General features: G+C 47.1%; 2 protein-coding genes and 1 pseudogene across 2 annotated transcripts; all 3 read left to right on the top strand.

Annotated features, from left to right (window-relative positions):
* The first annotated feature begins 13,324 nt into the window (after window positions 1-13,324).
* Window positions 13,325-16,213, top strand: LOC131195294 (kunitz-type serine protease inhibitor bitisilin-1-like). Its single transcript, XM_058177087.1, has 3 exons — window positions 13,325-13,481; window positions 13,964-14,125; window positions 16,059-16,213. Exons 1-3 carry the CDS (start codon window positions 13,397-13,399, stop codon window positions 16,106-16,108), a joined length of 297 nt encoding a protein of 98 aa, XP_058033070.1. The 5' UTR covers window positions 13,325-13,396; the 3' UTR covers window positions 16,109-16,213.
* A 12,884-nt stretch (window positions 16,214-29,097) lies between these two features.
* LOC131195296 (kunitz-type serine protease inhibitor-like) lies at window positions 29,098-31,288 on the top strand (annotated as a pseudogene).
* Window positions 31,289-47,473: 16,185 nt separating this feature from the next.
* LOC131195099 (kunitz/BPTI-like toxin) lies at window positions 47,474-49,952 on the top strand. The gene is made up of 3 exons (XM_058176727.1): window positions 47,474-47,558; window positions 48,212-48,373; window positions 49,813-49,952. Exons 1-3 carry the CDS (start codon window positions 47,474-47,476, stop codon window positions 49,950-49,952), a joined length of 387 nt encoding a protein of 128 aa, XP_058032710.1.
* Window positions 49,953-70,938: the final 20,986 nt, after the last annotated feature.

The following is a 70,938-nucleotide window of genomic DNA, read 5'->3' as shown; positions in this document are numbered from 1 at the left end:
GTAACGTCATCAGTGCAGTAAGATTGGTCCATGAATAGGAAGGGTTGGCACACAGCAGCTTCTCTTACCTGCTTGTGGTATGCCTTGTTCCTTGTCCCAAAGGTGCTTTTTCAGGAGGCAACTGGACTTTCCTATTTATTGTTTTGAAGACATTTTGTTTTTCATCCCAGAATCTTCTTCAGCTCTGACTGGATGGTGGGGAAGGGAAGGATTTATACCCCTTGCAGACAGATGGTCATTTGCATCCTTTTAGAGAGTCCTTGAGGCCACTTGGAGGTTTACCTGTGTCTTCTGGGTCACCTGAAGATTGCAAATGGGTGTGGAGCCTTCTTGGCTGCAGGATGATTTCTGTCCTGTATCTCTTCACTGTTGATGACATCCCCACCATCGAGTCAGAGTGGAAGAAGCTTCTTGGATGAGAAGCGAAACGTCTTGAAACACAAAACCAGTAAGTCCATTTGCCTCCTGAAAAAGCTCCTTTGGGACAGCCATGACCTGGATGTTGGAGAAGCTCCATAGAAATTTGTTCCTTGTTCATTTATCTCTCCTTGTTTCTCCTTAACCAGGGTTGCTTCATAGATGGGCAGTGAGGGAGGGGCTCTCTGGGCTGATTAGGGTTCTCTGCTGGCACTCAGAAGAACCAACGGAAACTCCTGAATTTCACAAAACAGAGAGCGCTTCAACTGCAGTGAGAGGTGGATTTGGATTAGGCAAGATCTGAGAATTCAGGAGAAGTCTAAGAAGTTATTGCATATCAATAAGCCTCATCGATACTGAACATTAAAAACTGCATCCAAATAACAATTGCTTGGATTTTGCAAGACAGAATAAAATAAAAGTTAACAGAGTTGGAAGGAACCAGGTCTTTTAGTCCAACCCCATTTAGGCAGGAAACCCTATACCATTTCAGACAAATTGTTATCTAATCTCTTCTTAAAAACTTCCAATGTTTTTAAAAACACCCACAACTTCTGGAGACAAATTGTTCCACTGATTAATTGTTCTAACTGTCAGAAAATTTCTCCTTAGTTCTAAGTTGCTCCTCTCCTTGATTAGTTTCCACCCATTGCTTCTTGTTCTACCCTCAGGTGCTTTGGAGAATAGTTTGACTCCCTCTTCTTTGTGGCAACCCCTGAGATATTGGAAAACTGCTATCATGTCTCCCCTAGTCTTTCTTTTCATTAAACTAGACATACCCAGTTCCTGCAACCGTTCTTCATATGTTTTAGCCTCCAGTCCCCTGATCATCTTTGTTGCTCTTCTCTGCACTCTTTCTAGAGTCTTAACATCCTTTTTACATTGTGGCGACCAAAACTGAATGCAATATTCCAAGTGTGGCCTTACCAAGGCCTTATAAGTGATATTAACACTTCACCCAGAGTTCCAGCAACTTCCACTCCCTCTATCACTTCTTCTCTATTAGTAGTAAGATTAGGCACCCACCACTTCTGAAGCCATTCCACTGATTAATTGTTCTCACTGTCACCAAATTTCTCCTTAGTTCTAACTTGTATCTCTCTTTAATGATCCTCCACGTATTTCTTCTTCTAATGAGGTGTTGGAAGAAAAATCCATCTGGTTCAGTTCCAAGCCGGGGAGAAAGGCACTGGAGACAAAATGGGGGCCTCTAGACTGATTGGAAAGATGGTTTATTGGTGAACAGGACCAGATGGGTTTTAGGTCTTGGGTAGCTGACCACATGGAGTTGAGAGAAAGAGAGGCTTTTTTACCTTCTCTTGGGTTTTGCACTTGAGCTTCCTGTTTCTGTGCAATAACATGTATCCTACTGGCTGTTGTCAGACTCCCGTGGGGCCATGTAGGGTCATGCTTGTCTGAATTAAGTTTGGTTGACGTTTGCTGGGTGATGCAATGTCCTTAGGAGATTGTGCAATGCAGTGAGCTCTGTGTCTTCTACTAAATGGTCCAATTGTGTCCTGGAGGGTCCTGTCTTAATCCCATCACCCTGGAGTCGAAGGCCTTTTGTCTTGTAGATAGGCTGGCCCAGTCCTGCTAGGACAATTAAGAAAGGTGGGGGCTGCTTTCCAAGAGCATGTTTCTCCTTTAGGGAAATATAATATTCTGCCTTTTTTAATATTTCCCAGAGAGGGGGGAGGGGGGAGTGCTAACTTCGTACAAGGTAATTTTGGATTTTCTTTCTTTCTTCCAGAGGATTCCCTATCTCATGCAATCAGTTTGCATTTCCTCCCTCTTTTCATCCAAAGATTTAGAGCTTCATTGAAGAGCAGGGGACCCAGGAGAAACCCTTGTGGCCCCACCCTTGATTTCTCCTGGAGGAACTTTGATGCTCTGAGAACCAGGTTTGCATATTGGTCACATTTCACTGGTCCATGAATAGGAAGGGTTGGTACACAGCAGCTTCTCCTACCTGCTTGTGATATTGATTGTTCCTCTTTCATTATCCGTGTTCCTCCTTAAACAGGGTTGCTTCATAGATGGGTGGTGAGGGAGGGGCTCTCTGGGCTGATTAGGTTCTCTGCTGGCACTCAGAAGAACCAACGGAAACTTCTAAATTTCACAACGCAGAGAGAGCTTCATCTGCAGTGAGAGGTGGATTTGGATTAGGCAAGGTCTGAAGGTTTAGGAGAAGTCTAGAATGTAGAATGTAGAATAGAATTTTATTTGCCAAGTGTGATTGGACACACAAGGAATTTGTCTTGGTGCATATGCTCTCAGTGTGCATAAAAGAAAAGATACCTTCATCGAGGTACAACATTTACAACACAAATGATGGTCAGTATATCAATATAAATCATAATGATTGCCAGCAACAAAGTTATAGTCATACAGTCATACGTGGAAAGAGATTGGTGATGGGAACGATGAGAAGATTAATAGTAGTGCAGATTTAGTAAATAGTTTGACAGTGTTGAGGGAATTATTTGTTTAGCAGAGTGATGGCCTTCGGGGAAAAACTGTTCTTGTGTCTAGTTGTTCTGGTGTGCAGTGCTCTATAGCGTCGTTTTGAGGGTAGGAGTTGAAACAGTTTATGTCCAGGATGCGAGGGATCTGCAAATATTTTCACGGCCCTCTTCTTGATTCGTGCAGTATACAGGTCCTCAATGGAAGGTTGGCAGCCATTGTTTTTTCTGCAGTTCTAATTATCCTCTGAAGTCTGTGTTTTTCTTGTTGGGTTGCAGAACCGAACCAGACAGTTATAGAGGTGCAAATGACAGACTCAATAATTCCTCTGTAGAACTGAATCAGCAGCTCCTTGGGCAGTTTGAGCTTACTGAGTTGGCGCAGAAAGAACATTCTTTGTTGTCGTTTTTTAATAATGTTTTTGATGTTAGCTGTCCATTTTAGATCTTGCGATATGATAGAACCTAGAAATTTGAAGGTTTCTACTGTTGATACTGTGTTGTCTAGTATTGTTGTCTAGTATTTAAGGGCCGTGGTGGCTCAGGCTGTAAGAAGCCTGTTATTAAAACACAGCTGCCTGCAATTACTGCAGGTTCTAGTCCCACCAGGTCCAAGGTTGACTCAGCCTTCCATCCTTTATAAGGTAGGTAAAATGAGGACCCGGATTGTTGGGGGGGCAATAAGTTGACTTTGTAAATATACCAATAGAATGAGACTATTGCCTTACACACTGTAAGCCGCCCTGAGTCTTCGGAGAAGGGCGGGATATAAATGTAAACAAAAATAAAAAAAAAATTAAAAAATTGTGAGAGGTGGAAGTATGGAAGGGTTTCTCCTAAAGTCTACCACCATTTCTACAGTTTTGAGTGTGTTCAGTTCCAGATTGTTTTGGTTGCACCACAAGGCTAGTCGTTCGACCTCTCGTCTATATGCGGATTCGTCATTGTCTCGAATGAGACCAATCACTGTTGTGTCATCTGCGAACTTCAGTAGTTTAACAGATGGATCATTGAAGATGCAGTCACTGGTATACAGAGAGAAGAGAAGTGGGGAGAGCACACAGCCTTGGGGGCCCCTGTGCTAATTGTACAGGTATTTGATGTGATCTTGCTTAGCTTCACCTGCTGCTTCCTGTTTGTTAGGAAGCTTGTGATCCACTTACAAGTCTGTTCCGGTACCTGTAGCTGGTTTCGCTTAGTTAGAAGAGTGTCTGGAATGATGGTATTGAATGCTGAAGTAAAGTCTACAAAGAGGATCCTTGCATAAGTCTTTGGAGACTCAAGATGTTGTAGGATGTAGTGCAGAGCCATATTAACAGCATCATCTGTTGATCTGTTTGCTCGGTATGCAAATTGCAAGGGGTCTAGTTAGTACTACTAACTACAGCATAAAAAACATTTGCTAGACCAATTCTTGAATACAGCTCATCTGTCTGGAACCCACACTGCATATCGGACATAAATACAATCGAGAGAATCCAGAGATATTTCACAAGAAGAGTCCTCCACTCTTTAACTAGAGGGATTGGCATGGGAAAGATCTAAATCTTGTTTTGCCTTCAAACATGCCGAAATGATGTATTCAGTAAAGTTTTGCATAGAGAGATTGGATTGTCTCGATTGTGCTTGCTTTGGTTGGGTCTGTCCATCAGTCAGAACCTTGACACATAGAACATCAGAGTTGGAAGGGACCTTCGAGATCTTCTAGTCCAACCCCCTGCTCAAGCAGCAGACCCTGGCCTGTACCATTCCAGACAAATGGCTGTCCGATCTCTCCTTAAAAAGTTCCAGCAATGGAGCACCCACAACTTCTGAAGTCATTCCACTGATTAATTATTCCCACTGTCAGGAACTTCCTCCTTAGTTCTAGGTTATATCTCTCTTTATGACTACCCCCCCTCCTGCCGTTTCTTCTTGTAATGAGGTAAATGGGGATTTTACCTCCAGAGGATTAATTATCCTATGTGATCAATATACTCCCCCTCTTCATCCAAAGATTCAAAACTTCATGGAAGAGCAGAGGACCCAGGAGAAACCCTTGTGGCCCCACCCTTGATAAACCTGGTTTGCATATTGATCACTTTTCAGTGCCATTCTTGCTAATGTCATCAGTGCAGTAAGATTGATCCATGAATAGGAAGGTTTGGCACACGGCAGCTTCTGCCAAATGTTTGCAGTATTGCTTATTTCTCCTTCATTTATCTCTCCTCTTTCCTCCTTAACCAGGGTTAGTTAACAAGGGTGAGGGTGAGGGAGGGGCTCTCTGGGCTGATTAGGGTTCTCTGCCGGCAGTTGGAAGAACCAAGGGAAACTCCTAAATTTCACAACACAGAGAGAACTGCAACTGCAGTGAGAGGTGGATTAAGATTAGGCAAGATCTAAGAATGCAGGAGGATTCCTAGAAGGTGTTGCATAGTAATAAGCCTCATCGATACCAAGCATTAAAAGCAGCATCCAAATAACAACTGCTGGGATTTTGCAGGATTGCAAGTGGAGTGGCAGGGCTGCTCCCTTGCAGTTCAGATGTGGGGGTGGAGGCTGCCTTGGCCCAGGATGTCAGGTAAAACCTTCCTGTCGAAGACTACTTCAGCTTCAATTGCAACAATACATGAGCACACAATAGATTTAAGCTTAATGTTAACCGGTCCAATCTTGATTGCAGAAAATATGACTTCAGTAACAAGAGTTGTTAATGCCTGGAATGCACTACCAGACTCTGTGGTCTCTTCCCAAAATCCCCAATGCTTCAACCAAAAACTGTCTACTATTGACCTCACCCCATTTCTAAGAGGTCTGTAAGGGGCGTGCATAAGAGCACAAGAGTGCCTACCGTTCCTGTTATGTATTTAAAATTTAGGAGGGAAGTTTGGGCGGGAAAAAGCACGTTGCTGATTGGCTGATGCCTCAGCCAAAATAGTATTTAAAGAGGGGTTTTTGCTGTCGGTCTTTCGCTGGGTCACAATAACTAAAGAGCTGTTGTCACTTGTGTGGTATCCTGCCTCGTTATTACCCAAACTTAACATTGGCGACGAAGGTGGGATTCTGAGGCAGCGAGACCAGGAAAAGAGCTGAAGGAGCACAGATTCGCAAAACCCAGCCAGTATTAAGAAGCGGTTACATAGCCATTTCCAGCTATACACCGCCAGCGCCATTTGACCCCGCCAAAGAGAAATGGCTCGTTTCGAGTGTTTCCTCGAAGCAAACGAACTACAGGGAGTCTCGGACAATCGGAAGCGGGCTTACTTCCTAAGTCACTGCGGACCGGAGGTTTTTGATACCGCCGAATTGCTGTCGGAACCAACGCCGGTACAGTCAGTGCCATGGCAAACGCTGCAGACAACACTAAAGGCACACTACGCTCCGGTGCCGTCGAAGTTTGTTCAGCATTTTGAGCTAAGACAGCGAGTTCAGCGAGAGGGCGAATCGATAAGCGTGTACATGGCCGCATTAAGGAAAGCCGCGAACCACTGTGAGTACCGGGATTTGGATGACTCCCTACTGGAACAACTCATTTGTGGGGTCCGGGACATTCGTTTACAGAGGAGGTTGCTGTCCAAAAGCAACCTAACCCTGGCCCTGGCCCTGGACGAGGCAAGGGCACACGAGATGTCCAGCAAAGCGGCAGAAACCCTACAGAAACCGAACACACCGAACACCAGCACGAAAGCAATGCCAGTCCACAGCGAAGTCGCCGAGGCCGAATCAGGGGAAGAGGAAGAAGAAGAGGTCTTCCATACTGGACGGACAGAGAGAGGCGACCGGGACGAGTGCGTGAGCTGTGGAGGCCAACACCAATGACAAAATTGCAGATTCAAGGACACTGGACCGACGAAACGGCCAGGGATTGGCTCTTCCAAAAGAGGCGTGAAAATGAACCAAACAACTGTACGAGTGGGTCACGCATCAACGCGAATCGAAAAGAAGATATTCACACAAACGCACATCGAAGGAGTGCCGTGTAAAATGGAGGTGGACACCAGATCGTCGATCACAATCATGTCCTGGGACACCGTCGCGAGGAACCTGCCAGAGGTCGCGAGACGCCAACTGCAAACCCAAAAGCTGAGAGTGCAAGACTACCAGGGAAACCGGATCCCTGTTCGAGGAGTCACGTCCATCAAAGTGAGATACGGAAATTTTAAGAAAACTCTACCGATCACCATCGTAGATGGAAACTACCCAGCTTGCTAGGCCTGGACTGGTTCAGAGCCCTGGGGATGGAAGTGACCGGGGTTCACAGAAACGGAGTCACCCTAAAGGATGAACTGTTGAAAGAGTTCGAGGACATCTTCCAGGACTGCCTGGGCAAGTACGTGGGGACCCCTATTTCGTTTAATTTAGACCCCCAGGTGGCTCCCATTAGGTTAAAGGCTAGGAGGGTCCCCTTCACCCTTAAGCCCAAGATTGACCGGGAGTTAGACAAACTAGTAAACCAGGGCATACTAGTCCCCGTCGACCATGCCAAATGGGAGACACCAATTGTAACTCCAGTCAAGCCAGACGGATCGGTCCGGATTTGCGCTGACTACAAGGCAACGCTTAACGAAGCATTGCAAAGCATTGCAAAGCATACCCTGTTCCCATAGTGCAACATCTGTTGCACTCATTGGGACCAGGGCAGGTCTTCGCCAAACTCGATTTAGCCCAAGCCTACCAACAATTGCCCGTAGACGATGACACAGCCGAGGCGCAAACGATCGTAACGCATCGAGGCACATTCAAATGCACTCGACTCCAGTTTGGAGTCAGCGTAGCCCCAGGTTTGTTCCAAAATCTAATGGAACGTCTATTACAAGGAATACCGGGGGTCGTGCCATATTTTGACGATGTACTAGTTTCAGCAGAGAACCTAGTTGAGTTAGGGGCCAAACTACGGAAGGTCTTGGGCATTTTCAGGTCTGCTGGACTTAAAGTCAAGCTGAACAAATGCCAGATAGGAGTTGAATCCGTAGAATTCTTGGGTTACCAAATAGACAGAGAGGGAATCCACCCCACGGAGAGCAAAGTGCAAGCCATCAGGAAGGCTCCGGCTCCCAAAAATAAGGCTGAGTTGCAGGTATTTTGGGGGCTTGTGAATTTCTATGCGGTCTTCTTGCGAAATAAGGCAACAGTAGCAGAGCCGCTGCACAAGCTATTAGCAAAAAAGGCTGTTTGGTCATGGGGCAAGGCTGAGGCTAGGGCATTCGAGGGCGTTAAGAACCTATTGTCCAGTGATAGCCTACTAATCCAATACAATGGGACATTGCCACTAGTGCTAGTCTGCGATGCGTCACCCTACAGGGTAGGGGCTGTCCTCAGCCATAGGTTACCGAACAGATCGGAAGCCCCCTTCGCATATTTTCCCCGTACAATGTCAGCAGCAGAAAGAAACTACAGTCAGCTAGATAGAGAGGCCCTGGCCATAGTTTCGGGAGTTAAAAAATTCCACGAATACCTATTTGGGCGACAATTCGAAATAGTAACAGACCACAGACCACTATTGGGACTTCTGGTGGGGGACCGTCCAACTCCGGTTGCATTATCACCCAGAAGACCCGTTGGACTATCTTCCTGGCAGCGTACTCGTACAAATTGTCCCATCGTCCAGGGAAGGACGTAGGACACGCAGACACTTTGAGTAGATGCCCCTTACCAGAGACGATCGAAGACCCGACCCCAGGGACACCTATCCTACTAATTGACTCTCTAGACTCCGGCCCGGTCACTTCTAAGGAAGTGACTAGGGCATCATACAGAGACGTTATGATAAGGACTGTAATCGGTTGGGTACAGAGGGGATGGCCCAATGCACCGGGAGATCGTTTCAAAGACTTTACAAAAAAACGCTCCGAACTGTTGGTTCAAGGGGGTTGTCTGTTATGGGGGGATAGAGTGGTTATTCCAGAGAAACTGCGGGAAAACGTATTGGAACTGTTTCATGTGGGGCACTCGGGAACTATGAGGATGAAAAGCCTGGTGAGGAGTTATGTGTGGTGGCCACAAATGGATAAAGATATTAACGACAGGGTAGGAAAATGCCAGGCCTGCCAAGAGTCAAAGCCACTGCCCCCAACAGCCCCCATAAGAGAGTGGGAGAAACCCCAGGGTCCTTGGTCCAGGATACATATAGACTTTGCCGGGGCATTCCATGGGCAAACCTTTTTAATCGTGGTAGAGGCATTTTCAAAGTGGTTAGAAATTCTGCTCATGAAATCCACAACAGCCGAAGCTGTAATGACCACATTGCGGCACCTTTTTGTAACACACGGGCTGCCGGACACCCTAGTGTCCGACAACGGCCCGCAATTCACGGCTACCCAATTCGGGTAGTTAGCAGAAGAGGACATCCGACATGTCCTCTCGGCGCCTTTCCACCCGGTGACGAACGGACTTGCAGAACGATTCATTCAGAGTGCCAAGGAAGCGCTATCTAGGATCACCCCCGGTGATTGGCAAGCCAAAATCGATACCTTTCTAGCGGTACAACACAGGACCCCCTGTGTAGCCAGAGGACGAAGCCCATCCGAACTATTAATGGGTCGGAAACTAAGGTGTCCCTTAGATCGATTAAACCCAACATACTCCCCTGACAGGTACCAAGGCATCCACAAAAAAACCAGGGAAATGACAATGGGGGATTTAGTGTGGGCACATAACTATAGTGAAGGCCCAGCATGGCTTAAAGGAACAATCACTGGAGTAACAGGCCCAAAATCATATATAGTGGACCTGGGGGATGGCAGAGTATGGAGGCGCCACATAGATCAATTACGTAGAAGGGTACAAAACAAACCAGAAACCGCGCAACCAGACCCTGACTACCCAATATTTGAACCAACAGCTAACTTAAACCCGCGGCGATCGGAGGACTTATCTGAACTTGAAGAAGTCCAGCGACGCCAACCGGTTCCTCCTGAAGATTGCAGGGACGACTCTGCAAGTAATCCAGGGCCGGAGGGCTCAGAGGAGGAGCTGGGAGGAACAAACAGTCCCTCCGACCCGCTCGACTCACTCCCAGGGAATGAATTGCGCAGGTCAGAAAGAGTTAGGAGACGCCCTGTCTACCTGCGTGACTACGTGGAAAAATAACATGCAAATTCCATGCAAAGAAGTGGCTCAATGCGTTCTGGGAGGGGAAGAGTGTTATGTATTTAAACTTTAGGAGGGAAGTTTGGGCGGGAACAAGCACGTTGCTGATTGGCTGATGCCTCAGCCAAAATAGTATTTAAAGAGGGGTTTTTGCTGTTGGTCTTTCGCTGGGTCACAATAAACTAAAGAGCTGTTGTCACTCATGTGGTCTCCTGCCTCGTTATTGCCCAAACTTAACAGTTCCTGTCCTATTGTTTCCTTTCATTATATCCAATTAATATAGTTATTACATACTCATGCTTATATGTATACTTATATATTGTACAGTTATTTCATGCTGATGCTTATATATACTGTGTAACAAAATAAATACATAAATAAATAAAAAATCCTGCCAAGAGGGAAGAGAAAATTGGTGGCTCAGTGTTGACGTGTTGGGGCCTAGGTGCTCTCTGAGCTTGGTGGTCTTCTTGCCTACATGTCATGACACAGCTGGCGAGAATCATCAGTGTTGGAAGGTAGTTGGGTTGGAGGAGGAAGAGTAGGAGGATGAAAGGATGTGGGATCCCTTGTGCTCTCTGAGCTTGGTGGTCTTCTTGCAGCTGTTTCCTGAACCTTAACAGGTGACCCCATCAGTGCTGGAAGGAAGGGGGGTTGCAGAGAGGAGGAGGAGCAACGTGATGTTGGAAACAACTGCCCATTATCCCTCTCGTGCACACACTCCAACTCCGTGTCTTCCATTTCCTTGATGCCATTGCTGGGCTTCCTTTGACTGCATATTTGGACCTTGGAGTCGCTCGTTGGATTCTGGACTTGTACCTTGGCTTGGTTACCCTGAGTGGAATTTGGAGTGTCTCCGGATTTCGGACTTTGTGTGTGTGGATTTGTGGACTTCTGCTTTCATCCTTGGACTTGTGACCCTGTGCCTAGACTGAATAGTACCAGACTCAAGAGAACTTCACATTTGGTGGGAGTGGGCACCTGGGGAAGGTGGGACAACCCAGAAGGAGGAGGAGGCCCTGGTCAGCCTTCATGGTGCCAAGATAGCAGGAATGCCAGGCTGAGTAGGACAGGTGGACCTTTAAGTCCTGCTTTGAGGAAGTGAGAAGATCCCTTGCAGGAACAAGAGGAAATGGAAGGATGTCGAGATCTCTTTCTCAACGCAAAGAACCGTTGGCTTTGCCAATGTCAAGAAGGGCCAACAGTTGAAGTAACACCTGTCATCTATATCTATATCTTGTGAGCCTTGGGGCTGCTTGTCTTTCCTGGATCCTGGCTTACACAACAGTGTCCTGGCTTACAAAGCCTGTTTGCATGTTGGCGTCACAAAGTGTACCATGGCAAAAGGGATTGGAAGGGCCGTCCTTAGAGAGTCATGTGCCCTTCGCACGGTCCCAGCTGCGAATTCCGAGGGTCCTTCTGTCTCCTGCAGCCTGAAGGGCATTCAGTGGACTCTGGAAGAGGGGTTCCTTTTCATTTCCGCTTTGGAAATTGATGGGCGGACGGTGGAAATGGATGCTTTTCGATCTGCTGAGAAATTAATTCCTTCCCATTGTGGAAGTTATTGGTTAATTATGAACAGAAGGCTTGCAAAGGAGATATTTCGCGGACAACTATAATAACATATGCATAAAACATATACAGTCTACATGCCTAAGACGTCCTTATATATCTAATCATTTTTTCTGCCATTCCATTTTCTTGTTCTCTGAGCTTGGTTGTTTTCTTGCAGATGTTTCATTACCCATCTAGGGAACAACATCAGTGCTAGAAGGCAGGAGATTGCCACCTCGCAAAGCTTTCCTGACTTGCTCCCGAGTTGCCATAGGCAGAGGGATTTGAGGGATGGGAAATCGTGCCTGCAGCTGCACCGAGGAATTCACACCTCAGTCAAAACAAAACACATCCTAGCTGCCCAAAGTCAAGGCCATCTCCATGGGGACCTGAAACAGCAGGAAGGAATGACTTCTACGATGCACAAAATTGCTTCAACGGGGAAGGTGACTGGTGACATACCACGGGGGGAGGGGGCAACAGGGTCAGAGGTGTGAACTAGGTGAAGTCAGAGTTGGCTTTGCTTGGTCCGTGCCGACATGGTGCTCCTAATAAAGAACGGGATTTTTCTGGCTAAATGGCTTGGGGCTCCTGCTTTTATTAGGGAACCATGGGAGGAGGAGGGGAAGGAGGAGGAGGAAAACTCATCGTTTGATTTGGTTATGCTGCCTGGATTTCAGACTCTGTGTGTGTGTGGATTTGTGGACTTTTGCCTTCATTCTTGGACTTTGTGACCCTGGGCCTAGACTGAACAGTACCAGACTCAAGAGAACGTCACATTTGGTGCGTGTGGGACCTGGAGAATAAGACTTGTGTCTTGGAGGGCCTCGTGTGTAAGGGAGGGACTGGAAAAAGAGCAATAGGGACTTATTTAGCTTTCCCCAAACTGGCCATTCAATTTATTTATTTTATTTTATTTTATTTTTATTTATTTTATTTGTCACAACAGTATATATAAGCATAAGCATGAAATAACTATACGATATATATGACAGGAACAGGATTTGATAGAGCACTGCCTATTTTGACCACTTGTTGTCTGTTTGACAGGAACGCTGTTATCCAATTGTGGAGGGGTCCAGAGATGCCTTAGGATTTTAGTTTTAGGAGAAGTTTGTCATGTACCACAGAGTTAAAAGCTTTACAGAAGTCTATGTAAATTGCATCTATTGATTTGCCCTGATCAAGATTTGTAGTCCATATGTTTTTGCAGTGCAGAAGTTGTAAATTACAGGATAATTTTTTTCTGAAACCAAATTGTTTATTAGAGAGTAGGTTGTTTGTTTCTAGGTGGAGGGTAATGGATTGGTTGATGATTAATTCCATTACTTTGCAGGTGACGCAGCATAAAGAGATTGGTCTGCAATTTTCAACTAGGCTGGGGTCTCCTTTTTTGAAGACAGGGATGACTGTGGCTAGTGAACAAAGTTTGGGAAGGGAGCTGGTTGTGAAAGCTTTTTCAAAGATTATGCTTAGGGGTTCTGCCATATTAGTGGGAAGCTTTTTTAAGAAGTATGCACATAGGCCATCAGGTTCAATAGATAGAGATGGTTTCAGTTTGCGAAGGGCCTTTATCTTCTGTGAAATCTATTTGTGTTAGGTCATTGTACTCATTGTTGGTACGACTGGGGAAGGTTGGGTGTGAGCCATTACTGTTAACAAAGACTGAGCCGAAGAATGTGTTAAAGAGGTTTGCTTTAACTGTTTCATCATTATATTCTTATTCTTATTCAACGCAACTCTGAATGTTGTCACCTCTTGTTCAACCAACTTATGAAAGAGAAACGAATTCAAATTGTCTCTTTATTACATCAATCTGCTTCCTGGATGTGAAATTCCCAGTTGAGGAGAATAAATAGAGCCAGCAGCCCAAGGATGGAGCAGTCGGCTTCATCATGTCTTCTGGAAGTCTTCTTCTCCTGCTGGGACTCCTCACCCTCTGGGCAGAGCTGACCCCTGTCTCTGGCCAGAAGCGTCCAAGTGAGTTTTCAGAAAGTTCTTTCAGGAAGACCTTTGCAGGGAGGGGCTGAAGTCCCCAAGGAAACCAAGGCTCTCAGTCTAGAACCTCTGGCTTGGTGGGGCTTCTTCTGGGGAGGTTCTGGAGATGATAATTGGCTTTTACAAAGGTGCTTTTCAAGAGGCTTCTGGATTTTGTTTTTCTTAAAGATGTTTCACTTCTCATCGAAGAAGCTTCTTCACTTCTTCAGTTCTTGGATGAGAGGTGAAATATTTGCAAGAAATGAAGGAAGAAATTTCAGTTGCAAAGCCCCTTTGGGACAACCATGACCTGGATGATTGAGAACCTCCATCAACATTCTGAGTAGGCAACCAAATAATCAAATTAAAATGGCTCTTGACTGCTTCAGTCTGAGCATGTTAGGAGGGCGCCAGGTTGAGGAATGGTGCTAAGGATTTTTGAGCTAGCTAATTAAATAACTTCCCCCCCCCTTCATATTTCACAGGCTTATGTTATCTTCCTGCTGATTCTGGGCCATGCCTGGCTTATATGCCTCGCTTCTACTACAACTCGACTTCACACGAATGTCAAGGATTTATTTATGGTGGATGTCGGGGCAATGCCAACAATTTTGAGACCATAGATGAATGCCACCGCACCTGTGTTGGTAAGTAGGGAAGGAGTTCCGGACTGACCTCTTTATTGGAAAAGACCGGCTGTCTCTTAACATTAAGCATAAGATGGTTAATGAAACATCCTGGTTCTCAAAACAGACTATGATTGATTCAGTAGAAGGGAATCTGTCACTCAGGTTGAACTGTGGAATTTCTGATGTTCCCTGAGCTGGGTGGTTTTTGAACTAGGAAACATCATCAATATTAGAAAGGAACGGTGTTTGCAGAGAGGAGGAGGAGGAGGAGGAGGAGGAGGAGGAGAATGCAGTCCCTGGAAAGAGAATGAGAAGTGTTCTCCGAGCTTGGAACATTTCTTGCAGACATTTCATTACCGAACTAGGGAATTTCATCAAAGCTATAAGAGAGTGGGGTTTGCTCCCTGTTAGATACTTCTGCTTGAATAATAAGCCTTGGTGGGGGTGGGTTTTTCTTCATGATATTTTCTTGATTGGGGTATTATTTTTTGCTGGATTGTTTGTCCCAGCTTATAGAACAGAACAGAACAGAACAGAACAGAATAGAATAGAATTATTTATTGGCCAAGTGAGATTGGACACACAAGGATGTTGTCTTTGGTGCAAATGCTCCAGTAGTGGGATCTCAGTAGTGAGATTCAAATCCCGGAGCTACCGGTTCACTATTGGTAGCATGCAGGTGCTCGTGCTCGCTTTGTGAGTGCACGTCGCTTCTGCGCATGCACAGAGAGTTTTTGATGATGTCTGGGGGCGGAGCCTCTCATTGCTGCTGTTCAACCAAACCGGGTGGAACCGGGAACAACCCACCACTGATATGCTCTCAGTGTACATAAAAGGACAAGATACATTCGTCTAGACTCATAAGGTACAACACTTAATGATAGTCATAGGCTACAAATAAGCAATCAGGAAACAATATCAGTATAAATCGTAAGGATACAAGCAACAAAGTTACAGTCCTAAGTGGAAGGAGATGGGTGATGGAAACGATGAGAAGATTAATAGTAGAGCAGATTTAGTAAATAGTTTGACAGTGTTGAGGGAATTATTTGTTTAGCAGAGTGATGGCCTTCGGGAAAAAACTGTTCTTGTGTCTAGTTGTTTGGGTGTGCAGTGCTCTATAGTGTTGTTTTGAGGGTTTATGTCCAGGATGCGAGGGGTCTGTAAATATTTTCCCAGCCCTCTTTTTGACTCGTGCAGTATACAGGTCCTTGATGGAAGGCAAGTTGGTAGCCATTGTTTTTTCTGCAGTTCTAATGAAGTTTGTGTCTGTCTTGTTGGGTTGCAAAATGTGGTTATGTGGTTGTTGGCATGACAGCTCCATCCTGCCCAGTCTATGAACCACCAAGGCCCCAATTCTGAGGGAAGCCAGGTGCCTGTGCTGAGGGAGACACTCAGAACTTCAACCTCCCCATTTAGCCTAAGAACTCCAGGCACCTTCCAGGAGGTCCAAGGAAAGAGGACCTCTCTGGTTGTCCAGCCTCTGCTTGGGGGAGGGTCCTATCTCACCCCCTTTCTGTATTTGGGGAGGGGGCTGTGGGGGTGGGCAGAACTGGCACAGAAAGTCTCTGCCTCCCATTCCCTGAAATTCCTCCTTCCTCTTTGGTGGAAACCTTGGTTGTGCATGTCCACCCACAGGATCCCAATGGTGGGGGGGCTAGATGCATTTATAGTGTCCCTCCCCCTGGGGTCCGGAGAGGTTGACCCCAGAGAGAAACAGCTCTGCTTCATGGGAAAAGAAATGGGGAGGTGGGATCCTGCTCCAGCTGGCAACCTATTGCTGTCCGTGATGGAGTCTCATAACTCCAGAGTGGAGGTTGCCCCATTGTTTCCAATCAGAACATTCCTCCTGATTTCAGCTTTGAGTTTCCATGGTTGTAAGATTAGGCAGGGAGAAGAACCAAACGCAGTTCTGGGCAGAAACCTCATATCTGAATGTTTGCTTTTACAGCATTACCAACAAGGAGACCCACCAGAATTGGAACTACTGTTCGACCTTGACCCAAAGATCCTTCTTCTGTCCTGGACCACCCTGGAGACTCTCCCCCCAAAACCCACCCTGGGCTCATTCCTTCTCTTCTGCAATAAAGCTTTGGTTCCAGCTGCCCTCTTGGTCTCAGGTGTCTTCTTCGGCCTCTTTTGGGGTTTCCCCTCCACACCTCGACCCATATCCCCCCACCCCATGCCAGAGGAAGAGGGACTGAGAGCCAGCGCATCGTTCCCCCATGTGGCTTTCCAGGGAGAAGGCGCAGGGGAAGAAGCTCTCGGAGCCAGAAATTCCTGAAGCTCAATCCCTACCAAGGGTTCACTCCAGAGTACGTCTAGGGTGGCTTTGCTACTTCCTGATGGCTCCACGCGGACCGTGTAAACAACGAGATAATGAGGCAAATCAGGCAGATTTTCTGTCCTTAGTTAAACAGAGCAGAAATAAAAAAGCAGCGGGGGGGAAAACCAGAAAAGAAAATAGAACGGCAGGAAAAACATTAGATATATGAAGGCTACTCATGCATGCAGATATTTGCCTGTTTGAAACATATGTTCTTATAGCTGTCCATGGAAAATCTCCTTTGATTGCCACCTGTTCCTAAGTCACTAGTAACTTCATCTCTTGGACGTGGAGTAGGAGGAAGGGAGGAATACAGTGGTGGGTTCCAAAAATGTTTACTACCGATTCTGTGGACGTCGCTTGGTGGGCATGGCTGGGGAAGGATACTGCAAAATCCCTATTCCCACCCCACTCTGGGGCCAGCCAGAGGTGGTATTTGCCGGTTCTCTGAACTACTCAAAATTTCCGCTACCGGTTCTGCAGAACTTCTCAGAACCTGCGGAAACCCACCTCTGTTACAAGAGGGAAGGTAGGAGTAGTATGGAAGGAAGGAAGGAAGGAAGGAAGGAAGGAAGGAAGGAAGGAAGGAAGGAAGGAAGGAAGGAAGGAAGGAAGGAAGGAAGGAAGTCAAGGCGTGTTGTGTGAACAAAGCCAGGTGTAATTGTGAGATCAACCTTTGGGCTGGAACCTGGCCAGCTATCTAGACTGACCTCAGACAAGCCTTCCTTCTCAGCCCAGCCTCCCCCACAGGGCTGTTGTGAAGAGAAGAGCCATTCCAGGTCCTGAAGATGGTGGTATAATAAATCTATAAAATCTTGATGGTATAAGTCTTATCTTAACTTATTTTAGGTCCCAAATGGAAACCCAAGTAGTGCCTCCATTCTGCCAGCAGGTGGCACCATCTGCCCAGGTGTTTGTGCTCAGATTGTCAGGAAATTCCCTCCCCCACAGAGGTCTCTGAGCAAGCCCTTCCCCGCTTGGCCAAGGCAAAGGGTCACTCCTAATTTGAGGCCCTCCTTGCTCTGCTCTTACGCTGAATAAACCGCCTTGTTCAAGGCTCTGGTCACACGGATCCTCCTTAAAGGGCTCTTGCAGCTGTGGCAAAGAGACTTTTTTAAACAGATTAACAGAGTTGGAAGGGACCTTGGAGGTCATCTAGTCCAGCAGTCACCAACTAGTGGTCCGTGGATAATTTTGGTGGTCTCCAGACAAATTATTTGCATTTTTTATAGTGCACTAAATCAGGGGTCCTCAAACTGCAACCCCTGGGATGGATACGTGCAATGAACGTTTGTGTTGCTGCAGAGAGTCTCCCCCTTCGGGGTCTTTTGGGGTGGGTTGGAGGGGGGCAGAAATTCCGATTTGGGATCTGCTTCAGCCTCCTGGTGTGGGGCTTTGGGCGAAGGCTGGAGGGAAGGGCTGCTGGTGGCCAAGAGCCGGAGGGCCTCGTTCCAGTGGGACTCCATCATGGCCTGGAACTGACTGACCATCTCAGCCCGCTGAGGGTCCAGGCGCTGGTACCTGGCCTTGCACTTCTGCAGGTCTTCTCTCTGCTTGGAAAGCCTCTGTTTTCTCAGTCCTCAGTGAGGTGCTTCTACTGAGTCTCCAATTTGAACTGAGCAGTTTTGCCAACTCTTTCTCCTGGTGGCTGCTTAGCTCCAACAACTGCTTTCTGTTGGGGCCCTAAGGAGCCTGGGTGGGGAGGCGAGGAGTTGGCCATGAGCACCCAGTCACAGGACCACCTAGCCATGCCCACCCATTAGGCAGATCCATGGGATTTAAAATTATAAATTTAGTGGTCCCTGAGGTCTGGAAGGTTGGTGACCCCTGATCTAGTCCAACCCCCCCCCCCCCAAGCAGGGGACCCTGCACCATTTCTGGCAGATGACCGTCCAGTCTCTTCCAGTGATGAAGCTCCCACAACCTTCTGAAGGCAACTTCTGTTCCATGGGTTGATTGTACTCTTACAGCTAGCAAGAGTCATAAAACAGGACATCTTCTAATGATCAATCAGAATAGAGCTGGAAGGGACCTTGGAGGTCTTCTAGTCCTGCTTGAACAGGAGACCCTGCACCATTTCAGAAGCAGCTGTCCAGACTCTTCTTGAAAACCACCAATGAGGAAACACCACAACTTCTGGTGGCAAGCTGTTTCACTGGTCAATTTTTCTCTGGTCCAACCCCCTGCTCAAGCAGGAGACCCTATTTACCATTCAGGACAAATGGTTGTCCAATCTTTTCTTTAAAACCTCCAGTGATGGAACACCCAGAACTTCTGGAGACAACTCATTCCACTGAATAATTCTTCTCAATGTCAGGAAATACCTCCTTAGATCTAAGTTGGATCTCTAATGAACTTCCACCCATTATTTCTTGTGATGAGGTAATTTTGGATTTTATTTCTTTCTTCCAGAGGATAAACTGTCCCATGCAATCAATGAAACCTGAAATGCCCAGCAGTTTAGGTGTCGTGGCATTTCTGCCACACAGCCAGGTGTTGGGAGTCCTGCACATATACTGTATGTTTTACCCTTTCCATGCGAGGCCATCGTGCCATGTAAGCAGTTGCCAGTTTGCCTGGAACCAAGGGTCAGTGAGCAGGGCTGTTTGAAGGGAACGGGGAATATCATCCCTATCCTTCCCGGTCCATTTTGTCCACATGTGCCACCATTGGTGGTCCCGACACCATAGCGTGCACCACATCTTCCCGGGTGCCATTGTATTGTGGCTTTCTTGATAAAGCATCTGCCAGTAAGTTCCTTCCCCCAGGAATATCCTTCAATGGATATTCAATAAGTTGAATATTTAAGTTCAATAGGGGCAATAAGTTGACTTTGTAAATATACAAATAGAATGAGACTATTGCCTTATACACTGTAAGCCGCCCTGAGTCTTCGGAGAAGGGCGGGATATAAATGTAAATAAAAACAAAAAACAATGTGAAACTGAAGCGCCTGAAGTACAGTGCCCACCGGACCTGTTTGGGCAACAGTTTACGTGGGGTCTGTAGGGCCTCGAGGTTTTTGTCAGCCCATACCTCAAATGGAGGTCAGTCCATACCTCAAATGGAGTCACACACCCCTTCTAACTGAGGTCAATAGGGCCCACCGGACCGCAAAGACATCCCATATAGCCCATCGACGTTCTGGGTCAGTAAGCTTATGGGAAGTATAGGCACAGGGTTGTAGTTTTCCCCCCTCGTTGGACTGTAATAGCACAACCCCCGCAGCCACGTCGCTGGCATGGGGCTGGACTACAAAAGGCTCGGTGGGATCCGGGTGTCTCAGGATCAGCTCCTTAGCGAACAAGGCCTTCAGGGCTTCGAAGGCTTGCTGACAAGCATTGTCCATTTCAACGGGTACCCTGGCCTAGGCTTCCCAGCTAGGTTATGGTGTTTAGGAGGTCTGTGAGAGGGAGAGCTACGCTTGCAAAGGACAGGAGGAATTGGAGGTAGAAGTTCAAAAAGCTTTGCAATTGTTTCCAGAGCTTGCCCGTCCAGCCCCGTGGCCTTGCCCTCCAACACGACTGCTACGGCCATTACCATGGGTCACTGGGAGGAGTAAAGGTGTGCATATCAGTCCAGGTGGTCTATCACTTGGCCTAGGAAAATAGCCATCTTCCCAGGACTGCCATCAAAGGTTACTTGTAACGCTAGTGGGCCCCAGGACTGGAAGTGATGCGGACCTTAGGCATGTTTCTTGGGTGGTGGCTCCTCCCCACCAGGACAGCATGGCAGGATGGCTGTTGATGCCCGGGCATGCGGGTCCACTCCTCCCCCACCTAAATGGCTGCCCCGGCCCATCCGGTGGTCTGGGGCTGACATCTGAGCTTGGTGGTTTTCTTGCAGATATTTCATTACCCAACCAAGGAATATCATCAGTACTAGAAGGGAGAGGGGTGTGAGGAGGAGTGAGGGTGTGATTGAAAGAGGAGGAGAATTGTGGATTCCTTGGTGTTCGCTGAGCTTGGTGATTTTCTTGCAGACATTTCTGAACCAAAGTAGATAACATCATCAGTTCTAGAAGGGAGGGGGATTGCAGAGAGGAGGAGGAAGAGGAAGAAGAGCAACATGATCTTGGAAACAACTACCCATCATCCCCCTCATGCATTTACTCCAACTCCGTGTCTTCCATTTCCTTGATGCCATTCCTGTGCTCCGTTTGACTGCATATTTGGTCCTTGGAGTCACTTGTAGGGTTCTGGATTCATACCTTGGCTTGGTTACCATGCATGGACTTTGGACAGTGCCTGGATTTCAGACTTTCTGTGTGTGGATTTCTGGACTTGTGCCTTCATTCTTGGACTTGTGACCCTGTGTCTAAATTGAACCATACCAGACTCCAGAAAACTTCACATTTGGTAGGAGGGGGGACCTGGGAAAGGTGAGGAGACCCAGGAGGAGGAGGAGGCCATGTGCAACCTTCATGGTGTCCGGACAGCAGGAATGCCAGGCTGGGCTGGACAGATGGACCTCTCAGTCCTGCTTTGAAGAAGTGAGAAGTTCCCTGGCAAGCAAAGTGGCACTCTTTTTCTACACAACAGACCGTTGGCCTTTCCTATGTCAGGTGAGGCCCACAGGTAAGGGAACACCTGTCATCTGCATCAAGGGAGGCCTCTTGTGCTTGAACAGGTGAGCCCTGGGGCCGCTGCTCCTTCCAGGATCCTGGCTTATACAACAAGATCCTGGATTACAAAACAGGTTTGCATGTTGGCATCGCATATTGTACCATGACTGAAAGGATTGGAAGGAAAATCTTGCAAGAGTCACGCTCCCCAGGCATGGTCCCAGCTGCAACTCACGGGGGTCCATCTGTGTCCTAAAGAAGCATGAAGGGCACTCAGGGGATTCTGGAAGAGGCATCCAGTAGAAGTTCCATAGAAATTCCCATTTGATGGGGACTTGTGTATAACATAACATAACATAACATAACATAACATAACGTAACGTAACGTAACGTAACGTAACGTAACGTAACGTAACGTAACGTAACGTAACGTAACATAACATAACATAACGTAACGTAACGTAACGTAACATTTCCTCCCTCATTGCATCGGCAGATAACCGCCCGGCCGCCCTGTTTCGGGTGACCCATTCTCTCCTTCAACAGGAGGGGCGGGAGGACCCCCTACAAGGGCGTGCCGAGGAGTTTAACGGTTATCTATACGATAAAATCGTTCAGCTTCAGGATGGATTGGATCAAAATTGGGTAGATCCAGACGAGAGTTCTGAGACCCGTCTTGTTGAGGTGGTTTGGGATGATTTTGACCCTGTGACTCCCGAGGACATGGACAGGTTGCTGGGTAGGCTGAATGCCACCACATGTTTACTGGATCCGTGCCCCTCCTGGTTGGTACTGGCTACACAGGAGGTGACACGAGGCTGGCTCCGGGGGATTACAAATGCTTCTTTGCGGGAGGGGGTCTTTCCCGCTGCCTTGAAAGAGGCGGTGGTGAGACCTCTCCTCAAGAAGCCTTCCCTGGACCCAGCTGTTTTAGGGAATTATCGGCCAGTCTCCAATCTTCGCTTTACGGCGAAGGTTGTAGAGAGTGTGGTGGCATGTCAGCTACCCCAGTACCTGGATGAAACTGTCTATCTAGACCCGTTCCAGTCCGGCTTCCGGCCCGGATACAGTACGGAGACAGCTTTGGTCGCGCTGGTGGATGATCTCTGGAGGGCCAGGGATAGGGGTTATTCCTCTGCCCTGGTCCTATTAGATCTCTCAGCGGCTTTTGATACCATCGACCATGGTATCCTGCTGCGCCGGTTGGAGGGGTTGGGAGTGGGAGGCACCGTTTATCAGTGGTTCTCCTCCTACCTCTCTGACCGGACGCAGACGGTGTTGACAGTGGGGCAGAGATTGACTCCGAGGTGCCTCATGTGTGGGGTGCCGCAGGGATCGATTCTCCTCCTGTTCAACATCTATATGAAGCCGCTGGGTGAGATCATCAGTGGCTTTGGGGTGAGATACCAACTGTACGCTGATGATACTCAGCTGTACTTTTCCACCCCGGGCCACCCCAGCGAAGCTGTCGAAGTGCTGTCCCGGTGTTTGGAAGCCGTACGGGTCTGGATGGGGAGGAACAGGCTCAAACTTAATCCCTCCAAGACAGAGTGGCTGTGGATGCCGGCACCTCGGTACAGTCAGCTGCAGATGCGGCTGTCTATCGGGGGCGAGTCGTTGGCCCCGATGGAGAAGGTACGCAACTTGGGCGTGCTCCTGGATGGTCGGTTGTCCTTTGAAGATCATTTGACGACCATCTCCAGGAGAGCTTTTTATCAGGTTCGCCTGATTCGCCAGTTGCGTCCCTTCCTGGACCGGGATGCCCTATGCACGGTCACTCATGCTCTCGTTACCTCTCGTCTGGACTACTGCAATGCTCTCTACATGGGGCTCCCCTTGAAGAGCACCCGGAGACCTCAGTTAGTCCAGAATGCGGCTGCGCGGGTTATTGAGGGAGCGGTTCAAAGCTCCCATGTAACACCTATCCTGCGCAGACTGCACTGGCTACCTGTTGTTTTCCGGGTGCGCTTCAAGGTATTGGTTACCATCTTTAAAGCGCTCCATGGCTTAGGACCAGGCTACTTACGGGACCGTCTACTGCCGGCCTCTATCTCCCAGCGTCTGGTGCGTTCCCACAGAGAGGGACTCCCCAGGGTGCCGTCAGCCAAACAATGTCAACTGGCGGCCCCCAGGGGGAGGGCCTTCTCTGTGGGGGCTCCTACCCTGTGGAACGAGCTTCCCCCCGGGCTTCGACAACTACTTGACCTCGGGACCTTTCGCCACGAACTTAAAACTTATTTATTCCGTTTGGCTGGACTGGCTTGATTTTAAATTTTAAATTTTAAATTTTAATTGTGGGTTTTAAATTCTGTAATTTTTATGGGGTGTAAGGTTATTTTAAATTTTTTGGCTAATTTGGAATCAGTTTTTTAAGGGTTGTTTTAATTATGGTGTATGTTTCTGTTTGTATTTTATTTGCCTGTTCACCGCCCTGAGTCCTTCGGGAGAAGGGCGGTATACAAATTAAAATATTATTATTATTATTATTATTATTAACATAACAACAGAGTTGGAAGGGACCTTGGAGGCCTTCTAGTCCAACCCCCTGCCCAGGCAGGAAACCCTACACCACTTCAGACAGATGGTTATCCAACATTTCTTAAAAACTTCCAGAGTCGGAGCATTCACAACTTCTGCAGGCAAGTCGTTCCACTTATTAATTGTTCTAACTGTCAGGAAATTTCTCCTTAGTTCTAAGTTGCTTCTCTCCTTGATCAGTTTCCACCCATTGCTTCTTCTTCTACCCTCAGGTGCTTTGGAGAACAGCCCGACTCCCTCTTCTTTGTGGCAGCCCCTGAGATATTGGAACACAGCTATCATGTCTCCCTATATACATGCTATCATGTATATATATAGTTAAATAAGGACAAGAAAGTTTATAATTATTGATAGACCCATCATGTAAGAAGAGGAGAATGATCGTGTGTTTTTTTTTTAATTTTACTTTTCAGGCACCCAGCCAGGGTGGATGTTTCTCTATGTTTAATGTTGGATGTTTGGATTTTCCTTTCTTTCTTTTTTTGTACACATTTTGTTGTTGTTGTTACTGTTGGATGTTGCACTTTTCCTGTTTTTCTCTATTTTGTATTTTATTTCCATTGATAAATATATAGATGGAAAAATAAAGTCCTTAAACTGCTCGTGCGTGTGAGAGAGGGACTGGAACAGGACAATGGGGCCCCTCGGCCTACGTTCCCCCAACTCTCAGAATCTCCACTCTTGTTCCACCATCTCCTGAAAGAGGAAGGAACCCGGAACTTCACTGCATTATGTCATCCTGCATCCGGGATCTGGAGGTGAGAAATGAGGAGAATAAATAGAGCCAGCAGCCTGCGTGTGGGGCAGAGGGCTTCATCAGTAGTCTCGCCTGGACTACTGCAATGCTCTCTACATGGGGCTTCCCTTGAAGAGCACCCGGAGGCTTCAGTTGGTCCAGAATGCAGCCGCGCGGGTGATAGAGGGAGCCCCTCGTGGCTCCCATGTGACACCTCTCCTGCGCAGACTGCACTGGCTACCTGTGGTTTTCCGAGTGCACTTCAAGGTGTTGGTTACCACCTTTAAAGCGCTCCATGGCATAGGACCGGGATATCTTCGGGACCGCCTTCTGCTACCACATGCCTCCCACCGACCAGTACGCTCCCATAGAGAGGGTCTCCTCAGGGTGCCGTCAGCCAAACAGTGTCAGCTGGCGACCCCCAGGGGGAGAGCCTTCTCTGTGGGGGCACCTACCCTCTGGAACGAGCTTCCCCCCGGGCTTCGACAACTACTTGACCTCGGGACCTTTTGCCGCGAACTTAAAACTTATTTATTCCGTTTGGCTGGACTGGCTTGATTTTAAATTTTAAATTTTAAATTTTAATTGTGGGTTTTAAATTCTGTAATTTTTATGGGGTGTAAGGTTATTTTAAATTTTTTGGCTAATTTGGAATCAGTTTTTTAAGGGTTGTTTTAATTATGGTGTATGTTTCTGTTTGTATTTTATTTGCCTGTTCACCGCCCTGAGTCCTTCGGGAGAAGGGCGGTATACAAATTAAAATATTATTATTATTATTATTATTATTATTATTATTATTATTATTATTATTATTATTATTATTATTATTATTATTATTATTATTATTATTATTATTATTATCATCTGAGGTCTCCTTCTCCTGATGGACTCCTCACCCTCTGGGCAGAGCTGACCCTTGTCTCCAGCCAAGACCGTCCAAGTGAGCTTTCAGAAAGATCTTGAGACCCTTGGCAGGGAGGGGCTGAAGTGACCAGAGTTCCAACCCAGGAAAGGAAAACCAAGACCCCAGTCTAGAACCTCTGGCTTGGTGGGGCTTCTTCTGGGGAAGTTCTTGAGATGGTGGTTGGGTGTCATCTGAATAGGAGACAGAAACAGGAGGGGCCCCAAGAAAGAGAGATGCAATTTTAGGTGAGGGCCGACCTATCTTTACTCAATGCAGCAGCTGAATCAGGATTTTAAGCAACAGGAAACCAACTTAAAACATCCCAGATGGCTCTCGACTGCTTCCAATCTGAGCATGCTAAGAGGGCCCCAGGTTGGGGAAAAGCATTAAAGTCTTTTGTGCTGTCTAATCAAATAACATCCCCCTCCCTTTTCCATTTGGCACAGAGTTTTGTCATCTTCCACCTGAGATCGGACCATGTAAAGCTTTGCTTCTACTACAACCCGGCTTTAAACGAATGTCGAGAATTTGTTTATGGTGCTTGTGGGGGCAATGCCAACAACTCTGAGACCAAAGAAAAATGCCACTACACCTGTGTTGGTAAGTAGGGAAGGAGTTCTGGCCTGACCTCTTTATTGAAAAAGACCGGCTATCTCTTAACATTAAGCATAAGGTAGGTTAATGAAACATCCTGGTTCTCAAAACAGGCTATGATTGATTCAGTAGAAGGGAATCTTTGTCAATTGACAAAGAGCCGCGGTGTGGCTCAGGCTGTAAGATAGCCTGTTATTAAACACAGCTGCCTGCAATTACTGCAGGTTCTAGTCCCACCAGGCCCAAGGTTGACTCAGCCTTCCATCCTTTATAAGGTAGGTAAAATGAGGATCCAGATTGTTGGGGGCAATAAGTTGACTTTGTATATAAATATACAAATAGGATGAAGACTATTGCCTTACACAATGTAAGCCGCCCTGAGTCTTCGGAGAAGGGCAGGATATAAATGTAAAAAAAAAAAAAAATTGGAACATCATCAGTGCAGCTGAGTGTGGGGTTTGCTCCCTGTTTAGATACTTCAGCTGGCCCTGCAAGTCTTGGTGGGAGTGTGGTTTTCTTGGTAGAATTATTTTTCTGGGTTTTTGTCTCTGCTTATGTGGATATTGGCATGATGGCTCCATCCTGCCCAGTCTATGAACCACGAAGGCCCCAATTCTTTTTTTTTAATTTTACTTTTCAGGCACCCAGCCAGGGTGGATGTTTCTCTATGTTTAATGTTGGATGTTTGGATTTTCCTTTCTTTCTTTTTTGTACACATTTTGTTGTTGTTGTTACTGTTGGATGTTGCACTTTTCCTGTTTTTCTCTATTTTTGTATTTTATTTCCATTGATAAATATATAGATGGAAAAATAAAGTCCTTAAACTGCTCGTGCGTGTGAGAGAGGGACTGGAACAGGACAATGGGGCCCCTCGGCCTCGTTCCCCAACTCTCAGAATCTCACTCTTGTTCCACCATCTCCTGAAAGAGGAAGGAACCCGGAACTTCACTGCATTATGTCATCCTGCATCCGGGATCTGAGGTGAGAAATGAGGAGAATAAATAGAGCCAGCAGCCTGCGTGTGGGGCAGAGGGCTTCATCAGTAGTCTCGCCTGGACTACTGCAATGCTCTCTACATGGGGCTTCCTTGAAGAGCACCCGGAGGCTTCAGTTGGTCCAGAATGCAGCCAGCGGGTGATAGAGGAGCCCTCGTGGCTCCCATGTGACACCTCTCCCGCGCAGACTGCACTGGCTACCTGTGGTTTTCGAGTGCACTTCAAGGTGTTGGTTACCACCTTTAAAGCGCTCCATGGCATAGGACCGATATCTTGGGACCGCCTTCTGCTACCACATGCCTCCCACCGACCAGTACGCTCCCATAGAGGGTCTCCTCAGGGTGCCGTCAGCCAAACAGTGTCAGCTGGCGACCCCAGGGGAGAGCCTTCTCTGTGGGGCACCTACCTCTGGAACGAGCTTCCCCAGGACTTGACAACTTCCTGACCTCTGGACTTTTCGCATGAGCTGAAGACGTACCTATTCTTCCGAGCAGGACTGGCTTGATAGGGTTTTAATTTGTTTTAAAGGGTTTATTTTATATTTTATATTATGTATTTTATATTTAAATTTAGGCCTTATCGAATAAGTTTTTAAATAGTTTTTATTGTAATATATTGTATTGTTTTTACTTGGCTGTTCACCGCCTGAGTCCTTCGGGAGAAGGGCGGTATACAAATTAAAATATTATTATTATTATTATTATTATTAACATAACAACAGAGTTGGAAGGGACCTTGGAGGCCTTCTAGTCCAACCCCCTGCCCAGGCAGGAAACCCTACACCACTTCAGACAGATGGTTATCCAACATTTCTTAAAAACTTCCAGAGTCGGAGCATTCACAACTTCTGCAGGCAAGTCGTTCCACTTATTAATTGTTCTAACTGTCAGGAAATTTCTCCTTAGTTCTAAGTTGCTTCTCTCCTTGATCAGTTTCCACCCATTGCTTCTTCTTCTACCCTCAGGTGCTTTGGAGAACAGCCCGACTCCCTCTTCTTTGTGGCAGCCCCTGAGATATTGGAACACAGCTATCATGTCTCCCTATATACATGCTATCATGTATATATATAGTTAAATAAGGACAAGAAAGTTTATAATTATTGATAGACCCATCATGTAAGAAGAGGAGAATGATCGTGTTTTTTTTTTTTAATTTTACTTTTCAGGCACCCAGCCAGGGTGGATGTTTCTCTATGTTTAATGTTGGATGTTTGGATTTTCCTTTCTTTCTTTTTTTGTACACATTTTGTTGTTGTTGTTACTGTTGGATGTTGCACTTTTCCTGTTTTTCTCTATTTTGTATTTTATTTCCATTGATAAATATATAGATGGAAAAATAAAGTCCTTAAACTGCTCGTGCGTGTGAGAGAGGGACTGGAACAGGACAATGGGGCCCCTCGGCCTACGTTCCCCCAACTCTCAGAATCTCCACTCTTGTTCCACCATCTCCTGAAAGAGGAAGGAACCCGGAACTTCACTGCATTATGTCATCCTGCATCCGGGATCTGGAGGTGAGAAATGAGGAGAATAAATAGAGCCAGCAGCCTGCGTGTGGGGCAGAGGGCTTCATCAGTAGTCTCGCCTGGACTACTGCAATGCTCTCTACATGGGGCTTCCCTTGAAGAGCACCCGGAGGCTTCAGTTGGTCCAGAATGCAGCCGCGCGGGTGATAGAGGGAGCCCCTCGTGGCTCCCATGTGACACCTCTCCTGCGCAGACTGCACTGGCTACCTGTGGTTTTCCGAGTGCACTTCAAGGTGTTGGTTACCACCTTTAAAGCGCTCCATGGCATAGGACCGGGATATCTTCGGGACCGCCTTCTGCTACCACATGCCTCCCACCGACCAGTACGCTCCCATAGAGAGGGTCTCCTCAGGGTGCCGTCAGCCAAACAGTGTCAGCTGGCGACCCCCAGGGGGAGAGCCTTCTCTGTGGGGGCACCTACCCTCTGGAACGAGCTTCCCCCAGGACTTCGACAACTTCCTGACCTCTGGACTTTTCGCCGCGAGCTGAAGACGTACCTATTCTTCCGAGCAGGACTGGCTTGATAGGGGTTTTTAATTTGTTTTAAAAGGGGTTTATTTTATATTTTATATTATGTATTTTATATTTAAATTTAGGCCTTATCGAATAAGTTTTTTAAATAGTTTTTATTGTAATATATTGTATTGTTTTTACTTGGCTGTTCACCGCCCTGAGTCCTTCGGGAGAAGGGCGGTATAAAAATTAAATTATTATTATTATTATTATTATTATTATTATTATTATTATTATTATTATTATTATTATTATTATTATTATTATTATTATTATTATTATTATTATTATTATCATCATGTCTCCTGGAGGTCTCCTTCTCCTGATGGACTCCTCACCCTCTGGGCAGAGCTGACCCTTGTCTCCAGCCAAGACCGTCCAAGTGAGCTTTCAGAAAGATCTTGAGACCCTTGGCAGGGAGGGGCTGAAGTGACCAGAGTTCCAACCCAGGAAAGGAAAACCAAGACCCCAGTCTAGAACCTCTGGCTTGGTGGGGCTTCTTCTGGGGAAGTTCTTGAGATGGTGGTTGGGTGTCATCTGAATAGGAGACAGAAACAGGAGGGGCCCCAAGAAAGAGAGATGCAATTTTAGGTGAGGGCCGACCTATCTTTACTCAATGCAGCAGCTGAATCAGGATTTTAAGCAACAGGAAACCAACTTAAAACATCCCAGATGGCTCTCGACTGCTTCCAATCTGAGCATGCTAAGAGGGCCCCAGGTTGGGGAAAAGCATTAAAGTCTTTTGTGCTGTCTAATCAAATAACATCCCCCTCCCTTTTCCATTTGGCACAGAGTTTTGTCATCTTCCACCTGAGATCGGACCATGTAAAGCTTTGCTTCTACTACAACCCGGCTTTAAACGAATGTCGAGAATTTGTTTATGGTGCTTGTGGGGGCAATGCCAACAACTCTGAGACCAAAGAAAAATGCCACTACACCTGTGTTGGTAAGTAGGGAAGGAGTTCTGGCCTGACCTCTTTATTGAAAAAGACCGGCTATCTCTTAACATTAAGCATAAGGTAGGTTAATGAAACATCCTGGTTCTCAAAACAGGCTATGATTGATTCAGTAGAAGGGAATCTTTGTCAATTGACAAAGAGCCGCGGTGTGGCTCAGGCTGTAAGATAGCCTGTTATTAAACACAGCTGCCTGCAATTACTGCAGGTTCTAGTCCCACCAGGCCCAAGGTTGACTCAGCCTTCCATCCTTTATAAGGTAGGTAAAATGAGGATCCAGATTGTTGGGGGCAATAAGTTGACTTTGTATATAAATATACAAATAGGATGAAGACTATTGCCTTACACAATGTAAGCCGCCCTGAGTCTTCGGAGAAGGGCAGGATATAAATGTAAAAAAAAAAAAAAATTGGAACATCATCAGTGCAGCTGAGTGTGGGGTTTGCTCCCTGTTTAGATACTTCAGCTGGCCCTGCAAGTCTTGGTGGGAGTGTGGTTTTCTTGAGTAGGGAATTATTTTTTTCTGGGTTTTTTGTCTCTGCTTATGTGGATATTGGCATGATGGCTCCATCCTGCCCAGTCTATGAACCACGAAGGCCCCAATTCTTTTTTTTTTTTAATTTACATTTATATCCCGCCCTTCTCCGAAGACTCAGGGCGGCTTACAGTGTGTAAGGCAATAGTTTCATTCTATTTGTATATTTACGAAGTCAACTTATTGCCCCCCCAACAATCTGGGTCCTCATTTTACCTACCTTATAAAGGATGGAAGGCTGAGTCAACCTTGGGCCTGGTGGGACTTGAACCTGCAGTAATTGCAAGCAGCTGTGTTTTAATAACAGGCTTCTTACAGCCTGAGCCACTCATGGCCCTTAATTCGGAGGGAGCCCAAGTGTCTGAGGGAGCCACTCAGAACCTCAACCTCCCCATTTAGCCTAAGAACTCCAGGCACCTTCCAGGAGGTCCAAGGAAAGAGGACCTCTCTGGTTGTCCAGCCTCTGCTTGGGGGAGGGTCCTATCTTACCCCCTCTGTATTTGGGGAGGGGGCTGTGGGGGTGGGCAGAACCGGCACAGACAGTCTCTGCCTCCCGTTCCCTGAAATTCCTCCTCCCTCTTTGGTGGAAACCTTGGTTGTGCATGTCCACCCCCAGGATCCCAGCCAAGAGAGGGGGAGGCATTTATAATGTTCTTCCCCCCTCCCAGGTCCTGAGAGGTTGACCCCGGAGGGAAATGGTTACGCTTTGTGGGGTAGGAGGTGGGGAGGTGGGATTCTGCCAATGTATCATCCTGCATGTATGGAGATGTTTGGGGTCCAATGGGATTTTTCCTGAACTGGGATTCCAATTCCAGGAGAATCTCTCAGCCTTGGGATCTTCTATTTTGCAAAAAAAAAACCTGGGTTTTGTCCCGTGCGCTCTCAATTACCTTCTTATCTCAGAAAGTGTGAAAATGACTGGAATTGTCCTGGGGAGCGGAAGTGTTGCCATTACATTTACCTGACTGAGTGCAAGGATTCTCTCTACGGGAAGTAAGGTAGGTGCTGTACGTTGTTCCTTGTGTCATTTGCTTAGACCAAAAGAGCAGGTATCTGGTGTCTCTAAGTCCTAGACGTAGTCAGGGCAGAGGCAGGTTTCCCTGGGACCTTTCAGGCTCTCCTCGTGTCCATCAAAGGTGGAGCTGATCAGGGGTGGGTTCTACTTACCTTTATTACCGGTTTGCATTGTGCCCCCACGCGTGTGTTGTGCCTCGCTCGCCCCCCTCTCCGCAGCCGGGCCCCTCTCATCTCCTGCTATCTCAGCCAGAGACTGATAGTGCAGAAGAATGTCCTGGCATGCCTCCAGCCCCCAGTCCTGGCACCATGCCCGGACAAACTGAGCAAACAAACCTCCCCCCGATAGCATGTGCGCCTGAAGCCAGCCACGAGCTGGAATTGCCGGCAGCTGGGGACGAAACGATGCAGTGGATAGATCCACGCTTCCGGAGAATGGCGAGGCGACGTCAGCAAAAGGAAGGGAGGGGCAGGCTTGGATTAGTGCTGAGTCATGGAGCCACACCCCATGGCCTATAGAAAGGATCTGCTTTCTGGCATTCTTTGAGTCAGGCAAAGTTTAACTTGGATTGCTGAAGTCACATCCTGGTCTCCTGCCTGCCCTGAGAACTCTGACAGAACTTTGGCAAAGCTGCAGAGGCTTCGTGGCCAAGCTTGATACGGACTTCCCTGACCCGGCCGTCAGAGGAGGAGTGGGACATGACAGCATGTGCTAGCTGCGCATGAGCATGTGCACAAGAGTTTTGATGACGTTTGGGTCAGTGGGCGGAACCTCATGCCGGTTTTACTACCGGTTCTATAGAACCGGTCCAAACCGGGGGCAACCAACCACTGGAGCGGATGTAAGAAAAGGGAAGGTGCCTAGATGCCGAAGCAGAACTTGGTGTGGTGGGAGCCTTCTTCTTGATAGGTATCCATCCCCACTCTGTGGAAGCCATGAGACTGAGCCTCCAGGTCCCCCTCCCACTGCCTCTTGACCTCTCCGCCTCCTGAACCACCACTGGTAGAATGGTGCCCACCCCCCAATACAGCTGCTGCTAGGGATTGTGTTGGCAGACCAGAACTGGCCCAAGCTCAGTGGACAGGAAGGTCCAGAGCTTCTCCAGGGGATCAGGATCGCAATCTCACTGTTGTGACCCCGACTCGAGCAGGTAGCAACAAATGCAGTCCTTAATGAAAATAAACTTTATTCAAGCAGCTGGGAATTGACCCATTCCCAGCGTCGTGAAACTCAAAAGAAAGCAAAGGCTTCTCACACAAAACAGTCTGTCATTATTTCCAACCTGGTCCAATTTAGATCATTGCCGAAGTCCTTTGCAGATAAGCGTCTCGAGCAGAGAATGGAGAGCTGCCAAGGTCTTCTCAGAGAAACATCCAGAGCAGAGAATGGGACGAGCGCAGCTCCAACATTGTTTTCCAGCAAACTGAGACACCGGTGCCGGTCTCCTTTTAAACCTTATGGGAGGGGCCAATTATCTCTTGGCCCTACTCCCGAGGTGACCTCTCTGCTTCAGCTGCTCCTGCCTTCTGGCAGTTCGCCTCATGCGGGCATCAGGGACGGGCTCATCGCAGTCCAATTCCGCTGACAGCTCCCCAGGCTGCTGATGGATCACAACACTCACACTTACGGCGGTAGGAAATGCTCCCTGTCCGAGTTGGGCAGCTCGAGTGAAGGTGCCCTTCTCTGTGCTCCAAGCACTCACAAGACATCGCCGGGTCTCCCGCTGTTTCAGCTGAGTGAGGAAGATACTTAGGGATGATTCACTCCCTGGCTAGTGTCTCTTTTTGCATCTACCAAGGGGCAGAAGGCATCGAAGCACAGCGAGCCAAACAAACAGCTTTAAAAATAGTTTCTGTCCTTGGGCTGTCAGACTCTTAAACACAATCACAGTCACTCTACGCACATACGGAAACGTATGACTAGTTTTTTCCCCCCAATTACTTGTATAAGGATTATTCTCTATACTATTTATGTTGTTTTCTATTTTCTGTTATGGATTGCACCAGAGAGGCTAAACCAATTTCGTTGTATATATGATCTACAATGACAATAAAGGCTGTACTATACTGGCCTTGGGGGTCTCCTACAAAAAGAGGGCGGGGAAAAGACGCTGGAGGTCGTCTCATCCAGGGGTCCCCAACCTGTGGTCCGTGAACCAGCACTGAGCCGGGGAATGCCAGAAACCTGGCCACCCAAACAAGCGAAGCCCCATCCATGGGATCAGGCAGCACACAAAACCACACACACACACACACACACACACACACACAGCCCTTGTTCACAGAAAAACCTTTCTCCACAGAACTGGACCAAAAGGTTGGGGGGCCACTGATCTAGTCCACCCTCCTTCTAGTGCAGAAACTCTCAGTGATGGAGCCCCATAACTCCAGGGGGGGAGGCTGCTGCCCCGTTGCTTCCCTTCTCTCCCAATCAGACCATTCCTCCTGATTTCGGGTTTGGGTCTCCCTTGTTATGTTCGGGAAGTAACGAGGCTGGAGACCAGGGTAGTGACAACAGCTCTTTAATATAGGGTGAACCCAGCAACAGGCTGGGGGAAAAACCTCTCCTTTTATACAGTTCTACTGGAGGCTTCGTCCAATCAGCAACGTGCTGATTTCCCGCTCAAATATTTAAAGGTACAAACATGAATACATAACACTCCTCCCCTCCCAGAAAACACTTTGCCTCTATTTACATATTTATTTACATGTTATTTTTCGACGTAGTCACGCAAATAACCTGGGCGTCTCCTAGTTCTTTCTGACCTGCGCGGTTCAGTTCTGGGTGGTGTTTTGAGCTGGTCGGAGGGGCTGTTTTCTCCTCCCAGCTCTTTCTCTGAGCCAACGGGCTCCGGATTATTGGCCGACTCTTTTTCTTGGCCATCCGGCCTTGGATTATTTTTGAAACTGTCCCTGCTGTTTCCCTCGGGAACCTGATGGCGTCGCTGGAACTCTGGGACCTCAGCTAAGTCTTGCGCCTCCCCCGGGTCATTGTCAGCTGTGAATTCAAATTGGTATTGGTCATGATCTGTTTCATTTGGTTCGGTTTGATCAGTTATTCGTTTCCTTATCTGATCTATGTGGCGCCTCCACACTCGGTTGTCTGGTAGCTCTACCACGTACGATTTTGGGCCGGTTATCTTTATTATTTGTCCTGCGAACCAACTAGGGCCGTCCCCATAGTTTCGGGCCCACACCCGGTCGCCTATGCTCATTTCCCTTGTCTTTTCTAGTTCCCCCTTGTAACCCTCTGGTGTGTAATGGGGATTCAAACGGTCAAGTGGGCATCGGAGTTTCCGTCCCATTAGTAATTTGGCTGGGCTTTTTCCGGTGACCGTGCTTGGGGTTCTGTGCTGAGCAGCTGGGAAAAAGTCTATCTTTGTTTGCCAGTCACCTGGCTTGAGCCTGGACAATGCCTCCTTAGCGCTCCGGACGGAACGCTCTGCAAGGCCATTCGACGCAGGGTGGAAAGGCGCAGAGGGCATGTCGGATGCCTCCTCTGCCAGGTATTCTTCAAACTGGGCTGCCGTGAATTGCGGCCCATTGTCGGACACCAGAGTGTCCGGCAACCCGTGAGTTGCGAATAGGTGGCGCAGGGCTGCGATTACTGCTTCGGCCGTAGTGGATTTCATGAGTATGATCTCCAACCATTTGGAGAATGCATCCACAACCACTAGGAACGTTTGGCCGTGGAACGGGCCAGCAAAATCAATGTGGATTCTTGACCAGGGCCCTTGGGGCTTTTCCCATTCCCTGACTGGGGCCGTTGGGGGTAGAGGTCTGGACTCTTGGCAAGCCTGGCATTTCCCTACCCTCTCAGCAATCTCTGCGTCCATGAGTGGCCACCACACATAGCTTCTAGCTAACCCCTTCATCCTTACGATCCCTGGGTGACCCTCGTGGAGGAGGTCCAATACTTTTCCCCTTAATTTGTCAGGAATTATTACACGATCACCCCATAACAGACACCCCCCTTGAGCCGAGAGCTCATCTCGTTTTTTAACAAATTCTTTGAACCGTTCGCCCGGCGCAGCGGGCCACCCTCTCTGTACCCAACCGAGTACAGTCCTTAACACAATGTCGGTATGATGCCGAGCCACTTCCTTAGATGTGACTGGGCCAGAGTCAAGAGTCAATAAGTAGAATGGGCGTCCCGGTGGGGTCTTCGATCGCCCCTGGTAGTGGGCATCGGCTTAACGCGTCTGCATGCCCCACTTCTTTTCCTGGTCGATGCTGCAGCTTGTACGAATAAGCGGCTAGGAATATAGTCCATCGGGTCAGTCGTGGCGAAAGTGCCACAGGCGTTGGGCGGTCGCCAGCCAGTATCCCTAGTAGCGGTCTGTGGTCAGTCACGATTTCAAAATTCCGCCCAAAGACATATTCGTGGAATTTTTTAACCCCTGACACAATGGCTAGTGCTTCTTTATCTAGCTGGCTGTAGTTTCTCTCTGGGGAGGACATCGTTCTAGAGTAAAAAGCTATAGGGGCTTCTGTGCCGTTTGGAAGTCTATGGCTGAGCACAGCCCCCACCCCATAAGGGGAGGCATCGCAAACCAGCACTAGGGGTAATGAGTTGTGATATTGGATGAGCAGGCTATCACTTGAGAGCAGGTTCTTTACTGCTTCAAAAGCCCTATTTTCCGACTTTCCCCAAGACCAAACAGTATTTTTTCCTAAGAGCCTATGCAGCGGTTCCGCAACGGTTGCTTTGTTCTTTAAAAAGACCGCGTAAAAATTCACCAATCCCAGGAATGCCTGCAGCTCTGCTTTGTTTTTGGGCGCTGGAGCCTTCCTAATTGCCTTAACCTTGCTCTCAGTAGGGTGAATTCCTTTCTTGTCTATCCGGTAGCCCAAGAAATCGACAGATTCGACCCCTATCTGGCATTTGTTTGCCTTGACTTTTAATCCGGCTGTCCGGAAAATGCCCAAAACCTTTCTTAACTGCTCCCCAATTCCTCCATGTTTTCCCTGAAATTAGGACATCATCAGTAGGAACTACCCTGGGAGCCCCTGCAGTAGTCGTTCCATTAGGTTTTGGAACAGCCCTGGTGCCACACTAACCCCAAATTGCAATCGGGTGCACTTGAAGGCCCCCTGTGCGTTACAATCGTTTGGGCTTGGCTGTGCGGGCGTCTACTGGCAGTTGTTGGTAGGCTTGGGCCAAGTCTAACTTTGCAAAGACTTGTCCTTGCCCCAAAGAGTGCAATAAGTGTTGCACTACGGGAACCGGGTAAGCGCTTTTCTGTAAGGCTTTGTTAAGCGTCGCCTTGTAGTCAGCACAAATTCTAATTGACCCGTCCGACTTCATTGGGGTGACGATGGGCGTCTCCCACTTTGCGTGATCGACTGGCACCAAAATCCCCTGATTTATGAGCTTGTCCAGCTCCTTATCGATTTTTGGTTTTAGGGCAAAAGGGACTCTCCTCGCCTTAAGCCTAATGGGGGCTACCTGGGGGTCTAAGTTGAAGGAAATAGGGGTCCCCTTGTACTTGCCCAGGCAGTCCTTGAAGACATCTTCGAACTCGTTAAAGAGAATGTCTTTCAGGTTACAGTCACTTCTGTAGATGCCAGTCACTCCCATGCCCAGGGCATGAAACCAGTCTAGTCCCAACAGACTGGGCAGAGTTCCTTCGACGATCGTGATGGGCAGGGTCTTCTTGTGTGGACCGTACTCGACTCGGACGGAGGTGGTCCCTCGAACAGGGATGCGATTCCCCTGGTAGTCGTGGACTCGTAGCCGTTGTGCTTGCAGGTGGCGCTTCGCGACGGATGGCAGCAACTTCGCCAAAGTGTCCCAGGACATGATGGTGATCGCTGACCCCGTGTCTACTTCGAGCCGGCACCGTACTCCTCTATTTTGGTTTGGTGAAGATCTTCTTCTCCACTGGTCGAGGCGCGCCTATGACCACAGTTGTTTGGTTGGAATCCGCCTTTTTGTTTGAGCCAATCGGGCCGCCTTGCCGATTCCGCGCCTGATTGGCCGATTTGAATTTTCGGCGGAAGGTTGGGCCGCTCGACAAACTTGAGCTAGGTGCCCTTTCTTCCCACACCGGCATGTCGCGTCCTTAAACTTGCAGCGTTGCGCTGGTGTTGACCACCGCAGCTTCCGCATTCGTCTCTGTCCCCTTTGTCGCTTTCTCGGTTCGGCAGACCCTTCCTCATTTTCACCGTCGGATTCGGTCTGAACCTCCTCCTGGTGCACCGGGGTTGCCTTCGCGCTCGCCTTTGGTGGGACAGGCTTCTGCAGTGTCTCCGCCGCTTGGGTGGACATTTCATGTGCTCTGGCTTCGTCCAGAGCGGTGGCCAGCGTTAGGTTGCTCTTTGCTAGCAGCCGTCGCCGCAAACGGATGTCTTTGACGCCTCGGGTGAGTTGCTCGAGGAGCACCTCGCCCAGGTCGCGGTATCCGCAGTCCTTGGACGCTTTCCTGAGGGCGGCCACGTAGTCACCTATGGATTCGCCCTCCATCTGTCTTCGCTCTCCAAATTCAAACCGCCGCACGTATTTGGACGGCGTTGGTGCGAAGTGGTTCTTTAATAAAGTCTGTAGAGTTGGCCACGACACCGATTGTAACGGCGTTGGCTCTGCCAGGGCTTCCGCGATATCAATGACCTCCGGACCGCAGTGGCTTAAGAAGTAAGCCCTTTTGCGGTTATCTGGAACTCCTTGCAGTTCGTTGGCTTCTAGAAAGCTTTCGAAACGGGTCATATATGTTCCCCATTTCTCTTTAGCCGGGTCAAACGGTGCGGGCGGAGTGTAACTGGCCATCTCCGCTTTTCTGCCCTGAGTTTGCTGGGTTCGGGTCTATCGTGCTTCAGCTCGGTTCTGGTTCTCCTTAGCCTCGAGATCCCACCTTCGTCGCCAATGTTATGTTCGGGAAGTAACGAGGCTGGAGACCAGGGTAGTGACAACAGCTCTTTAATATAGGGTGAACCCAGCAACAGGCTGGGGGAAAAACCTCTCCTTTTATACAGTTCTACTGGAGGCTTCGTCCAATCAGCAACGTGCTGATTTCCCGCTCAAATATTTAAAGGTACAAACATGAATACATAACATCCCTGGTTCCAAGATGAGTGACGGGGAAGCACTGGAGGCAGTTCTGGGCAGAAATCTCACATCTGAATATTTGTTTTTACAGCATTACCAATAATGAGACCCTCCTGAATTGGATCCAGTGTTCCAACTTGACCCGAAGAGCCTTCTTCTGTCCTGGACCACCCTGGAGATCCTCCCCCCAAAACCCACCCTGGATTTATTCCTTTTTCTCTGCAATAAAGCTTTGGTTCCAGCTGCCCTCTTGGTCTCAGGTGTCTTTTGGGGGGTTTCTCCTCCCCACCTTGACTTGTATCCCCCCCCCCTTGTCAGAAGAAGAGGGGTTGAGAGGCAGCGCATCCTTCTCCAATGTGGCTTCCAGAGAGAATATGCAGGGGAAGCAGCTTTCAGAGCACAAAATCCCTGAAACTCAGTCCCTACAAAGGGTTTACTCCACGGTAAGTCTGGGATGGACAGGACACTCTGCTACTCTGCGATGGCTCCACGTGGATGGTCTGGCTGGAGGCCATGAGGCAAATCAGAGAAAGTTTTCAGCCTTTATTTAATGAAGCAGAAGAGAAAGAGAAGAAGGGGGGGGACCCCAGGAAAATAAAACAGAAGATCATATTAGATATACGACGGCTTCTCATGCTTGTCCATGCAAAATCTTTTTCCTGCCACCTGCTCCTAAGTCATTTGTAACTTCTTCTCCTCTAAATGGAGAGGAAGGAAGGAAGGAGATTGAAAGCAGAATAACAGAGTTGGAAGGGACCTTGGAGGTCTTCTAGTCCAACCCCCTGCTTAAGCAGGAAATCCCAAACCATTTCATTCCCCCCTCCCTTTTTTTCTTTTATTACAAACATTCCATCTTTTATTAAACAATGTGTCATCTGAGTATACAATTCTTTGTGTCTTAACAATTAAGCTTACCACCATATTCCTTTCTACCCGAAACCACTTCAGACAAGTGGTTATCTAATATTTTCTTAAACACTTCCAGTGTTGGAGCATTCACAACTTCTGCAGGCAAGTTGTTCCACTTATTGATTGTTCTAACTGTCAAGAAACTTCTCCTTAGTTCTAAGTTGCTTCTCTCCTTGATTAGTTTCCACCCATTGCTTCTTGTCCTGCCCTCAGGTGCTTTGGAGAATAGCTTGGCTCCCTCTTCTTTGTGGCAACCCCTGAGATATTGGAACACAGCTATCATGTCTCCCCTGGTCCTTCTTTTTATTAAACTAGACATACCCAGTTCTTGCAACCGTTCTTCATATGTTTTATCCTCCAGTCCCCTAATCATCTTTGTTGCTCTTCTCTGCACTCTTTCTAGAGTCTCAACATCTTTTTTACATCGTGGCGACCAAAACTGGATGCAATATTCCAAGTGTGGCCTTACCAAGGCATTATAAAGTGACACTAACACTTCATGTGATCTTGATTCTATCCCTCTGTTTATGCAGCCCAGAACTGTGTTGGCTTTTTTGGCAGCTGCTGCACACGGCTGGCTCATATCTAAATGGTTATCCACTAGGACTCCAAGATCCCTCTCACAGGTACTACTATTGAGCAAGATACCACCTATACGGTACCTGTGCATTTTGGTTTTTTTGCCTAAATGTAGAACCTTACTTTTTGCACTGTTGAATTTCATTTTGTTAGTTAGCGCCCAATGTTCAAGATCTTTCTGTACCTTGAGCCTATCTTCCGGAGTGTTGGCTATTCTGAACACTGGAGAACTATCAGAGGATTGAAAAAGAACTGATGTGGAAAAAGGAAAGAAAAAACAGACCCAATATTCCAAATGCGGCCTTAGCAAGGCATTATAAAATGGTATTAACACTTCACGTTATCTTGATTCTGTCCCTCTGTTTATGCAGCCTAGGATTGCATCGGTCTTTTTGAGAAGGTCCCTTCCAATTCTGTTGTTCTGTTTCATTTGACTTAGAGCTCAAGCATCTAAGCACCTTGTTGCAAAGTTCAAACCTTCCATTCTTACCAGACCCTTCGGTTACCGCTTGAGTTTTTCTCAGCTTCTCTGACACTTGTTCTGCTTTCCACACAGTGGTAATTTTCTTTTCTTTTGTAGGCTTCCTGTCAAGAGTTCAGATAGCTTTAAAGATTATGATTGATTTCAGCTAAAATTCCCCAGAGTTGCCTTCCTTCCTTCCTCAAACACTTACAGTAGAATCTATGAAGACCTGTTCTCTCTCATTCCAGAGAGAAAAAGTGGTATGACTTACAGGAAGCAGAATCAATGGACCGAGAGGGGAAAATCCTCATTGCTAGAAGAATTGGACAGGGAAGCCAATTTCCCAGAGATACAGTAGTGGCCAAATTTGTGGAAACCTTTTGGAAAAAGTGTATTTTTGAGGTTTGATGGCTGATAACCCTTTTTTTTTTTGGAGTTTCAAGATAATCCTATCCCAATGCTGGAATGGCCTGGGAATAGCCCAGACCTTCACCCAATTGACAATCTATGGAGCCAACTAAAGAAACTGGTTAGTCAGAAGCGACCCAGCAATAAAACCCAGTCAATAGAAGCCATCATTCAATCTTGGCTTCACCTTGTAACAGCTGCAGGACTAAAAGACTTGGTTCACTCCATGGGAAGATGTTGTAAGGCCCTGATTCATGCTAAAGGTTACCCAACTAAGTATTAACTGACACGGTGATCATTTTTTATATCTGATTTTTTCTATGGTAATAATTTTTGTATATCTTGTTTTTTTTACATGTTTCACTTTTTCTACGTGTTTCACTACGTGTTTCTTTCTACCGTCACTGTTATTCTAATAGCAAATCCTTCATAACAGTTATTGCATTACATTCTTGATTAAATCATTTTTCCATTGATATATAATTTTATGGTACTCCACCAAAAAAAGTGGTATTATTACTATTAGCTAGTTTTATAAAATATACTTTTCCCAAAAGGTTTCCACAATTTTGGCCACTAGTGTACAGTGGGCTTATTTTTTTATTTTTATTTTTTATTTTTTGCATTTATATCCCGCCCTTCTCCGAAGACTCAGGGTGGCTTACACTATGTCAAGCAATAGTCTTCATCCATTTGTATATTATATACAAAGTCAACTTATTGCCCCCAACAATCTGGGTCCTCATTTTACCTACCTTATAAAGGATGGAAGGCTGAGTCAACCTTGGGCCTGGTGGGACTTGAACCTGCAGTAACTTCAAGCAGCTGCTGTTAATAACAGACTGCATTAGTCTGTTGAGCCACCAGAAGCTTCCTTTCCCTGGGGGGTTTCAAGCAGATGCTGAACAATCACCCACCCAGCAAACTTCAATATGGATTCCTGCTTGAATCCAAATATCCTTCAATTGGGGATTTCCTGGCTCTGCTGCCACTCTGGAGTTTTGCTTGGCCGGAGAAATGATCCATGGACATCGATATGGACCTGTCTAGCTTACCCCCAAAACTGGCCATTCCTCACCTCTCAGCTCCTCACTTTTAATATTAGTACAAATTAACTAATTAATAATTAGTATTAGCACTATTAGCAGTACAGCTTTATAAAGCCTTAGTAAGGCCACACCTGGAATCCTGCATCCAGTTTTGATCACCACATTATAAAAAATGCGGTGGGAACAGTGCAGAGAAGAGCAGCTAAGAGGATCAAAGGCCTGGAGACTAAAACATATGAAGGGCATTGGCAAGATTTGGGTTTGGCCAGTCCAGAGAAAAGAAGGACTAGGGGGGACAGGAGAGCAGTATTCCAATATTTGAGGGGCTGCCCCCAAAGAAGAGGGGGACCCCCTGTTCTCCGAAGCACCTGCAGGCAGGAGAAGAAGCAACAGATGAAACCTATTAAGGAGAGAAGCAACCTGGAATTAAGGAAAAATGTCCTAACAGTGAAGACAATTAATCAGTGGAATGAATTTCTTCCAGAAGTTGTAGGTGCTCCATCACGGGAGGATTTTAAGAAGAGACTGGACAGCCTTTTGTCTGGAATGGTGTAGGGTCTCCTGCTTGTGCAGGGGGTTGGTGCACACGCTCCCTTCCAGCTCTATTCTGATTGACCGATTGTATAAATCTTAGTCTTTCCAATCTGGATCCTCTTAATAAAGCTGAAATCCAACAGTTGTTGGCTTTTCTTCTGAGCTCTGTCTCTTTTTCTATGAGCTTTTCTGAGTGCAACAGTTCCACTGAGCATGTGTAAAAGCTCAGTGGGACTGACATGCAATGTACGACATGCAATCATTTCTCCACCCATATTGCATCTGCCAGTTGGCCAACAGCTGTCTCTGGGTGATGGGTTCCTTGTTCGGCAGGTGTGAGGAATATTCTGGGCATTTGGTGAATAAAGTTAAGACCACCCAGAAGGTGACAGAGAGAATAATAGAGTTGGAAGGGATCTTGTAGGTCTTCTTTTCCAACCCCCTGCTCAAGCAGAAGACCCTCCACCATTTCAGACAAATGGTTGTCCAATCTCCTTTTGAAAACTTCCAGTGATGGAACAGCCACAACTTTTGGAGTCAAGTCGTTCCTCTGATTAATTGTTTTTGCCATCAGGAAATTTCTCCTTAGTTCTAAGTTGGATCTCTTTTCCTCATTAGTTTCCATCTGTTGCTTCTTGTCTGGCCTTCAGGTGCTTTGGAGAATAGCTTGATCCCCTTCCTCCTCTCTGTGGCAGCCCTTCAACTATTGGAAGATGCTCTCCTGTCTCCCCTGGTCCTTCTCTTCACTAGACCAGCCAGGCCCAGTTCCTGCAACTGTTCATCGTATGTTTTAGCCTACAGTCCCCTCATCATCCTGGTTGCTCTTCTCTTCATTCTTTCTAGAATCTCAACATCTTGTATATATTGTGGCACTAATGAGTGATGGTGGTGGTAGAGAAGGACTTGAAGGTCCTGGGGTCAGAATGAAAAGAGGGATGAGACTAGAATTCCTTCATTGCCACAAGCAAATTACATGCAACCCTCCTACAGTGTCATTCTATCTTATCTAATTCTAACCAGGTATTGATTGTTAGTTGAGAAGTTTCTTGTCATATGCTTTTAGCAATCAATCCACTTAATTGAACCTTCACGTGTGGTCCTGGTCTTTTGCACCCAAGAAGTGGCTGCTTTGAGAGTTCCACCAGACTTGAAGGAGGTGATGATTCTATGAGTTAAACTCAGGTCGTGTCGAACTCCACCGCCTTCGACACGACCTGAGCTTAACTCATAGAATCATCTGTTACAACGTCCTTCCTGTTGAAGACTATTTCAGCTTCAATCACAACAATACACCAGCACACAATAGATTTAAGCTTAATGTGAATCGCTCCAATCTTGATTGCAGAAAATATGACTTCAGAAACAGAGTTGTTAATGCCTGGAATGCACTACCTGAATCTGTGGTCTCTTCCCCAAACCTCCAAAGCTTTAACCAAAAACTGTCTACTATTGACCTCACCCCATTCCTAAGAGGTCTGTAATGGTGCATAAGAGCACCAGCATGCCTACAGTTCCTGTCCTAATGTTCCCTTTGATTGTATCCAATTTCATATAGTTATTACATACTTATGCTTATATATATGTGTCAGCCTGCCCCAGATCAGTGTTTGAGAAAATAAAAACCCAACTCCATCATGTTGAAGATTTTGGTAATTTATATCATACAAGTCTGGATGCAGTAAAAGCAAAGCTGGAACTGGAAGTAAATCAAAACCCCAGAGTCATATTCTCTCCTGAACCCTCCCCCTACTAGAGGTCAATACAGTAATAATCCAATGTCGTCTTCCTCCTCGGCCACGTGTAGTTTCACTTCCGATATTCTCCCTCTGTCAATCTTCTGGATGGAATGTGGAGTCAGCAGCTGCCATTACATTCACGCGCCAAAACAATCCAAACATCTATTTTAAAAAGGCTTTTCCCCTCTCCCACACATGCAATGTCAGCCAACGCTGGGAACAGTGAAAACCTCCCCCCTCCTCCATAAAGCATTTAAGACATTCAGTAGAGCAAACTTTTAACAAGGTAATAAAACAGTCAGATAATCTAGTAGGAGAAATACACCAAATTAAAGCGGAGGCTGACAATATGTTTATATATCGTATAGTTATTTCATGCTTTTGCTTATATATAATGTTGTGACAAATAAATAAAATAAATAAATAAATAAATAAATAAATGGTGGTGGTGCCCCAAGGGGTCTTTCCTTTTCAAGAAGTTCTTGAGAAGGTGATTGGGTTACAGTGGGCCCTGGAAAGAAATAGATTATTTAGACCTCTTTCAACTGTGTTTCAAGCTGGGACACAATATGGAGACAACACTGATTACATTTGTAGATAACCTGTGGTGAAGCTGGGATGGGGACAATGAAGCCATCCTGGTTCTTCTTGATCTCTTGATGGTTCTCAATGACACCTATCATTATATTGATCTGGATGGGGGAGTGGAAGGAACAGGATTTTTCTATGTCTGGTTCCAGTCAGTACTGATAGAAGGAGAGAGGTCAACCTTGAAATCTTTGGGATGCCTCAGGGCTTGAAGCTCTCACCCCTTCTATTTGTCAGCTGCATTTGGCTCCTGGGTCAGTTCATCCATTCAAGATCAGATATCATCAGTATGCAGAGGGGTGCTCAGCTATATATCATGACCCTTGACCAGCCCAGCAATGCGGTCAACTCTTGTCCCAATGCCTGGAGGTGGAGAAGGTTTCAATGAGATGGAACCAGCTCAAACCCAACCCAGCAAGACTGAGTGGCGATGGCTGTTCAGGCCCCTGGGGCTGGGGATCTTTCATACTTCACCCTGCAAAGACTTCCATATTCCATATTCCCTTAGCGACTGGTACATAATCAGAATAACAGAATAATAACAGAACAACAGGAAGGTATCTTGTAGGTCTTCTAGACCAACTCCCTGCTCCTGCTCAAGCAGGAGACCCGATATCATTTTCGACAAACGATTATCCAGTCCCTTCTTAAAAGCCTCCGGTGATGGAGCACCCACAACGTCTGGTGGCAAGCTGGTTGATTTTCCTCCCTGTCAGGAAGTTTCTTCTTAGTTCCAGGTTGCTTCTCTCCTTAGAATAGAATAGAATAGAATAGAATAGAATTTTTTATTGGCCAAGTGTGATTGGACACACAAGGAGTTTGTCTTGGTGCATATCCTCTCAGTGTACATAAAAGAAAAGATACTTTCATCAAGGTACAACATTTACAACACAATTGATGGTCAATGTATCAATTATAAATCATAAGGATTGATCCTTGATTAGTTTCCATCCATCGCTTCTTGTCCTGCCCTCAGGTGCTTTGGAGAATAGGCGGACCCCCACTCTTCTTTGTGGCAGCCCCAATATCCTCAATCTGGGGATCCATCTGGAGATGCAGCTTTTGCCTGAAGAGTAGGTGGCAGCTGTGACTTGGCGGTTGTGTCACCTTGTAAGCCATTGCATCCTTCCCTGGTCTGGAGGACAGGATGCATTGTAACTATCATTCAAGCGAAGTCAACTCATGGATGGACTACTGCTAGTGTTCTACACAGAGCTGCTCTTGGAGGCCATTCCAAATCTGCAACTGGTTAGAATGAGGTAGCCCCAGCAATGCTGTAAAGACCTACATAACATCCAGATTTCATGTTACACTCACTCCCATGGGCTCGGCTTCTGGGTGCTACTTGTCACCTTTGAAGCTTTGATTATTTGAGTCACGTTCTGCCTTCTCTTGTTTCTGCTCATCCTGTGGTCACTGACAAAGCTGGCTCCCTCTGGCTCCCATCGTTAATGCAGTGGCCATCTAGCACATCTCACGAAAGCACTTGCCCTCTGGTACAGCACCCACTGGCACCTGCATCCCACCTGGTCAGCACTGGAAAGTGCATTAAAAGCAGGCCTCTTCTCAGGTCTTGGTGAAGTGTGGGGGAGGGTATCTGTTTTGGCCTCTGCTAAAGGAGATTTGGGTGGCTTTTCCCTGTGGTTAATTCCATCAGCTGGGTTGATTGTACGCTTTTTGTATATGTCAGATATTTGTGCATGTCAAGGACGACCACCCCCACCCTGACAGGGCAAGCCAGTAGAATATAAACTGACAGCACCCAGTCCTTACGAGTACTGGCCTAGTTTGGGTCGTGAAACATCTGCAGGAAAACCAAGCAAGCTCTGAGAACACCAAGGACCCCAAAGTTGTCTTTTTCCACCACCACCTCCTCCCTCTCCTCCTCCTCATCCCCCCACTAGCAAGATCATGAAAACATTGCAAAAAACCAACCGAGCTCTGAGAGCACCAAGAGCACCAAAGAAATCTTCTTCCTCCTCCCCCCCACCTCCTCCTCCTCCACAAACCCCACGAGGGCTGTGGTGGCTCAGGCTGTAAGATAGCCTGTTATTAAAACACAGCTGCCTGCAATTACTGCAGGCTCGAGTCCCACCAGGCCCAAGGTTGACTCAGCCTTCCATCCTTTATAAGGTAGGTAAAATGAGGACCCAGATTGTTGGGGGGGCAATAAGTTGACTTTGTAAAAAAAATATACAAGTAGAATGAAACTATTGCCTTACACACTGTAAGCCGCCCTGAGTCTTCGGAGAAGGGCGGGATAGAAATGTAAATAAATAAATAAATAAAAAACTCCCTTCTAGCACTGATGATCCTTTCTTCTTCTTCTTCTTCTTCTTCTTCTTCTTCTTCTTCTTCTTCTTCTTCTTCTTCTTCTTCTTCTTCTTCTTCTTCTTCTTCTTCTTCTTCTTCTTCTTCTTCTCCTCCTCCTCCTCCTCCTCCTCCTCCTCCTCCTTCTTCCTCCTGCTCCTGCTCCTCCTCCACTCCATTCCCTTTTAGAACTGATGATGTTGCCTATTTTGGATCATGAAATGTCTGCAAAAAAACAACCAAGCTCAGAGAACACCAAGGACCCCAGAGTCTTCCACCTCCTCCTTCCACCTCCTCCTTTCTCTTCTCCTTCCTCCTTCTCTTCCTCCTTCTCCTCCACATTCTCCTCTATATGTCAAGATGCCCAGAGGCGTTTGGAGGTCAAGAGATCAAGATTGTAAAATGGGTTAGGGGTGTCAACTATCTTGTGAAAGAGAGAAGAATTCAAATTGTCTCTGCATTACATCATCCTGCTTCCTGGATGTGAAATTCCCAGCTGGGAGAATAAATAGAGCCAGTATCCTGAGTGTGGGGCAGACGGCTTCATCATGTCTTCTGGAGGTCTTCTTCTCCTGCTGGGACTCCTCGCCCTCTGGGCAGAGCTGACCCCTGGCTCCGGCCAGGACCATCCAAGTGAGCTTTCAGAAAGATCTTGAGACCCTTGGCAGGGAGGGGGCTGAAGTGGTCAGAGTTCTCCCCAGGGAAGGGAAACCAACGGATCCAGCCTAGAAGCTCTGGCTTAGTGGGGCTTCTTCTGGGGAGGTTCTTGAGATGGTGGTTGGGTGTCAGCTGAATAGGAGAAACGGGAGGCGGATCCAAGAAAGAGAGATGCAATTTTAGGGGAAGGCCGACCTATCTTTAGTCAATGCAGCAGAAGAATCAGGATAATTAAAGGAGAAAATTTATAGCTCAGGGTTGAAATGAGGGGTCTTTGATGCTCTCTGAGCTTGGTGGTTTTCTTCTAGATGTTTCATGACGCAAACTAGGTAGCATCATCAGTGTTCATGAGGATGTTCCTTACTTTGGGTAAGGAAAGTTCAAAATTTCAAGTAAACTACCAAGCTCAGAAAGTACCAAAGACCGCTCAGAATCAGGATTTTAAGCAACAGGGAACCATCATTCAGCCATCCAATCCCCAGCGCAGGAAACCAAAATAAAACATCTCAGGTGGCTCTCGGCTGTTTGTAGACTGAGGATGACAAGAGGGCGCCAGTTTGGGGAAGTGAGTTAAAGACTTTTGTGCTAGCCAATCAAATACCATCTCCCACCCTTTCCATTTGGCACAGAGTTATGTTACCTTCCGAAGGGTGGCGGACCATGTAGAGCCATAATACCTCGCTTCTACTACAACTTGGCTTCAAAACAATGTGAAAAGTTTACTTACGGTGGATGCAAAGGGAATGCCAATAATTTTAAGACCCTGGATCAATGTCGCTACACCTGTATGGGTAAGTAGGGGAAGAGCTGCGGATGGACTCTTCCAATAGAAGAGAATGTTTGTGGCTCGGGGTTGAACTGTTGGGGTCCTTGGTGCTCTCTAAGCTTGGTGGTTTCACGGAAGCACAGAATAGCAGAGTTGGAAGGGACCTTGGAGGTCTTCCAGTCCAACCCCCTGTTGTCTTGCAAATGTTTCATGTCCCAACTAGGTAACATCTTCAGGGCTAAGAGGGAATAGGAGTTTCTAAAAAAGCCCTGGTGGCCCAGTGGCTAGAATGCAATATTGCAGCTGGGAGTTCAATGCTGATGGGGCTCAAGGTTGACTCAGCCTTCTATCCCTTCCAAGCCCGGTAGAAATGAAGATTGTTTGGGGGGAATATGCTGACTCTGTAAAGTGCATAGAGAGGATTGTAAAGCACTGAGAAGTGGTATAGAAGTCTAAGTGCTATCACTATTTCTGTATCTAGTAATGTCCTTTACCAATATTGATGGAGTGCATTTCCTCCTTGGTAGTTCCTTGAAAAGGAGATTGTTTTCCGATTCTTTGTCTCTCCTTATTTGGGGGCGGGATGACTTAGCCCCTCTGCCATATGCTGTCCCAGAACCACCAAGGATCCAGCTCTGGATTAGCCTAGATACGTGTGCTGAGTGGCCCAGCTCATAACTTCAACCTCACCCCCTGAAACTCCTCTGCATTGAGCCTGAGAACTTCAGGGCAACCTCCAGGGAACTCAAGGAAAGAGGCCTCCACTAGATGTCCAGAGGGAGAGCGCTATCTTTCCCCCTCTGTTTTCGGGGAGGGGGCTTCAGGAATGTGCAGAGCCAGCAGAGAAAGGCTCTGCTCCCATTCCCTGGAATCCCTTCCTGATGGAGAAGGGAGACCGAGATGGACCTAAAGAATAGAATAGAATAGAATAGAATAGAATAGAATAGAATAGAATTTTATTGGCCAAGTGTGATTGGACACACAAGGAATTTGTCTTGGTGCATATGCTCTCAGTGTACATAAAAGAAAAGATACGTTCATCAAGGTACAACATTTATAAAGGAGAACCATCTTCCTATTTGGTTGAAACGGGAGGTGCCCCAGAGGATGAAAGGTCCAGAGATGAAATTTTGCTTGCTCTGGGGCTCCGGTTCCAGAAGAATCTCTCAGTTTAATGTATGTGTGAAAGACTTTGGGAAACTGGGTGAAGAGATGCTGCCAAGAAATGGTCACTTAAGAGACTGCCTAGCCTGAAGCTGCAGGGTGGGTGGATAAAGAGGCTCAGAAGAGACCCTCCCTAGTAGCTCAGCCTGTAAAGGAGACGGTGAGAGATTTGTTCTTTCAGACCTGCAAGATTCTGTCAATGAAGCTTCACAATAAATCAGAATTACGTTATCTGGTTGTGTTTTTTGCCTCTCTACCTGGTAAGTCTGACACTCAGCCTCGGGATCTTCTATTTTGCAGAAAAGCCTGGCGTGTGTCCCAAGAGCCCTCCAAAAAAAATCACTCCTTGTATCGCGAAGTGTATAAATGACTGGACATGCCCAAAGAATCAGAAGTGTTGCAAGCATGGTTGCATGACTGAGTGCAAGAATCCTGCCTAAGGTAACACCTGTAGGATGATATTTGTTAGTTTGCTTAGAACCCCCCACCCAGGCTTTCCATGTTTCCGACAAAGGTATAATTAAAGTAAAAAAGAAAATCCCTTTAAATCCCAAGCAGGCACACCAACTTTGGTGAGATGTGGTGGGACTCTTCATCCAGATAGAGAGCCACCTCCCAATTGGCTGACCCTCCACATCCCCCTCCCACTGTCTCTTGACTTCTCCTCCTCCTGAACCACCATTGGGAGATAACGGCGGGTGCCCAGTTCTGCTGCTGCTGCTGGGCACTGTGTTGGAGAAGAGACTCCTCCTGCCAGCCTGGTCAGGAAGCCAGAAGACCCCAGGCAACCAGGACTTCCAGGAGAAGGAGAGTCCGGGACAGAACTCCTTGCCCACCTTGGTCCAGCTCATCCTCTGGGCAGACCACAACTGGTCCATGCTCAGGTGACAGGAAGGTCCATAGCTTCATCTGGGGAGCCAAAGATAAGCTCCCATTTCTGATTAAGAGAAATGGTCCCTGTCTGAATTAGAAAGCTCAAGTGAACATGCCATTGTCCATGCTCTGAGCAGTGGTCTTCTGGTCTCTAGAAAGAAAGGATTGGGAAAAGACTAGTTCACCCTCCTTCTAGTGAAGAAATCCTCAGTCCATCCTGGATTGCTTGAAGCTTTCAGTAATGGAGCCCCTTAACTCCAAGGGCGAGGCTGCTTCCTGGTTCTCTCCCAATCAGACCATTCTTCCTGATTTCAGCCTTGGGTCTCCATGGTTGTAAGATTAAGCAGGGTGAAAAAGTAACGGAGGCAGTTCTAAATTTTTGTTTTTACAGGATCACCAATGAGGAGACCCACCAGAATTGGATCTAGGGTTCCAACTTGACCCAAAGATCCTTCTTCTGTCCTGGACCACCCTGGAAATCCTCCCCAAAAAATCCACCCTGTATTCATTCCTTCTGTTCTTTAATAAAGCTTTGGGTACCTGCTTCCGTCTCAGTCGCAGTCTCTTCCATAATGTGTCTGTAGCAGGAGTGAAATGCTACCGGTTCAGACTGGTTCGGGAGAACCGGTAGCGGACATTGGGGCTGGTTCAAATCAGTAGTGACTGCTGGTTGGCCATTTCCCCGAATCAGTCTGCGGCCCACAGTCCTGCCATGCTTCCCTGCCTTCCCCGTGGCCTTCCTGGCATCCCCATGGCTAGCTTGCGAAGGCAGGCAAGCAGGGCAGGGCTTTGGAGAAAGGAGCTAGCAGCCTACTCCCTTCTTCGCAGCCCTGCCCTGCTTGCCTGCCTTCCACGCTGCCTTCCTGGCAGTCCCCCATGCCCACTTGCCTTCCAAGGTCAGCATCCATCCCGGTCCAGCCAGTGGGTGGACGGGCAGCCCTTGGTGGAGATGCCGCCGCTGCGCTTCCCTGGGACATGTGCAGCACCCCAGGGACATCTGCCTGCCCTCCTGGAATACCAGGACGGCACCGTCCTGAAACGAAAGCGAATGGCAGCAGAGTTGCTTTAGGAGGTTGCTTCGGGCAGGCGGATGTCTGCAACCAGGCAGGGAGGGAGGGTGGCGAGAATGGTGGCAGTGAGCAAGGGAGTGCCAAGATAAAGGGCTACCCACACTGGGCTGCCTGGGTAAACGCAGGCCGAAGGGAAAACTCCACCGGCTTCCGCTGGTGCAGCCAGGCCTGGCCCTCTCCCTGAATGAGGGGTTTCCATCCTTCTCATTCCGCTTCTTCACTGCCAGGAAGTGATGGCACAGCTGAGTCTCCTTACCCCAGAGCACCGGACTCCACGGGCTGGCTTCCTGGAGTGGCACCGGCGGTCAAAGAGAGCAGGCAGGGGGCCAGGTGAGAATCCAGTGGGCTGCTTCAGAGCTCCAAGCCCCGTGGAGCCAGCTTGGGAGGCATGGGTGGAAGACGGCCTTTTCTGCAGCATCCCCTTCCCCTCTTTGGATCGCCTTGCGGGGGGTGGGGGGGAGGCTCTGCCTTTGCAGAAGTGGGGGGGGTGGTTTGTATGGAGGATTGGCGGGGGGGATGCGTGGCCCTCCGGGATGGAGAGCGGGGCAAGAGAAGGCTCCGAGGTTCAATTGGGCAGTCAAGCCAGAGAGAAACTCAAAGCATTGGGGGCTTCAGAAGGGCAGAAGGTGCCTCAGGATGTGTAGCTCCTGGCTCTAACAGTGAGTGATGTACTTGAAGTCAAGTTGGCCAAACCCCCAGTCACATGACCACCAAGCCACACCCACAGAACCGGTAGCAACAATTTTTAAATTTCACCTTCAGGGTCCCTTCCAACTCTGTTAATCTAAACAATTTATGTCTAAACCACGTGGCATCACAGTAGCAGACAAGCCAACTAAAGCCATCCTATGCAAACCAAAAGACCCAGCAGCCCGAGAAGAAAAACTGGAGTCATCTACAACATACAATTTAAAGATGGCAACAGCCACCACGTAGGACAAACAGGCAAAAGGCTGGCAGAATACATCCATCAACACCAATTAGCAGTCAGAAGAGAAGATGGAAACGCTTTAATTGTCCAACCCATGGACAGACTTCACCCTTGGTTCAATGGAGCGACTGTGACCATCCTAGGCCAAGCCAAATTGAAAAAACACCACCACCACCCAGCAAGTAACACCCAGATAAGTGGAGATCAACAACAAGAATAATATGGGTCCTACAATCAAGAGATAAACAGTGTCCCAATCAAGGAGCTGCCAAACTAGCTGACAGCAACCAGCCCAGCCAGAGAATCAGGTTACCCTCACCAGCACTGACAGGGCAAGCCACTAGTATATACACAGAGAGCAAACCCTTCTAGCACTGATGCTGTTCCCTAGTTGGGTAATGAAATGTCTGGAAGAAAACATCAAAACTCAGAGACCATCAAGGACCCCTCAGAATATCCTTAGATGGTTAGGAGGGAATGAAACAGCTGAGATTGGAGGAGATGCTGCAGGGAAGCACAATGATCTCCCAAGAGCATGTCAAAAAGGACGAGAGGCCCACAGGACGCAGCAAGGAAGCTGCCCTTATACCAGTAGGCATCACTGTCACTGGAGTAGCCTCTCTTCTTCTCTCCTCCTCCTCCTCCTCCTCCTTCCACTCCACCCCATAAATCCACCTCCCTTCTAGCACTGATGTTCCTACTTGGGCCATGAAACATGTGCGGCAAAACAACCAAGCTCAGACAGCACAAAGGGCCCCATAGCCTTCCTCCTCCTCTCCATAAACTCCACTCCTTTCCAGCAGTGATGATGCTACCTAAGTGGATGCCCCCTCCAATCCTTTCCGTCATGGTAGACTTCTGATGCCAACATGCAAACAGGCTTTGCAACCTAGGATGCTGTTGTATAAGCCGGAATCCAGGAAGGAGCAGCAGCTCCAGGGCTCACCTGTTCAAACACATTGATCCACTGGTCCCTTGATATGGATGCCAGTTGTTCCCTCTGTGGGCTCCACCTGACACGGAAAGGCCAATGATCTGGTTTTTTTGAGGAAGCGTTCTCCATCTGGCTTTTTCTCCTTGTTCCTGCCAGGGAACTTCCCACTTCCTCAAAGCAGGACTTAAAGGTCCATCTGGCATTCCTGCTATTTGGGCACCATGAAGGCTGTGCAGGGCCTCCTTCTTCTGGGTCTCCTCACCCTCCTGGCCGAGCTGCCCCTTTCAATGGGACAAACAGATAAGGGGGCACTCCAGGCCCCATACAGCAAATAATTCCACCCCCAAAGCACCTCTTAGTCTTTCTGAGGGCTCCTGCCAGTTGATCCTGCCAGGGGTTTCCTCTGCTTTTTCTGGCAGTTTTGCTAAATGCCCCAAGGAGGAAGAGCGGCGGGTAGATCAGCAAATTCAATAAAATGAATAAAGGAGAGGGAGGGCAGTATGGGTAGGGGAGGGGTTTCTACTTCATTCTCCTCTTGGTGCCTCGAGTTCCCTTACAGGAGGACCAGATGTGAGCTGATAAATAAAAAGAGTTCCGACTTAGCTTCTATCCCAGATTCCCTCCATCAATTCAGCCCAGCCAGGTGCCAGCTAGCTGCCAATGCATTTCCCCTCCTGGGCATCTGAGGATCTTTTCTCCCCAGCTGCAGGGACCACCAGCCATGTTGCTGGGCAGTGAAAGAGCCCCATATGGAGGGCAGTGAATGGCACCTTTCTACACCTGCTGAGCCTCCATGCCCTCCTCTGCCCCCTTGAGAGAAGTGACCCTTGGGAACAAATATTCACAGCCAGAGGGATTTTTTTTCTTAGTCGTCTTATTTATTTTTTATTTATTTATTTTTATTTTCATCAAGCATGTATTTTATGAAAGATACAAGTGTAAACATAATTATAAATACATGTAAAGGGTACGAATAAAAGAAAACATTAGGACAGGGACGGTAGGCATGCTGGTGCACTTATGCACGCCCCTTACAGACCTCTTAGGAATGGGATGAGGTCAACAGTAGACAGTTTAAGCTTAAAGTTTTGGGCATTTGGGGAAGAAACTACAGAGTCAGGTAGTGCATTCCAGGCATTGACCACTCTGTAGCTGAAGTCATATTTTCTGCAGTCTAGTTTGGATCGGTTTACCATGAGTTTGTACCTATTGTGGGCTCTTGTATTGTTTTGGTTGAAGCTGAAGTATTCATTGGCTGGTAGGACATTTCCAGAGTTTTGATTTGGTTCTCAGATATCTGCCGACTCCCAAAACAAGATGACGACTGTATGGACTTATTTACTCGTTCATTCTACAACTGGAGGATCAAGAGATGTCAACTTTTCAGCTACGGAGGTTGTGGTGGGAATGGAAACAATTTCGAGACTGTCCAAGAACATCTGGGCACATGTGAGCCTCCAGGTAAGTCCCCAGCAGAAACTCTTGGGTGGAATCTTCTCCAAGGGCTGATTTCCAAAGCAAGGAGGAAGTTGAGACAAGAGAAAGGGGCAATTTCCTCCCTTGGTGACCTCCAGGACTTAATGGCACCACTCAGTCCTCCGTGTGCTGGGATGACGTTCTGCAGAACCTGCCATGGTGGCTGAGCTGTTGGTTTCCAGGTGGGATGAATCACTGGAGTGGGAAATGGCCTTAGAAGGCAGCCGTGTGTCTCTGGGTTTGTGGTGATGCCCTTAGCTCAAGGAATGTGCTTCAGCAGGAGCCATGGGCATGCCAGCACCCAGGAGCCTGGAGGAAGAGCAGCTGCAGGGTGCCAGCCTCCCCTTCTGGCCAGGAGCCTCACCAGACTCCAGGCATTCAATCATAATTTCCTAACTTACTTTTTCCTTGCTTTATAGTCTCATTATTTACTGAATGGACCAGACATGGCTGAGTTCACACGACACATAAAATCCAAGTCAACAGTCTGAGGTCTTGGCATAATGTGTGGTTGGGCAATGTCTACTTAGATCAAGTAAGTGCACATCACCAGTGTTTCATTTCCTTCCCTTGGGGTGGCGCTATAGGGCATTGCATGCCGAAAGAATTAAACCCAAGGAGACGTTTTCCCCCTCAGGCCTTCACTCGGCTTGACACCTAATTCTTAACAGCTTTGTCTAATGTCTATGTTGATGTGCAGAGTAGTAAGTAAGTCGTAAGGCTGAAGAATAGAATAGAATAGAATAGAATAGAATAGAATAGAATAGAATAGAATAGAATAGAATAGAATAGAATAGAATAGAATAGAATAGAACAGGAATTCTTTATTGGCCAAGTGTGATTGGACACACAAGTGTTATTATTAATAATACTGTAGTAGTAGTATTAATCATTATTTTCTTCACTCCTCCCTCTTATTGTGATGATGATAATGATGATGATGATGATGATGATGATGATGATGATTCTATTGCTTTGCGTGTGTACACTGAGAGTTCCTTGGCCAAATAAAGTATTCAATTCAATATCAGGGATCTCCCAACCATCCCTTTTTAGCTTCCCCCAATTTCTTCCGTGGACCTGTCCTTGGATGAGCCAAGCCCCAAATAGGATGATGAGGAAAGGAGACCATCCAGGTCTTCTCCAGCCATGAGAGACCAGGCAGGGAAGGCCAGTCCCACCTCAGAAGGACGGACAGAGGGGGGGGGGCAGAGTTCTCTCTAAGCTGAGCCTCAAGAGAGGGTCCTCTTCTGTCTTAGGAAGATTGGGGAGGGGGCCTCTTTCATTGCAAAGTCTTTCCCCTTTTCCCTCCCCTTTGAGAGAAGGAAGGTCCTAATGTTTTATTTAATATATATTTTATTTATTTATTTATTTTATTTGTCACAACAGTATATATAAGCAAAACATGAAATAACTATACAATATATAAGCATATATATAAGCATAAGTATGTTATAACTATATGAATTGGATACAATTCAAGGGAACATTAGGACAGGAACGGTAGGCCCGCTTGTGCTCTTATACTTATTTATGGAGAAGCTTCTCAAAGGCTTCAAGGGATCCCTCATGTCGACTCTCTTCCTTTTCACAGGATCCTCCAAGTGATGGCTGGGCCTTTCTCCATGGGATCTTCGCCCTCCCGAATTATGGCCAGCGCACCAGCTTGACCCAAAGACCCTCTTCTGTCCTGGGCCATTCTGGAGACTCTTCCCCCAAACACTCCTGGGTTCCCTCCTTCTTGGATTCTGGCTTCCCTCTTGGTCTCGGAGGGAAGTTGGGAAGTTGGGAAGTTGGCGTAACCCTGGAGGTAACTCATTCCATAGGGTCGGTGCTGCCACAGAGAAGGCTCTCCCCCTGGGGGTCACCTGCCGGCACTGTTTGGCTGATGGCACCTGGAGCAGGCCCACTCTGTGGGAGCGCACAGGTCGTTGGGAAGCTATCGGTGGCAGAAGGTGGTCTCGTAAATAGCCCGGTCCTAAGCCATGGAGTGCTTTAAAGGTGAGCACTAACACCTTGAATTGCACCCAGAAGGCTACCAGCAGCCAGTGCAGGCCGCGCAGGATAGGTGTAACATGGGAGCAACGTGATGCTCCCACAATTACCTGCGCAGCCGCATTCTGGACTAGCTGGAGCCTCCCGGTGCTCTTCAAGGGGAGCCCCATGTAGAGAGCATTGCAATAGTCCAGGCGAGAGGGCCGCGGTGTGGCTCAGGCTGTAAGATAGCCTGTTATTAAACACAGCTGCCTGCAATTACTGCAGGCTCGAGTCCCACCAGGCCTAAGGTTGACTCAGCCTTCCATCCTTTATAAGGTAGGTAAAATGAGGACCCAGATTGTTGGGGGGGCAATAAGTTGACTTTGTATATAAATATACAAATAGAATGAGACTATTGCCTTACACAATGTAAGCCACCCTGAGTCTTCGGAGAAGGGCGGGATATAAATGTAAATAAAAAAAAAAAACAAGGGCGTGAATGACCGTGCGTAAGGAGTCCCGGTTAAGAAAGGGGCGCAACTGGTGCATCAGGCAAACCTGATAGAATGCTCCCCTGGCGACGGCCGTCATATGTTCCTCTAAAGACAGCCGATCGTCCAGGAGAACGCCCAAGTTGCGCACCCTTCCCCTGGGGGTCAGAACTTCACCCCCCACAGTCAGCGAAGGCGTAAGCTGACTATACCGGGATGCTGGAACCCACAGCCACTCTGTCTTTGTTGGGTTGAGCTGGAGCCTGTTCCTCCCCATCCAGACCCGCACGGCCTCAAGACACCAGTCCATCACCTCGACAGCTTCGTTGGGGTGGTTCGGGGTGGAAATGTACAGCTGAGTATCATCAGCGTACAGATGATAATCCACCCTGAAACCGCGGATAACTTCACTCAGCGGCTTCATATAGATGTTGAACAGGAGAGGCGAGAGAACCGACCCCTGAGGCACCCCACAAGTGAGGGACCTAGAGGTCAATCTCTGCCCCCCTGCCAACACTGTCTGCGAACGGTCAGAGAGATAGGACGAGAACCACCGATAAACGGTGCCTTCCAATCCCAATCCCTCCAACCGCCGCAGCAGGATACCATGGTTGATGGTATCAAAAGCCGCTGAGAGATCTAACAGGACCAGAGCAGAGGAATAACCCCTGTCTCTGGCCCTCCAGAGATCATCCACCAACGCGACCAAAGCCGTCTCGGTGCTGTAACCAGGTCTGAAGCTGGACTGGAACGGGTCTAGAAAGACAGATTCCTCCAGGTATTGGGGAAGCTGATATGCCACCACACTCTCAACAACCTTTGCCAAAAAGCGAAGGTTGGAGACTGGACGATAGTTCGCCAATACAGCTGGGTCCAGGGAAGGCTTCTTGAGGAGGGGCCTCACCACCGCCTCCTTCAAAGCGACAGGGAAAACCCCTTCCAACAAAGAAGCATTAATAATCCCCTGGAGCCAGCCTCGTGTCACCTCCTGAGAGGCCAGTACCAATCAGGAGGGACATGGGTCCAATAAACATGTGGTGGGATTCAGCCTAGCCAACAACCTGTCCATGTCGTCAGGAGTCACAGGATTGAATTCAGCCCAAATAATATCCACAAGACTTTTTCCCCATCCCCTCGCCCAGATCTATCCAATCAGTGTCCAGCCCGTCCCGAATCCGAGCAATTTTATCAGACAGATACTGTACAAAATCTTCAGCATGCCCCTGCAAGTTGAAGTTCACAAGTCTTAAAGGGACCAAGGTTGGAGACCCCTGGACTAGAGGACCTCTAAGGTCCCAGTCTTTCATTCTGTTACTCTGTGAAGTTTATACTGCACTGGTGAGCCCACACTTGGGGTTGTGTGTCCAGTTCTGGTCACCACAATACAATAAAAAGGATGGCTGTGACTCTAGGAACAGGGCAGAGAAGATCAACCAAGATGATGAGGGGACTGGAGGCTCAATCATATGATGAACAGTTATACACTGTAAGCCGCCCTGAGTCTTCGGAGAAGGGCGGGGTATAAATGTAAAAAAAAAAAAAAAAAGAAGTAGGTGTGTTTAGACTAATAGGAATAGGAATATTCTTTATTGGCCAAGTGTGATTGGAAGCACAAGGAATTTGTCTCCTGTGCAAATTCCTCGTGTGCAAATAATGACAAGAAAGCTCAGGGGAGACCTGACCTTCCATTCCTTGAAGGGCTGTCCTACAGAAGAGGGGGTGGATTTATTATTTTCCCCAAGCACCTGAGGGTAGGTCAAGAAGGAATGGGGGGTGGAAGCTCCTCAGAGAAAGATCCAAGAATGGGACAACTTGCTGCAACTGACTTGCCCTGGCCAACTCATCACAGGACAATTTGTTGCAGGACAATTGTATACAGGATAACTCAAGAGAGGACCAGTGAATTGCGGTGGGCCTTGTCTTGCTTTAGTTGCAACCCACCAACCAGTGGTGAAATCTATTTTTTTTTATTATTGGTTCTGTGGGTGTGGCTTGGTGGGCAAGGCAGAAGGATACTGCAAAATCCCCATTCCCACCCCACTCTGGTGGTATTTAGAATAGAATAGAATAGAATAGAATAAAATAGAATAGAATAGAATAGAATAGAATAGAATAGAATTTTTTATTGGCCAAGTGTGATTGGACACACAAGGAATTTGTCTTATTTTTATTTATTTTTTTATTTTATTTATTTTGTCACAACATCATACAAAAAGATTATATAGTATATAAACATATAAACATATATAGGAAGAAGAAAAGAAAAACAATAGGACAGGAACGGTAGGCACGTTTGTGCGCTTATGCACGCCCCTTATGGTCCTCTTAGGAATGGGGTGAGATCAATAGTAGAAAGTTTTTGGTTAAAGCTTTTAGGATTATGGGAAGAGACCACAGAGTCAGGTAAAGTATTCCAAGCACTGATGATTCTGTTGCAGAAGTCATATTTTCTGCAATCTAGATTAAAGCGGTTGACATTAAGTTTAAATCTATTGGTTGCCCTTGTATTATTGCAATTAAAGCTGAAGTAGTCTTTGACAGGAAGGACATTACAATAGATGATTCTGTGAGTTAAACTTAGGTCTTGTCGAAGGCGACGGAGTTCCAAGTTTTCTAAGCCTAGGATTTCAAGTCTGGTGGGATAAGGTATTTTGTTGTTTTCAGAGGAATGGAGAACTCTTCTTGTAAAATATTTCTGGACACGTTCAATTGTATTGATGTCAGAGATGTGGTGAGGGTTCCAAACAGGTGAGCTGTATTCTAGAATTGGTCTAGCAAATGTTTTATATGCTCTGGTTACTAGTGTGGTGTTTTGGAAAAGAAGCTACATAAAATTAGGTTTACAACTCTTAGAGCTTTTTTGCTATGTAGTTGCAGTGGGCTTTGGCACTTAGATCATTTGACATGAAAACTCCAAGGTCTTTAACGGGATGGGGTCGTCTGTAAGGTAATGTCCATCTAGTATGTACTTAGTTTTGGGTTCTTTTTTCCTATATGTAAGACTGAGCATTTGCTGGTTGAAATTTGGAGCTGCCAATTTTTAGACCAAGCGGTTAGATGGTCAAGGTCGTTTTGAATGATAGAAGTGTTGTCTGTGGTGTTAAATAGTTTGACATCGTCAGCAAAGAGAACACAATTACTTGAGATATGGTCACAAAGATCATTAATGTATAGAATAAAGAGTGTTGGTCCAAGGACGCTGCCTTGAGGAACACCACTCTTGACAGGAACAGGATTTGATAAAGCATTGCCAATTTTGACCACTTGTTGTCTGTTAGACAGAAAAGCAGATATCCATTTGTGGAGGGGTCCTGAGATGCCATAGGATGTTAGTTTAAGGAGAAGTTTATCGTGTACTACTGAGTCAAAAGCTTTGCAGAAGTCTATGTAGATTGCATCTATTGATTTGCCTTGATCTAGATTTGAAGTCCATATGTTTTTGCAGTGGAGAAGTTGTAAGTTACATGATAACTTTTTCCTGAAACCAAATTATTTGTTGGAGAGTAGGTTGTTAGTTTCTAAGTGTGAGGTAATGGATTGGTTGATGATAGATTCCATGACTTTGCAGGTGACACAGCATATCTTGGTGCACATGCTCTCAGTGTACATAAAAGAAAAGATACGTTCATCAAGGTACAACATTTACAGCACAAATGATGGTCAATATATCAATATAAATCATAAGGATTGCCAGCAACACAGTTACAGTCATACAGTCATAAGTGGAAGGAGATTGGTGATGGGAATAATGAGAAGATTAATAGTAGTGCAGATTCAGTACATAGTTTGACAGTGTTGATGGAATTATTTGTTTAGCAGAGTGATGGCCTTCGGGAAAAAACTGTCCTTGTGTCTAGTTGTTCTGGTGTGCAGTGCTCTATAGCGTCGTTTTGAGGGTAGGAGTTGAAACAGTTTATGTCCTGGATGTGAGGGATCTGTAGATCAACATCTATATGAAGCCGCTGGGTGAGATCATCAGTGGTTTCGGCGTGAGGTACCAGCTGTATGCGGATGACACCCAGCTGTACTTTTCCACGCCGGACCACTAGCAAGCCATCAAGTGCTGCCCCGGTGTCTGGAGGCCGTACGGGTCTGGATGGGGAGAAACAGGCTCAAGCTCAATCCCTCCAAGACAGAGTGGCTGTGGATGCCGGCATCCCGGTACAGTCAGCTAAATCCGCGGCTGACCATCGGTGGTGAGTCATTGGCCCCGATGGAGAGGATGCGCAACTTAGGCGTCCTCCTGGATGAACGGCTGTCTCTAGAAGATCATTTGACGGCCGTCTCCAGGAGAGCGTTCTACCAGGTTCGCCTGGTACGCCAGTTGCGCCTTTCTGGACGGGATGCCTATGCACGGTCACTCACGCTCGTGACGTCTCGCCTGGATTACTGCAATGCTCTCTACATGGGGCTCCCTTGAAGGGCATCCGGAGGCTACAGTTAGTCAGAATGCGGCTGCGCGGGTGATAGAGGAGCCCTCGTGGCTCCCACATAACACCCATCCTCGCAGACTGCACTGGCTACCTGTGGCCTTCGGTGCGCTTCAAGGTTTTGGTGACCACCTTTAAAGCGCTCCATGGCATAGGGCCGGGTTATCTGGGACCGCCTACTGCTACCGAATACCTCTCACCGACCGTGCGCTCTCATGAGAGGGACTCCTCAGGGTGCCGTCAGCGAGGCAATGTCGTCTGGCGGCGCCCAGGAAGGGCCTTCTCTGTGGGGCTCCCACCCTCTGGAACGAACTACCCCTAGGACTTCGTCAGCTTCCGGACCTTCGGACCTTCCGCCGCGAGCTTAAAACATACTTATTTAATTGCGCAGGACTGAGCTAGATTTTAATTTACGGTTTTTAAATTGGGTTTTATTTTCATATTTTAATTTAGGCTTTTAGAATAAGTTTTTAAACTGTTTTTAGATTGTATTTACCTGTTTTTTAAATGCCTGTAAACCGCCCTGAGTCCTTTGGGAGATAGGGCGGTATATAAATTTAAACAATAAATAAATAAATAAATAAAAATATTTGCTGGTACTACTCAAAATTTCTGCTACCGGTTCTCCAGAATCTGTCAGAACCTGCTGGATTTCACCCCTGCCACCAGCCCCTCTTGCTGACAAGTTGGGTTCCCAGCTGTGGTTGGGTGCTTCTCATTTCCTCTTAGTACAATGGGGTGTATCCTGAACCTTCTGGCTTTCTGGCTGCCTCCATGTTTCCTCATCCCCTGAGCCCCAGCTGGGACCGGGACATCCAGTGGGCTTCAATCACAGTACATTTTGTAATTCCAACATGCAAACATGTGTTGCAACCCAGGATCCGGGAAGGAGCAGCAGCCCCCCCTGCATGGTGCCTGGCTGCAAAAACGATGGGCCTCCATCGATAAAGGTGACCTATTTGTCCCATCGAAGGAAAACCTAATAATTTGTAGTGTTGAGAAAGATATCTTGTTAGCTTTCAATTTCTCTTGCTTCTTCAACAGCCCTTCTCACTTCCTCCAAGCAGGACTTAAATACCCATCCCTCCAGCCCCACCTCAAATTCCCACTGAACTAGCACCATGAAGGCTGTGCACGGCCTCTTCCTCCTTCTGGGTCTCCTCATCCTCTTGACGGAGTCTCCAGTGCAAATTCCTCGTGTGCAAATAATGACGAGAAAGCTCAGGGGAGACTTGACCTTCCATTCCTTGAAGGGCTGTCCTAGGGAAGAGGTGGTGGATTTATTATTTCTCCCAAGCACCTGAGGGTAGGTCAAGAAGGTATGGATGGAAGCTCCTCAGAGAAAGATCCAACATGGCAGAATGGGGCACCCCATTGCAAGACAGTTCAACGCAGGATAACTCACGAGAGGGACGAGTGAATTGCAGCAGGCCTTGTCTTGCTTTGGATTTGAACCTTCTCAGATGAGAAGCCCTCAAGGCTGGGCTGAGCCAGAGTGTTGCCTCCCAACAGCCCAGCCGCTGATTGGCATTGGATGGTCCCTCAGAAAGTTCTCCGGTGGCAAGTTGACAGTAGCGAGTCAACCATGGCAAGTTGTCCTAGATTCTGGCAGCTGCAAGGTAGGTAGGTAGGTAGGTAGGTAGGTGGGTAGCTAGGTGGGTAGCTAGGTGGGTGGGTAGGTAGGTAGAGATAGATAGATAGATAGATAGATAGATAGATAGATAGATAGATAGATAGATAGATAGATAGTAGATGATTCTACTCCACTCTACTCCACTCCACTCCATTCCATTCTATTCTCTATTCCCCACCAGACAAATTATCAAACAGAAAATAATACCCTAATCATGGAACCACCAAGCCCTCTTGCTGAAGAGTTTGATTCCCAGGTGGGGCTGAGTATTTCTCATTTCCCGTTAGTTCAACGGGGTGTTTCCTGAACCTTCTGGCTTTCTGGCTGCCTCCACGTTTCCTCATCACTTTCACCCCTGGCCTTAATGTTGCACAACAGAGATGGAACCTGCTGAGCCCCAGCTGGGACCGTGACAGCCAATGGCTTCAGTCATGCTACACTTTGTAATTCCAACATGCAAACATGTGTTGTAATCCAGGATCCTATTTTGCAACCCAGGATCTGGGAAGGAGCAGCAGCCGCAGCTCTGCCCTGCACAAAGACTGAATGCAAACACGATGGGCCTCCGTCAATAAAGGTGACCTATTTGTCCCGTCAAGGGAAAAGCTAACAAGTTGTAGTGTTGAGAAAGATATCTTGTCAGCTTTCCATTTCTCTTGCTTCTTCAACAGCCCTTCTCACTTCCTCCAAGCAGGACTTAAATACCCATCCCTCCAGCCCCACCTCACATTCCCACTGAACCAGCATCATGAAGGCTGCACATGGCCTCTTCCTCCTTCTGGGTCTGCTCATCCTCTTGATGGAGCTGCCCCCTTCGAGGGGACAAATGGGTAAGGGGGGGCACCACCCCCATACAGCAAATATTCCCAACCTCAAAGTATCTCTTAGTCTTTCTGAGGCTTTCATCCAGTTGATTCTGCTAGAGAAATACGGGGGGGGGGGGGAGATAGAGAGGTAGAGGGGAAGAGAGAGAGAGATACAGAGAGAGAAAAGGAGATATAGAGAGAGGGGGAGGGGAGAAGATAGGGAGAGGAAGAGATACAGAGAGCAAGAGAGAAAGGGGAGAGATACAGAGAGGGGAGAGAGAGGAAGAGAGAGAGAGAGAGAAAGGGGAGAGAGGTATATACAGAGAGAGAGGGGAGGGGGAAGATAGAGAGGAAAGGGGAAAGAGATACAGAGAGCAAGAGAGAGAAAGGGGAGAGAGATACAGAGAGAGGGAGAGAGAGAGAGAGAGAGAGGGAGAGGAGAGAGGTATATACAGAGAGAGAGGGGAGAGGGGGGAAGATAGAGAGGGAAAGGGGGAAAGAGATACAGAAAGAGAAAGATAGGGGGGAGAGAGATACAGAGAGAGGGGGAGAGAGAGAGGGAGAAATGGGGAGAGAGAGGGAAAGTGATACGGAGGGGGAGAGGGGGGAGAGAGAAGGGTGTTGTGGTTCCAGGTGTTTTTTAACACCCTAATGACTGGCTGTGTAGGCGTGGCTAGGGGCTCATGTGGCTGGGTGGGAGTGAGTGACGTGGAGTTGTCCATGCCCACCCAGGTTTTGTGGTTCCCCGTGTTTTGTTTTGTTTTGTTTTCTGTGGGAAATGAATCCAAATGGCTCTGTGAGTGTTTAAGGTTGCAGACTCCTGTGCTGGGGGCTTGCCCGGACCCATTAAGGAAGAGCCAGCAGAGGGATCAGCAAATTGAATGAGAGAATTAATGGGCGGGCAGGGCGAGGACAGTGCAAGGAATCAGGACCATGGCAGGGATGAAATGCTACCGGTTCGGTCCGGTTCGCCTGAACCGGTAGTAAAAAATATTTTTAAAAAATTCCAACGATCAGCTGAGTGACGTGCAATCATTGGAATTTTTTTTTTTACTTTTTAGGCATTTTTTTACTACCAGTTCTCCGGAACCTGTAGTAAAAAATGCTTTTAAAAAGTAAAAAAGGGCTCTGACGATCACAGCTGTGGCACGCAATCATCAGAGCCTTTTTTTTACTTTCACCCCCCCTCCCACGTGCTGTTCTACTTACCTTCCGTCCCATCCCTCCTTTTGGTGTGCACTGCGCATGTGCCCTCAAAAACCTCGCATTTGGTGCATGGTGTGCACTGCACGTGCGCAGCCACCGAACCAGTAGTAAACCGGTTTAGCTTTCACCACTGGACCATGGATTGGGTTGCACATAGAAGATTGATCCAAGTCCATAAACGAGAACCTGGACAACTCAAGTTCAAAACAATCTGGCTGCCAGATAAAGAGCTGTTTAAAGTCCATTGTTTTGGAGAGGGGGGGGAGGGGCTGGCGTTGGGCTGGTTGGCTGGTTGGATCTTTTATTTATATATGCAATAATTCTTATCAGTGCTGTGTTGGGAGCCAACTTGAAAAGGAGAGTTAGCAGGACTCTGGTTGGCTCCCTGTCTGTTCAAGAGGCCTTCCTCCTTCAGCTGCGGGCTGCTTAAAAGAATCATTACACAACAACACCAAATGGGAAACATTCATGGATTGAGCCTTTAACGTTTTTTTTATAAGTCAAGGTTTCTTTTATTTATATATAAGCATTTTGAATACAGTGTATTGTCCGGGTGTAGGAATTTAGCACCCACCCCCCTCCTAGAAGAATGAAATATTCTAGGAAATATTTTAAAAAGCAGAATATTATACCTTCCTGGATGAGAAATGGAGAAACATATTTTAAAGACAAAGGAGCTCCCTGCAACTTCCTGACTCCCCCCCCACCTTTGTCAATGGGCCATTAAAAGCCTCAGCTAAGCTCACTCATTCTCCCCACCTTTGTCAATGGGCAATTAAGGCTTCAACCAAGCTCACTCAATCCCCCCATGATTTGCAACACAATACAACTGAAACTCACCACATGGCAAGGCTCAAGCAAGCTTGAGAGACAGCCAGCAAGGCTAGCTAAGACTCCCACCCCCTGGGAGTCTGACAACCAATCAGGATACTCTTCCTGTGCCCCAGAAAGTTCAAAGCTCAGAAAAAGCATAAAGCCAGGGAGCACACAGGATCTCGGCCCTTTTCTGTTCAGGAACTCAAGCCATGTGATCCTGACCACCATTAAACCATCTTTCCAAGCAGCCTCCATGTTTCCAGTGTCTTTGTCCCCACTTGGAACTGAACCCAGATGGATATTTCTTCCAACACGGGCATACCATTTTACAACAGAAAAGTGGGGGGGGGGAAGAAATAGTAATATATATATACCAGTGATGGCTAATCTTTTTCTCGTTGTGTGCCAAAAGCGGCCAGCACTCATAATGCAATGCCTCCCCTGCGCATGCAAGCACCATGGCCCCACACTCCCCTGCCCCCAAGCACATGTGCACGCACACACAATCCGCCACGCATGACCGTGTGACCCCCCCATCCCCCGTTTTGGGCTCAGTCAACCTCCCTGCAGCCTCCTAGGCCCAAAAATGGGCCACGGGGGCACCGCTCAGCGGTGGTCCCACCCCCACCCCCCGCACATGTGTGTGCTCCACTCCACCCTTGCATGCAGCCCTCCCCTCCATGCATCCCGATAATCAGCTGGCCAGCAGGAGGCAGACATGCACGGTGGAGCTGAGCTGGGCGACGGCTCGCGTGTCCACAGAAAGGGCTCCACAATTTCAAAAAGAAAAAGAAAGAAAGGGTCCCACGTGCCCGCTGTGGCATGCATGCCATAGGTTCGCCATCACGAATATATACTGATAGCAATAGCAGTACTACAATAGAATGATTCTAACCATATTTATGATTATATTAACTTATTTGTAATGCTATTGATTATATTAGCATACTTATGGTTATAAACAACTTTCATGTTTAATTTATATATAACAATGCTCTTTCTTCATCTAATTTTTACCTCTTTTTTTATTTATTTAGTTTGTCAAACATGTACGAGATAACAGGACTAAGTATAAACATGGATATTAATACAGGAAATGGGAACGAATAAAAGGGAACATTAGGGCAGGGACGATGGGCAGCTGGTGCGCTTATGCACGCCCCTTACAGACCTCTTAGGAATGGGGTGAGGTCAACAGTAAACAGTCTAAGGTTAAAGTTTTGGGGATTTTGAGATGAAACCACAGAGTCAGGTAGTGTATTCCAGGAGTTGACCACTCTGTTACTGAAGTCATATTTTCTGCAAATGAATTTGGAGCAGTTTACCTTGAGTTTGTATCTATTGTGTGCTTGCGTATTATTGTGGTTGAAGCTGAAGTATGTTGTAGCAGATAATTTTGTTTACTACGCTCAGATCAGACGGCAAAGGGCGTAGTTCTAGGTTGTCCAAGCCTAAAATTTCCAGCCTGATGGCATAAGGAATTCTATTGTGAGTAGAGGAGGACTCTTCTCTTGAAATATCTCTGGACTCGCTCAATTGTATTAATGTCCGATATGCGGTGCGGATTCCAGACAGACGAGCTGTATTTGAGAATTGGTCTGGCAAATGTTTTGAAAGGTCTGGTTAGTAGCGTAATATTACCGGAGAAGAAGCTATGCAAGATTCGGTTTACAACCCTTAATGCCTTTTTGGCAATGCTGTTACAATGAGACTGGACATTTTTAAGAAAAAGTTGGATAGCCATTTGTCTGAAATGGTGTAGAGTTTCCTGCCTGGGCAGGGGGTTGGACTAGAAGACCTCCAAGGTCCCTTCCAACTCTCTTATTATGTTATGTTCTGAGCTCTTGCTCTAACCATTGACAAAACCTATTCCACATTAAATAATACTCTGTATCTCCTTTATCTTTTATTTTTAATAAAGGCAATCCTATGATTTATATTGGCAATCCTTATGATTTATATTGATATATTGACCATCAATTCTGTTGTAAATGTTGTACCTTGATGAACGTATCTTTTCTTTTATGTCCACTGTGAGATCATATGCACCAAGACAAATTCCTTGTGTGTCCAATCACACTTGGCCATAAAAAAAAATAATTCTATTCTATTCTAATGTCAATCTCTCCATCTCTGCACAATCCAACATTTTTTGTTTGATTAGTTCAGCATAATAAACTAATACAGAACAAAACCACCAACCCCTGGAATGTTCTCCTTTTCAGTGAAGCCTGGCGTGTGTCCCAGGACACCTCCAGACTCCGTCCCGCCTTGTGGCCAGGAGTGTGAAAGTGACGAGGATTGTCTAGGGAACCAGAAGTGTTGCCTTTATGCTTGCAATGTCCGGTGCATGGATCCTGTCTAAGGTAAGAACACTGGGTCTTATTATACCAATCACTACTGCTGACTTTTGTAGATCTCAGCATGGATTGGATCCAAGCGGATCTTTCTGGAATCCCTCTGGAAGCTTCCATCCTTCTTGGGTCTGTCCTTGGATGAGCCAAGCCCCAAATATGATGATGATGATGAAAAGAGACCGTCCAGATCTTCTCCAGCCATGAGAGACCAGGCGGTGGAGAGAGAAGTATGGACAGAGAGGGTGGGGGAAGGGCGATGGTCTCTCTTAGCTGAGCCTCAAGGGGGGTCCGATTCTGGCTTAGGAAGATTGGGGGCGAAGGGTCCTCTTTGATTTCCTAAGACCTGGTCTTCCTTCCTCTTTTCCTTCTTGTGTGAAGGAAGGCCCCGATCCTGCCTTTTATTTGATATTTATCCATAAGATTCTTTAATCAAAGACAGGACAAAAAACACCCACAATCAATGCTCACCACAATTCTTATTCATTCAGTGCCCACTGGAAGAATTCCCTCCAGGAACTCACGCAAGGGATTCCTACAGACAAAATGAGGGCCCCCCCCCATTTATATGATACAGTCATACATAGGTAATAGATGATGTAAGGGTGAATATTCATAAATAGCAAGTCTTAAGCTTCTTTCCTGCCCTTCCCTGTTATTAGCCTCAAGAAAAAGATACTGTCTTTAAAAAGAGAAAAAAAAAACATATAACTTCTATTGACAGAGCAATTTTGATAAACCCACTGAGAACTTCAAGGTTGCCCCAATTAACACATATACTGTACCTTCTATAGCAGGGCTCTCCAACCTTGGTCCCTTTAAGACTTGTGGACTTCAACTCCCAGAAGTCCACAAGTCTTAAAGGGACCAAGGTTGGAGAGCCCTGTTCTATAGTTTATTTTGCTCACACGTTCTCACTCCTCCAAGATGTCTATGTAGATGCTCCGTCATCCAGGTCATGGTTGTCCCAAAGCTGCTATTTCAGGAGGCAACTGGACTTTCTAGTTTTTTCTTTGAAGACCTTTCGCTTCTCATCCAAGAAGCTTCTTCAGCTCTGACTGGATGGTGGGAAACAGAATGATTTATACTCCTTGCAGACAGCCGGTCATTTGCATCCTTTTTGAGGTTTATTAAGATTTAAAAGACAAAGGCCACCTTTTGAAGACAGCGAAGTCCACATTTTGACAGAGAGGGTTACTGGTTTGAAAGAGAGGTCAAAGAGGCCATTTATGTCCAATATGAACAGCTCCACGGAGGGGGAGGGAGACGACACCAGCTAACGTCTGTCTACAACACAAGTCCTTTCAGCACTTCCAAGAAGGCTCCACACCCATTTGGACCAGTCAGGTAACCCAGAGGGCATAAATAAACTTCCAGGTGGCCTCAAGGACCCTCTAAAACAGCAGTTCTCAACCTGTGGGTCGGGACCCCGTTGGGGGTCGAATGACGATTTGCCAGGGGTTGCCTAAAACCATCGGAAATATGGGAAGTATACTTGCGAGTCGAAGAATCGCGCTCCAATGGTTGACTCCACAAGCCAGCTGCAAATCGCTAGCCAAATTCGGCTTCAGGCACGATGAATTAAAAAAGAGAGAAATCTTTGCTCTGATGTCTCCCTCTCAAGCCAGCTGCAATCACTCCCAATCGCTAGCCTAATCTGGCTTCAGGCGCCATAAACTTAATAGGGGAGGAGTCTCCGCTTTAATGCCTCCGTCCTCAAGGCAATCGCAAGCAGTTCAGATCGCTAACCAAGACGGCTTCAGGCGCGATAAATTCAAAACAAAAATAATTTTACGGTTGGGGTCGCCACATCATGGGGAATTGTATTAAAGAGGTCGCAGCACTATAAAGGTTGAGAACCACTGCTCTAAAAGGATGCAAATGACCAGCTGCCTGCAAGGAATATAAATCCTTCCATCCCCCACCATCCATCCAGTCAGAGCTGAAGAAGCTTCCTGGATGAGAAGTGAAAGGTCTTCAAAGAAAAACCAGGAAGTCCAGTTTCCTCATGAAAAAAAAAAAAAGCACCTTTGGGACACTCCTCCAAGACCTTTTTTTCTCACACCAGGTCTTCTTTCCCCTTTTCCCCCATGTGGAAAGGAAGGTCCTTATCCTGCCATTTATTTGATATTTATTGAGATATCAAATAAATACCGCTGAAAGACCAGTGGCTTCAAGAGATCCTTCAGGCCTGACTCTTGTTTCTCTTCACAGGACCCTTTCGGTGTAAACTGGACTTTCTGCCTCAACTTCGCCCTTCCAAATTGTGGCCAGTGTACCAACTTGACTCAAAGACCCTTCTTCTGTCCTAGAGACCCTCCCCCCAAACACACCGAGGTTCACTCCTTCTTCTCTGCAATAAAGCATTGGATTCTGGATTCTGTCTCGGTCTCTGGTGTCTTCTTCTTTCACCCCATTTCCCTCCGCCC

Source organism: Ahaetulla prasina, chromosome 3 (genome assembly GCF_028640845.1).
Source record: "Ahaetulla prasina isolate Xishuangbanna chromosome 3, ASM2864084v1, whole genome shotgun sequence".
NCBI lineage: Eukaryota > Metazoa > Chordata > Lepidosauria > Squamata > Colubridae > Ahaetulla > Ahaetulla prasina.
This window is presented reverse-complemented; position numbering and strand designations above follow the sequence as displayed.

Excerpts from the sequence above, each read along its gene's own strand:
- LOC131195099 (XM_058176727.1), top strand. The coding sequence starts at position 47,474 with ATGTCTTCTGGAGGTCTTCTTCTCCTGCTGGGACTCCTCGCCCTCTGG. Across the intron at positions 47,559-48,211 it reads CTCCGGCCAGGACCATCCAA|AGTTATGTTACCTTCCGAAG; the intron begins GTGAGCTTTCAG and ends CATTTGGCACAG. Across the intron at positions 48,374-49,812 it reads ATGTCGCTACACCTGTATGG|AAAAGCCTGGCGTGTGTCCC; the intron begins GTAAGTAGGGGA and ends TCTATTTTGCAG.
- LOC131195294 (XM_058177087.1), top strand. The coding sequence starts at position 13,397 with ATGTCTTCTGGAAGTCTTCTTCTCCTGCTGGGACTCCTCACCCTCTGG. Across the intron at positions 13,482-13,963 it reads CTCTGGCCAGAAGCGTCCAA|GCTTATGTTATCTTCCTGCT; the intron begins GTGAGTTTTCAG and ends CATATTTCACAG. Across the intron at positions 14,126-16,058 it reads ATGCCACCGCACCTGTGTTG|CATTACCAACAAGGAGACCC; the intron begins GTAAGTAGGGAA and ends TTGCTTTTACAG.